Genomic DNA, 72,089 nt, shown 5'->3' with positions numbered 1-72,089 from the left:
AAAAACTAAGAGGAACAAAAAAAGGCCACCATGGCTAAACAGAGTAAGACAAGGCAGTTAGAAACAAAAAGACATCCTTTAAACACTAACAGTCAAATACTAGTGAGGAAAATAGAAACGAGTATAACAAGTCAAATGTAAAACTATAATTAGGCAGGCCAAAAAAGAATTTGAAGAGCACCCTAGCAAAAGACACAAAAACTAACAGCAATTTTTTGTTAATCAGAAGCAGGAAGCCTGCCAAACAGTCATTCTTTTAAGGTGACAGAGCTGAGGAACAGTCTCAGATTGAGGCATCAATAGAGGTTTTGGAACAAATTGATAAATTAAATAGTAATAAGTCACCAGTGCGACGGTGCCCCCCATAAGGCTTTATGGAAATATGCTTATGAATGTATATATGACATAACTAGAATATGTTTTATGCTATATATGCCATGTAACACATCTCTGTAAAGGTTATGATCTACTGAATCTATTAATCCTATTTGTATGCATGTATCATTTTTGTATTCGAAGTTATGAATATTGGCTGTGTACTCGCTTGATTTTTAAGTTACCTTTATAAAGCATTTGGTCAGCTTCTTGAGAAAGGAATGTGCAAATTAAGTGCCCGATCAAGAAGCACTTAACGAACAATGGATCTTGGAATGCGTCAATCCACATAAGTCTACTTGAGGATGTTCAAAGAAGTTTCTAAACCATGGCCACTACCTGTAAGTTCTGAGTCATGCAGGGACATGTAACTTGACCATGTGACTCCAAAACTCCATCTTATAGCTGAACTTCTACACAGGGGGAGGAAGGGGTATCCACCCACAAGAGAAAGTCTATTTAAACCCTGGGAGACCCCCTCCATTTTGTCTTCAGCTGGCTAAAGAGATAGCCTCTCCACTCCCAAGGTTACCTGAAAGAAACTGGAACAAAGGACAGTAACTACAGGGGGGATGAGTGATTGCTGGACCCAGACTAGAAGGAGACTAGTCTGTAAAAGGAAGCTTACTGGAATTCCTCGAAGGGTGAGGTTTTTATCTGTATTCAGTTTTCTTAGACATAGATTTGTGTGTTCTATTTTATTTTGCTTGGTAATTGACTTTGTTCTGTCTGTTACTACTTGGAACCACTTAAATCCTACTTTCTGTATTTAATAAAATCACTTTTTACTTATTAATTAACCCAGAGTATGTATTAATACCTGGGGGGGGGGGAGCAAACAGCTGTGCATATCTCTCTATCAGTGTTATAGAGGGGAAACAATTTATGAGTTTACGCTGTAAACAGGGTAAAACGGATTTATTTGGGGTTTGGACCCCATTAGGAGTTGGTATCTGAGTGTTAAAGACAGGAACATTTCTTAAGCTGCTTTCAGTTAAGTCTGCAGCTTTGGGACACGTGGTTCAGACCCTGGGTCTGTGTTGGAGCAGACTGGCATGTCTGGCTCAGCAAGACAGGGTGCTGGAGTCCCAAGCTGGCAGAGAAAGCAGGGGCAGAAGTAGTTTTGGCACATCAGTTGGCAGCCCCAAGGGGGTTTCTGTGATCCAACCCGTCACAACCAGGACCAGATGGTATTCACCCAAGAGTTCTGAAGGAACTCAAATATGAAATAACAGAACTATTTACTGTGGTATGCAACCTATTTCTTAAATCAGCTTCTGTACCAGATGACTGGTGGATAGCTAATGGAACACCAATTTTTACAGAAAGATCCAGAGGTGATCCTGGCAATTACCCACCGATAAGCCTAACTTAAATACCAGAGAAATTGGTTGAAACTAATGAAAAAAATAAAAACCAGAATTATCAGACACATAGATGAACATATGCTGGGAAAGAGTCAATAAGGCTTTTTTAAAGAGAAATCATGCCCACCAATTTATTAGAATTCTTTGGGGGGGGGTCAATAAACATGTGGAAAAGGGTGATCCAGTGGATATATTGTACTTGAACTATCAGAAAACCTTTGACAAGGTCCCTTATCAAAGGCTTTTAAGCAAAGCAAGGGGTCATGGCATAAGAGGGAAGGTCCTCTCATGCATCAGTCACTGGTTAAAATACAGTAAACAAAGAGTAGGAACAAACAGTAAGTTTTCACATTGGAAAGAGGTCAATAGCAGGGTGCCCCAAGGATCTGTATCAGGACCAGTGCTGTTCAACATATTCATAAATGAACTGGAAAAGAAGGTAAACAGTGAGGTGGCAAAGTTCGCAGATGATACAAAATTACTTAAGGTAGTTAAGTCCAAAGCTGATTGCGAAGGGTTATAAAGGGATCTCACAAAACTGGGAGACTGGACAACAAAATGGCAGATGAAATTCAGTGTTGATAAATGCAAAGTAATGCACACTAGAAAACACTGTCCCAACTATACATACAAAATGATGGGGTCTACATTAGCCATTACCACTCAAGAAAACGACCTTGGAGTCATCATAGGTAATTCTCTGAAATCATCTGCTCGGTACGCAGCAGTACTCATAAAAGTTGACAGAATGCTAGGAACCATTTGGAAAGGGATAGATAATGGAACATAATGCCACTACATAAATATCATAATGCCACTACATAAATGCATGGGTACGTCCATACCTTGAATACTGCGTGCAGTTCTGGTAACCCCATCTCAAAAAAGATATATTAGATTTGGAAAAAGTACAGAGAAGGGCAACAAAAATGATTAGGGGTATGGAACAGCTTCCCTCTGAGGCGAGATTAAAAAGACTTAGACTGTTCAGCCTGGAAAAGAGATGACTAAGGAAGGGATATGTTAGCGGTCTATAAAATCATGAATGGTATGGAGAAAGTGAATACGGAAGTTTTACTTACTCCTTCACATAACAAGAACCAGGGGTCACCCAATGAAATTAACAGGCAGCAGGTTTAAAACAAACACAAGGAAGTACTTCTTCACACAATACACACAGTCAACCTGTGGAATTTATTGCCAGGGGATGCTGTGAAGGCCAAAGTATAACTGGGTTCAAACAAGAATTAGATAAATTCATGGAGGATATATGGTTATTAGCCAAGATGGTCAGGGATGCAACCCCATGCTCTAGGTGTCCCTAAACCTTTGACTGCTAGATGCTGGGAATGAATGACATGGGATGGATCACTCAAAATTGCCCTCTTCTACTCACTCACTCTGAAACATCTGGCACTGGCTAGATGGACCATTGATCCCATCCAATATGGCCATTCTTATGTTTGTATATAATCAATGTTATAGTTGATGTAACTGGGCTAGATTTGATAATCAGTTCTCATGGTAGTCATTTGGCAAAATATAGATCCTTTAAAAGACCTCTGTCTTTAAGCCCTTTAAACTTTAAGATCTACACTGTCTTCTAGAGACACTCTTACCCCCACTGAGGACAATACAGGGAATAGGATCTCAAATCTAACATCCCTGTTGGCCACTGGGCTGAGGCTGAATACCAGACACTCCATTTCTGACCTCCCAGGTTAGGCTAATGTAACAACATTTATTTTGTCAGTGCCCCAGCCAAAACACATGAAGTAGGAAGCAAAGACACCATTGCCTACTAACGATGTCAAGCATCTGCACCTCTTCAGTACATCTGCTGTGGGAATGCCATTTGGTTAGAGAGTCCAGGACCACATGTACACGAGAATCAAGTTCATGTTCAAAGTGACTTCTGCCCTTATTTAGTTTAATTCTGCTGACAGCAATCCTTAATCTCTCAGTTTCAAACTCTGTCAACAGATGATTCCTCAGAGCCTCCCTGTAAGCAAAAGTCTAGATATTCATCACTGGAAAGTGACAGCAGTTCCAAGATCAAAAGAACAGGGAAATGAAACAAACAAGAAGGCAGTTCTGGAGAGAGCCACTTACAAAAGCCTTGAAAGAGTTAAGAAGTTAAAAAAAATGGTCTGGACTTTGGGACTGTAACTCACCTGGATCAGGAATTGCTTCTAGTGCTACAGAACCGTAAAATTGTACTGGGCTTGTCCATGTTATACTGCACACATCTACCTGATTATCCTTTCTTTTTCTTCAAATAGCTCCATGTGGATCCTTTCTTCTCCTCTGTGTTCTTCAACTCTCTTTCTTTCTTCATTAATTTATTCTCCAGGGAGGGAAGCTCTCCTTTGTCCATTGTCATTCTGTAGTCTAAGCTTGTCTGCTCAGTTTGTTTACCTGAAACAATCAGAAACGTTAGTCATGGAAAAAATGGTATTTAACTGTTGCATATGAACAGGAGAAACACAGTGTAATGTAAAGGAATGGAAACAAGATCTGAAAGACAGGTGGAAGAAAGGGGACAGAATTATTAATAGATACAACAGACCTATTATCATGGGGACCTCTCAAATTCAAGGTTAATTGACTACAATAGGCATGAATAAATGTAATGTGTACTGGAAACACTGGTGGGAGTTTAGGTGAGGAAAAGGAGGACGGGGAAGAAAGCAAGAAAGTAGAGCTGTTACAATTGGTGAATTTGTTTAAATAAAGAATCCTATTTAATCTTTCTCACTGCTTGCTTATTTCAATCAAAACATAACAGAGGCCTGATGCATGCAATCAAGATTGCTTGTTGCTATTGTGCTATGAAAGTGCACAATAAGAGAGCCAGACCTATTTGTTTTATTGGTGTAAGAACTCAAGGCACACCTGAGTAGAACAGACCAAGCAATGACAATAACCTAAACCATCTTTCAATAGATTAACCTGTTAATTATCATATTGGACTCCTTGAAAATCAAGCCCTGGGAGTATAATTTGATTGGCTGGGAGGAAAGAAGGGCCCCAGCCAGCTGGAATTTGTTAGTGGTAACTGGGGATAATAGGGACTCAGTTTATGGAAAATGAGGAACCTATCGTGAACAGGACTACAGCATCAATAGGAGATATCCCAGATGGGAGCAGAGAGGAAGTAGCTCTGAGATTACAAAGTTATCTGATTTGCACATTAATAGCAGCCCAGAATATTAGAAAACTACAGCACAAGGATAATAGAGAGGGGGGGGACTTAATTTTGCTGGATTTGGGAAATCAACCTGAGAGAGAAGGAGGGAGCCTCTGCCAGCAATGAGAGATCATGGAAATAAAGCATAGACGACAGACACAAAATCCTTTTTAAAAGGGATGTCAGAGGAGAGAACTGTGAGTTGGGATTTGTGAAGAGGAGTACTCTGGGAAAGCCTGTAATCTCTGGAGGGCAGAGGGAGCTACTGGAGATTGCATTCCTGAGGGTGTTAAACTTCATTTAATGAGGAGGAGTTTGGGGGGATATTTTTGTTGTAATGCTGATTTTTATTAAGCTTGGTTGCTCCCCCTCTCCCATTGAACTCAAATGCATAGAACCATTTTAAAGAACCAGGAAAAAAGATTTACTGACCCAATATTACCTTGGATTATTTATCAACAGTGTTAATAGCAATTTATTGGATTCACTGTCTGTTCCTTCTCAATCCTGGACATATTATTATATAGTGGACAATCAGCCAGAGACCCTGTAATTCATACCAGCAGAAGCAGCCAAAGCAGGGACAGCTGTATGGAAGAAAGGGGTAAAATGGGACCCAACTGGAACCACCTCTCCCCACAGCATCCCTCAGGACCTCGAACTTTATGCAGGTATCACACACACTCACTAGAAGCCAAGTGATGCCTCCCTTCCCCCCAGGATGTGGCCTTGGAAGGGGTGGGGGGAGAAAGGCTGAGAGCAACCAGCCAGAGACTCCAACTAGTAGGGGCAGATGCAGCCAAAGCAGGTACCTCAGGACATTCAGAAAACATTCTACAGGTTTGACTGCAATTTCTCTGCCCTGTACAGATTGGCTGCTTGCTCCAACACTTTCCCTCCCAGTCTCTTCCCCCGAACTTGCCCCTTCTACTCCCTCTCACCTCCTTCCCCTTCCTTTTTCTTTCCGTTTAGCTTATTCCCCTCCTAGGTAGCCTCCCCCCCCAAAAAACTGTGGAACTAACAGGACATTTGCTGCCATGCTATTGTTCACTCTGCTTATGTGTTATACCTCGTCTCCCACCCTGCGTCTGTCCAGTTAGATTGTCAACTCTTCAGGGCATGGACATCTACTACTCTGTATTTGTACAGTGCGGCCCCAATCTTGCTTGGTGCCAAGGGAGAGTTACTTCAAAAAAGGAGTGGACTGAGCACCCTTCCAGATTTCCCAGGACTGCTACTTCAAATAAGGGACAATCCTGAGAAAGCCAGGACAAGTGGCAACCCTATCCCCATTACCAGACATATTGCTATGGTAACAGTATAGGAAGACAAAGCCCAAGTGTTAAACTGAAGGGGGCATTAGCATAATATTCTGGACCAAGATTCCCTGAAGTACAGTGATGGTATCAAACCATCTGTATTGACGTATCATCATGTCACACAACAAAGTCAATCTAATCACATACTTTCTCCTGAGTATCTACAGAACATGGGAGGGGAAAATGTTCACAGATCAGAAGGGAAGAGTATGACATGTTGCTTTTCTAGAAAATTGATCAAATTGCTATTAACCACTTCCAAATTTGTTTTTACTACCCGCAGGCAGATTGGATAACTATTTAAAAACAAGCTCAAAATCAAAGCTTTGGGGGTAGTTCCTGTAAGAATAAAATCAATTAATATCTGATCAGTTGATAAGTGCTGAAGTTAAAGCATACCGACAATGGCAAGTGACTGGATGCTATATTTTAAGTGACCAGGTTCAGTCAATAGCTTTACTAATACTGGGAGGACAGGACAACATTCATACCAAACAGGTGCTAGAATTAGTGACAGGAGTCAGAGAACTGAGTTTAAAAAATGGGTCTAACAGCCAGTGCAACATATTTGAATTTTACTAAAGTATTGCTCGTGTCTCATGAAACTCTACTCTCAAAATTACTTAATAGCGGGTTGGATAGGAACGCTGTCACAGACTCTGATCTATATTAAGTTTTAATTCATTGTTATCCTTTTGTATTGTTTCTCTGGTCTCACTGGTGTTTACAGATTGTTCCTAGTTACTGCCCATAGTATCATGTTACTGCCCTTTTAGTGCTGGCTTAGTACATGTATGATGTGCAAACAGGAGAGGGATACCTCACAGTCTCTGGACAATTCCACCATTTTTGTCGCCTGGGCTCGTTTGCAAGGCTGCTGATAGATGCCAGACTCCTTCTGCTGGTCTGCTAAAGAATAAAGCTACTTGGCAGTGCTTCCAGTGAGACAAGGGGTTTACTCTCACTAAGGCAGTGGTACCACCCTAGAACTCACACAAGCAAACAAATTAAAAACAATAACTATAAACTTTACAGAAGGATTTGATTAAAAAGAAATACAGGATTAGTATAAATATTAAATGACTAAAATGATTAGATATATTAATGCATTTTAATTACTAAAGGCTATGCCAGCAAGCACACTAGGTCATGTGACCACATACTCCCCCCAACTTTCCTAAACAAAAGCCTATCCCCTCTCAATTCCGTCTATTTCCCCCACATACCCAGGTGGTGCACATGGAGACACACTGCGGGCCTGCAAGGAGATCCTGTTAGAAACATACTTGATTATACTGGGAATTTGCAGATGCAATGTACTTTAATGGTGCAAGATTAAACCCTAACTACCTCACTATAATACAGGGTACTCACTCAGGCTCCTATTTTGCGTGAGCAGTCAGAGGACTGATGTAAGCAAGCAGGTCCTCCCTGGGGATTGTTGGAGAGGGACTAATCCCCCAGTCCCTTCTGGAGCTGTGCGGACAGTCTTTAAAATTTGGAACAAAGTTCAGCTGCAAGCAGGTCACGTCTCTTGATCTAAAATCCCAGATCTGGGGTGGGCTGCTACAGGGGAAGCAGGCTGCAGTCAGTGGTAGGAGAGAGAGGCTGGTGGAAGGAGGAGCGGATTGTCCCCTCCTCGGGCTTTTCTGTAGGCTGAGGTTACAGACAGGCCAGTTGCTGGTCCTGGATGTGCTGTGCTGGTAGGAGACCTTCTTTCCTGTCTGCTCCCCAGTTGGTCTCTGCCTGGTGGAGGAAAAGCATAGCTATTGATAGCCTTCCTCCTGCTTTCCCAGGCATCTGGGGCACTGCACGGAGCCAGACGCTGCTTGCAGTCTTTCTGGCTTTCTTCTACCCTCTAAGCTTCCGGGGTCTGCTGTCTTCCTTCCTCCCATTGGTTGAGGGAGGAGGGTCACAAGGGTGACTGAGGGGAGCCATATCCCCCTCACCTGCCCAGCTGCTCTGGAGAAAACAGCAGTGCACGACTCTGGAGTGGACCCACTAGTACCAACAGGTGGGTCTCTTCTCTTGGGGCATCCCTGCTTGTTCAGGGGGCTACACACAAAATGAGATTAAGGTTGGAAAGATACAAATTATTGCATGTGGGAGGATATTTTTAATGGTGGGAAATAAAAAAAGACAATGCTAAGAGAGGCTTTGGTCTAGAGTGATGAGCCTTTTGAACCTACCCATATCAGAACATAGACAAAGAGATTACATTCAGACTTACAAAATGGGCAGTTTTAAAACACTAATAAGATTGTGCTGTCACTCCTAATGTTCCCCAAAATTGAGCCAATTTTGTTGAGGGAACCAACTGGTTGCTTTTTACTGGTGCTGGACATTCATCTGGGATGCTCTTATGAGATATAGAGAAACAAATGGATAAAGTATTGCCAACCTCAAAAGATCAAAAATCACAAGATTGGCCCAAATAAATTGGTTTAAAAAAATCAAATATGTTTTCAGTTTGTCTTTTGGCCTCCCCTCTATTCTTCTGCCACTGTGAAAGACAGATTTTCAGGTTGAAAAGTCAACCTTTAACACACACAAAAACATAGGCCTCTTCCTGGCTGCCCAGATGGACATTTCACTTACCCTTTCCTCATCCCTAGACAGGGGAACTGCCATCCACTTCCTATTACTGTCTTGACCGAGCAGCGACACTTCTCTGCCTCCTGCTGCCACAGGACTTTTGTACTTGGGATCCAACAGTGCCACTTCCCAATTCTCCCCCCTCCCCAGTCAGGGTCCCAGCACCAGGGTCCCAGCACTTCTGGACTCTGCCCCTGCAACTGCCCCAAGGCCCTCTCTCTGCTATAGGGCTGCACAAGAACACAGGACAGGTCTGTGTCCCGAGCCCCTTGCACACAGCTCTGCCCAGCCCTGAAAAATCACAGAATCAGAGGAGCTTCTGGCAACATTGCCACAGCTCCTCCTGCGGGCTCCAAAATCCTGTGACTCGTAATCAGTTATGAGAGTTGGCCTCACTGCAACATTGCCTTCCCCGGCTGCTCAGAGTGGTGCCATTTACCCACCACTGCTCCCAGGATCGGGGGAGCCACCAGTCCATCCCTTCCATATCTCTCATGCCCATCACAGTCCTCTGTTTCCCCCTCATCCTTCCTCCGGCCCCCAGTGCTTCCAGCCCCCCATTCCTCTGCAACAACTAAATCTGCCTCCTGTTCCCCTCACTCTCCCCAGCTATCTTTCACAGTATCCCAGCTGCTTCTCACAGCCCCCTTCTCCTGTCTAGCCCCCGAATGATGGAGTGGCAGCCATTTTTCCTGTGGGCATGGCTTCAGCCTCCTTGAAAACAGTGGGAGGTGGCACCCATTACTGAGGGCAGCCTCTCTTCCATATGCAGCTAGAAAGTTGGGAAATGGCCACCATCTTGCTGGCTTCAGCCCCATTGACAGTAAGAGAAGATGGTGGCCATTTTGAATGAGGGAAAATCCATGAGTTGGCGCCTTTCGTCATCGTGTTTTCCTCAGACAGATTTAAAAAAAAAACACACCCAAAATCGCTAGAGTCACGATAAAATCATGAGCATTGCCAACGTTGGGGATAATCTGTTGAAAGCTGCTGCAGAGACACACACGTTCCTGCAGCACCGAAGGTGTAACTATAGCGGCCTTTCATGGGCAATCTTAATTCTGGCATTAATTCCAGGGCTTGACATCGCAACCTTCAAAAAAAATTAAAACGAAGATTAATGTAATCTCAGGGCATTTGCCCTGGCTTCTGTGATAGGGTTGCCAACCGTCCCTTATTCCAAGGGACGTCCCTTATTCCAAGGGACGTCCCTTATTCCAAGGGACGTCCCTTATTCCAAGGGACGTCCCTTATTCCAAGGGACGTCCCTTATGTTTTTCATCTCTGTACAACAAGATTGGAAGTTGCCGAGTGCTGCAAAAAGCAGCCAGAAATACCCCTGGCGAACGTAGGCAAGTATGCTTAGTATTATTATGAATACTAATCATGATGATAATAGGAGGAGGGGTGGAGCGGGGAGTCCCTTATATTTGAAATAGAAGGTTGGCAAATCTATAATCCGCGGTGTCTCCATGCCAGTAGCTCGGGTGGGGAGTGCCGGGGAGAGAAATGCTGCTCCCAGGAAGTTGACAGCCAAGGCCCGGCTCAGCCTTGTCTCCCCTCTCTCCCTCTAGTTTGAGAGGTAGAGGCCTCTGCCGTCTCAGGGAGTTATTGCTGCGTGTGACTGGATGGCCACCAGCACACCTTCTCAAAGGAGGCAGCAGAGAGAGAGAGAGAAGGATTACATTGAGGATTATTAACTGGTTAAGCCCAGAAAAATGGAGCTAGCATAACCAATGAGGAAGATGCTTGAATAGGCCATTATCCACCACCCCCAGTTAAGGAGGGAATAGCTGTGTTGGGAAGAAAGAGGAAGAACCTGCCACTGAAAGGATATGCTTTTTGGTGAGCTTGGGTGTCCCATGCCTGCAAGGAAGGTCACCCTTGAAAACTGGCCTCTGGGTACTTGGCAACAATATTCCTGGTCCTTGTTAAAAGGAGCTCTCAGTTTACAGGTTTCAACTGGGAAAGCTCCCAAACTAGTTTAGGACTAAATTAGTCTCTTAGCTGTCGAGCTAAAGCAATAACTTCTAGATTTCTAGCTAAAGCATAAATACTTCTTGTTGCTAGACCAGGAGTTCCTGCTTGTTTTAACTTACAGTGGGGTTTTATAAAATAAGAAATGAGGATAGGATTTTTTGAATTATTTTTTATATTGTCTGCACCTGTTCCCTGAGTCTCTTCATGGGGAGAGGTACCTCAGAGGCAGAAGCTGTATAATTTGGGTAGTAAAAATATTTCTGTATAATTTTGGTAAAAAAAAAAAAAAAAAAAAAAATCTACACGACCAGTTTAGGATTGCAGGGACCTTGACCGAGACAGCCTTTGGTTTGTAAATGATAAAACTTTAATGGAAGTTAGTGGTTAAGAGTAGGTGAAGATAAAATGGCAGACCATCTTTATTTCACACCATCTAGTTTACTGCTTTTCTTACTGCACCCTTCTGAGGTGCCAGTCCCAAAACTTCTGCATTACTTGTGCAAGTTATACCCCTTTTGCACTGTCAAGGTTCCTTCCCCACTCTGAACTCTAGGGTACATATGTGGGGACCTGCATGAAAACCTCCTAAGCTTACTTTTACCAGCTTAGGTTAAAACTTCCCCAAGGTACAAACTATTTTACCCTTTGCCCTTGGACTTCCACTGCCACCACCAAATGTTTATCTGGGTTTATTTATTAGGAAAGCATTGTTTGGAAACGTCTTTCCCCCCAAAATCCTCCCAACCCTTGCACCCCACTTCCTGGGGAAGGTTTGGTAAAAATCCTCACCAATTTGCATAGGTGACCACAGACGCAAACCCTTGGATCGTAAGAACAATGAAAAAGCATTCCATTTCTGAAAAGAAGGATTTTAATAGAAGTAAAAATGAATCACCTCTGTAAAATCAGGATGGTAAATACCTTACAGGGTAATTAAATTCAAAACATAGAGAATCCCTCTAGGCAAAATCTTAAGTTACAAAAAGACACACAGACAGGAATATCCATTCTATTCAGCACAGCTTAATTTCTCAGCCATTTAAAGAAATCATAATCTAACGCATCTCTAGCTAGATTACTTACTAAGTTCTAAGACTCTATTTGTGTTCTGTCCCCAGCAAAAGCATCACACAGACAGACACAGACCCTTTGTTTTTCTCCCAGCTTTTGAAAGTATCTTGTCTCCTCATTGGTCATTTTGGTCAGGTGCCAGCGAGGTTATCCTAGCTTCTTAACCCTTTACAGGTGAAAGGATTTTTCCTCTGGCCAGGAGGGATTTTAAAGGTGTTTACTCTTCCCTTTATATTTATGACATGCACATCCACTGAATCCCCTATTGAAGCAAATTAATCAACTTACATCCTGTTTTCTAACCCACTTACATCTGATATGTAATGTAAATCATCATTAGTTTAACCGCAGAATCTGGCCTATTGTATTCGTGAGGAATTTTTTTTTCTCATCTCAGCTTCTCCTGCTTCATCCTGTAGTGAAGTTAAGAGCCTGTGTTTAGACATTACAGGCTAGTGGCATAAAAGTTATTGTGATGTAACAAATTCAGCATTAGGACTTCACTTCAGGATCAAAAAAGGAAGAGACAATTGGGCGTAAGAGAGTATTCACTGCTTTAAACACAACTGATCTCTTTGTGGATATTTGAAACATACCCCAAAATTAATCAGTGTGAGAACCTTCTATTTCCTGGGCAATAAGAAAGGGGGAAAAAACATAAGTAGCACTTACCAGGTGTAAGAGAAAAGCTACAGCTACCAGTTGCAAAATGGCTACAATAGTACTGCAGCTGTTTGGCTCTGCCAAATTTGAAAGATCAGCCACAGAAAGGAATGCTGGGGGAAAAAATCCTGTAAGAGAGCAATCCTGAGGAGTGGAGATTTAGTGTAAAACTAGGAAGTCACTAATGGGATGGGGACTGCTTTGATCTAATGCAATAGTGACAGCTACAACACTAATGAATTGTTTGCTCAGCTCTATTAACCACTCTAAGCCCAGCTGAGTTTATGAGGGCTGCTGTTAGTGTTGTCTGCATCACTGGAGTTCTTATTTTTTATATATGTACATTTAGTTTCATGAGCCTCTTTCTATCATAGCACAATCACAGTGAAAGTTAGGCCACTGAACTTACTTTATTCTCTTTGCTCTTAAAACATCAAGACAAAAATATCACTTTATTCCGTGTGTATGTATATAATGTGGGTGTTAAAAAATTGCTATTTTATTAATATAGTCTGACAATTTTGATTTTCTGCTTTCATCTTCCAAATGTCCAGGGGGAGAAAATGTGGGGGTTTTGTTTGTTCATTTCAAGCAACATAAGAACACATATTGTAATCCTGTGAACTAGAGGTTCCTTCAACTAAACCTTGAGTATTCCTGAGAATCACACGCACTTTTCTTTTTTCTTTAAAAAAAGAGAGCAATCAGATAAACACCCATTCTGAAGAATAAGGCTGGCTGGCCTTATTCTTCAGAATAAGGCCAGCCAGCCTTATTCTGAAGAATAAGGCTTGTAATTCATTAGTGTTGTAGCTGTCACTATTGCATTAGATCAAAGCAGTCCCCATCCCATTAGTGACTTCCTAGTTTTACACTAAATCTCCACTCCTCAGGATTGCTCTCTTACAGGATTTTTTCCCCCAGCATTCCTTTCTGTGGCTGATCTTTTAAATTTGGCAGAGCCAAACAGCTGCAGTACTATTGTAGCCATTTTGCAGCTGGTAGCTGTAGCTTTTCTCTTACACCTGGTAAGTGCTACTTATGTTTTTTCCCCCTTTCTTATTGCCCAGGCACAATAACTTTTATGACTTGTTAGTGATATAGATGGTTCTTTACTACCCATGTCAGCTAATCATGTCCTTGTTAGTGGCCTAGGCTGGCAAATTATTTTCTTCCTGTAACCAAAACAATGTTATTTTATTATGTAGGTGGGACTCAGCATTCAAACCTGTCATAAATGCTACGATGTTTTTGTAACCAGGTTGTGACACTCAGTAGAGAATTGAAATACTACAGAACATGCACACAGAGCAGGATGAGCAACACAGGAGGAGTGAACTCTAGAATGTTGCTCAGAGAACTAGGGAAAAGGACTGGCTAACCTGGGTACTCAAACCTAGTAAGGGAGTCCCACCTACATAATAAAATAACATTGTTTTGGTTACAGGAAGAAAATAATTTGCCAGCCTAGGCCACTAACAAGGACATGATTAGCTGACATGGGTAGTAAAGAACCATCTATATCACTAACAAGTCACAAAGTTGATTCAATGTTAAAGTGTAAATGGGATTTAATTCAGCTAGTGCCAAGCCAGATGCTTTGCTAATTTTTGGACCTGCCACAAAAATATCAAATGACCTAGTTCAGGGTACCTGTCATGTGGACATAGTCAGATCTGTTTAATGATTTAAGAAATAGTTATTACTTTTCTGATTACAATCATTGTTGTTTGACGGTCATAACTTAATCATGTTCAGCTTCTCAGCAACCTCCATCATGGTTAATGCCTGCAGTGACAGATTGAGTTTGTCCCCCTGATATGTAGAAGCAAATTTTCAACCCTACAACTGGCCTCCAGAGTTGTATGCCAATTTTTGAAACATGTAAATATGGTAGTTTGTTTTCTCTGCATGATTTAGACAATGGGGAACTAACACGCCTGTACTTTTGTCAGCACAGACATTTACATGTGCAAAAATAGATGCTTAGAATATGAGATCAGTTCTGAAAATTTGCCTTTTGGTGGGTCTGTTGGACAATGTGATCCGTAGCAATTTGGCTGGCTCTAGTCATGGCAAGACCATCTCTAGAAATGGTTTCTCTCTCTTCTTTCAGAGTAACAGCCGTGTTAGTCTGTATTCGCAAAAAGAAAAGGAATACTTGTGGCACCTTAGAGGCTAACCAATTTATTTGAGCATAAGCTTTCGTGAGCTACTACCCAAGATCCATAAACCTGGAAATCCTGGCCGCCCCATCATCTCAGGCATTGGCACCCTAACAGCAGGATTGTCTGGCTATGTAGACTCCCTCCTCAGGCCCTACACTACCAGCACTCCCAGCTACCTTCGAGACACCACTGACTTCCTGAGGAAACTACAATCCATCGGTAATCTTCCTGATAACACCATCCTGGCCACTGTGGATGTAGAAGCCCTCTTCACCAACATTCCACACAAAGATGGACTACAAGCCGTCAAGAACACTATCCCCGATAATGTCACGGCTAACCTGGTGGCTGAACTTTGTGACTTTGTCCTTACCCATAACTATTTTACATTTGGGGACAACGTATACCTTCAGATCAGCGGCACTGCTATGGGTACCCGCATGGGCCCACAGTATGCCAACATTTTTATGGCTGACTTAGAACAACGCTTCCTCGGCTCTCGTCCCCTAACGCCCCTACTCTACTTGTGCTATATTGATGACATCTTCATCATCTGGACCCATGGAAAAGAAACCCTTGAGGAATTCCACCATGATTTCAACAATTTCCATCCCACCATCAACTTCAGCCTGGTCCAGTCCACACAAGAGATCCACTTCCTGGACACTACAGTGCTAATAAACGATGGTCACATAAACACCACCCTATACCGGAAACCTACTGACCGCTATTCCTACCTACATGCCTCCAGCTTTCATCCAGACCACACCACATGATCCATCGTCTACAGCCAAGCTCTGCGATACAACCGCATTTGCTCCAACCCCTCAGACAGAGACAAACACCTGCAAGATCTCTATCAAGCATTCTTACAACTACAATACCCACCTGCGGAAGTGAAGAAACAGATTGATAGAGCCAGAAGAGTTCCCAGAAGTCACCTACTACAGGACAGGCCTAACAAAGAAAATAACAGAATGCCACTAGCCGTCACCTTCAGCCCCCAACTAAAACCCCTCCAACGCATTATTAAGGATTTACAACCTATCCTGAAGGATGACCCAACACTCTCACAAATCTTGGGAGACAGGCCAGTCCTTGCCTACAGACAGCCCCCCAACCTGAAGCAAATACCCACCAGCAACCACATACCACACAACAGAATCACTAACCCAGGAACCTATCCTTGCAACAAAGCCCGTTGCCAACTGTGCCCACATATCTATTCAGGGGACACCATCACAGGGCCTAATAACATCAGCCACACTATCAGAGGCTCGTTCACCTGCACATCCACCAATGTGATATCTGCCATCATGTGCCAGCAATGCCCCTCTGCCATGTACATTGGTCAAACTGGACAGTCTCTACGTAAAAGAATAAATGGACACAAATCAGATGTCAAGAATTATAACATTCATAAACCAGTCGGAGAACACTTCAATCTCTCTGGTCACGCAATTACAGACATGAAAGTTGCGATATTACAACAAAAAAACTTCAAATCCAGACTCCAGCGAGAAACTGTTGAATTGGAATTCATTTGCAAATTGGATACAATTAACTTAGGCTTGAATAGAGACTGGGAGTGGCTAAGTCATTATGCAAGGTAACCTATTTCCCCTTGTTTTTTCCTACCCCCCTCCCCCCAGACATTCTTGTTAAACCCTGGATTTGTGCTGGAAATGGCCCACCTTGATTATCATACACATTGTGAGGAGAGTGGTCACTTTAGATAAGCTATTACCAGCAGGAGAGTGGGTTTGTGTGTGTGTTGGGGGTGGGGGGGTTGTGTCTGAGAAAACCTGGATTTGTGCTGGAAATGGCCCAACTTGATTATCATACACATTGTAAGGACAGTGATCACTTTAGATAAGCTATTACCAGCAGGAGAGTGGGGTGGGAGGAGGTATTTTTTCATGCTTTGAGTGTACATAAAAAGATCTTCTACACTTTCCACAGTATGCATCCGATGAAGTGAGCTGTAGCTCACAAAAGCTCATGCTCAAATAAATTGGTTAGTCTCTAAGGTGTGACAAGTACTCCTTTTCTCTCTTCTTTCTGTCTTTGCTATGCTGCATGTGAAGTAGGAGCTCAGAGGGGAAATAACCCCCTCAGTGAAATGGGTTTGAGGCCGTGGAAATAGGGGAGGTTTGGGGCAGTCGTGTTTGTAGGGTTGGATTGTATATTATTAAATAAATTATTCATATGATTAAACTCTCAAAATACATGTCCACTCTGATATGGGACTCTAGCAAGATTTGAGGTTCTGCTGAGCTATCAAAAATAATCAAGTGAGCTGCACCTCTGGAGGTGATGTCATGGAAAGCTGTTTCTTTCTGAAATTATGGCATCAGTTTTGTTGGCTGTGATTTAAAAAAAGATTTTATGGTAGGATATGTCTGAAATCTAAGGAAAGTGGAAAATGATGGCCCAAATTAATGGACAGCACTTTTCAATGCTCTTCATTCTAAACTAAAAATGACAGTTGAAAAAGTGAAGTTCTTTCACTGAACATTTTTAGGGAGTAAATTCTGCTCTCAGTTACAATTGTGTAAATTTGGAGTAACTCAAATAACTAACTGGGGTTATTCCAGATGTACATGAGAGTAAATGAGAATGGAATTGGGTCCTCTCCTATCATATGCAGGGTATTTCTTCCCTAGGGACCACATGGGATGAGAAGAAATTTCGGTCTCTTTGCTCTTGAGTCCAGAGTTTCCCAACTGTGCTTGTCTTATATTAATGATAAACTGAAATTTGGACTATAGCCACTGTTCTTTGACTCTGGAAAGATTATTTAAGAGGGTGTGAATTTTGAATATGGGCTATAAAATATCGGCCAAATTCTGCTCTCAGATATCCTGAAATAAATCCAGAGTAACTCCATTAAGGGCAGTGGACACAAGGCCAGTATCCCTTGGGCAGGTCATTTTCACTATATCAGCAGCTTTCCCTAACCCTAACCCCTTACTAATTTTCTCCCCCACACAGTAAAACATTTCTAGCTCACAGTGACATTCAGCTGTGCCTTCAAACAGCAAAACCTTCCTCTATTGTTTCAAAATCACAGCTTTCCCTCCTCCCTTCTTCAAATTCCTTCCTATGCAGAAAACAGAGGAGAGAGTTATGCTAATCCTTAATCTGATTTAAGAGAGCCAGAGAGAAATGCCGAGCATTTCACTTACCTCCTCACGGCCAGGCAAGCAGGGAGCCTCCACCTCTTCAATTCATCAGTGTCAATGTTCACATCCACTAGAGCTTCCCTGTCTCTCCAGTGGCCCTTTTTCACATCAGTGTCTAGCTGGAGAAGCTAGACAGCAGCTGCAGAGGCATTAAACCAAAAGCCCATGTGATGGAGAAAATTTGTTTGTTTCCATTTTCTTCTTTTAAAAAAAATAAAACAGAAGCACTTGTCTGAGTCCTGTGGTCCCCTGGCGTGAGACAGGGAGGTGTTTAGTGATCACACAGAAAGGACAGGACTGGAGGAGTCTTTTGCTAGCTGTAGTGGGAGGAGTCACAGGTACAGAGCCTTTTTTTAAGTCAACAGAAGGTGGGGGTACACCGCCTGGCTGGTATTTGACCAGCCTGGCTGAATTTTTAATATGGATTTGCCAGTTGCCAGAAAAAAAAACAAGTAATCTGCCAGGGTTTTTTACATAGGTCTAAAGATTTGCTTTATCATCCCAATACACTGGGCTAGCTAATGTTAAAAGTTTGTGTGCCCAGCTAAAGATGCTGCAGTGTTCCCACTTATGCAGTTTAAGCAATAACAGATCGAAAGTGTTGAAAATACAGCAGCTGGCTGCCCACTAAAACACAAGCACACTGGGCATGTGTGAGAGAGAGATTAAATCAGAGTGAGTAGACCTGCAATGTTATCAATCTTACCTATACGTGTTTCCTCTCTAGATACTATATGTGGCTGTTGAATGTGGGGGTCATGGAGTTGCCTTCCGTTTGGGAGATGGGGTTGGGGCAGGCTTGCCTTGTGCAGGAGAGTGGGGTGAAGGGGGCTGTTTTTTGTTGCATTTCAAAAGTGGTAGCCCTAGAGTACACTGAAAGGAGGACCACACTGTAGAGCACAGCTCTCTAGGTCTGAGGTGCTTGCTAACTTGCAGAGGCATTGTACTTCAGGATTGGCCATCTGAGGAGACAGAACCTGGATTGTCACACGTGCTCTCTAGGGGAATAGCTGGGAATGTGCTGCTGCTTAGGAAGAGGAAAGGCAGTGCTGGAAGCATGCTCATTGGAGAACTTCACTTTCTCCTCTTTGCTCTGTCTGCTAGACAGCTCTCTTTGTATAAGGAGCTATGTCGCTGGTGTATTGCACACACATTATATAACACACATGCACATACACACACTGTACTGCATACTCTACCTATATACATACACACACACACATTCATTTTACTCTTCCATTTTTTTTCTGCAATTGGACAAACATGCAGGAAATCAGCACCAGGCTAGATTAGTGTTGATTATTTTTATTATTAATTTTACTGTCCATATTTCTTTCTAAGGTGGTGATGCTGTAGTGCTAGACTCCACTAATATACATTTTAGAACAGTTCCCTTGAGAGAGAACAAAATTCAGTTTAGGTAAGGGGGGATATAATAGAGGTCTATAAAATAATGACTGGTGTGAAGAAAGTAAATAAGGAAGTGTTATTTACTCCTTCTCATAACACAAGAACTAGGGGTCACCAAATGAAATTAATAGGCGCCAGCAGGTTTAAAACAAACAAAAGGAAGTATTTCTTCACACAACGCACAGTCAACCTGTGGAACTCTTTGCCAGAGGATGTTGTCCAGGCCAAGACTATAACAGAGTTCAAAAAAGAACTAGATAAATTCATGGAGGTTAGGTCCATCAATGGCTATTAGCCAGGATGGGCAGGAATGGTGTCCCTAGCCTCTGTTTGCCAGAAGCTGGGAATGAGCGACAGGCAGTGGTGAGCTGGAGCCGGTTCGCACGAACAGGTTGTTAAATTTTGAAGCAGTTTTAGAACTGGTTGTTAACCCGCTTCCCTGCAGGGGGCGCTGAGGCTTTGATAGCTCTGTCTGGGAAATGGTGTAATTCTCCTCCGGCCGCCGGGGGCGCTGTGCTGCAGGAGCCACCTGGCCCTGGGCATGAGGCCTGTTGCTGCTCCTGCTCCCCCGACTCCTGGCCCTGGGGCTGCCGCTGCTGCCTGGTGGGTCCCCGGTGCTCTGCTGGGCTGCTCCGAGCCGCCCTCCCTATGAGTACCCACCACCCTGCCCGCAGCCAGCCCCCATCTCCAGCCACCCCCTGCACCCCCTGCCTGCAGCCAGGCCGCATCTCCAGCCAGCCCACAGCCAGCCCCTGCCTCCAGCCAGCCTCGTACCCCTGCCCACAGCCAGCCCCCATCTCCAGCCACCCCCTGCCCACAGCCAGCCCCTGCCTCCAGCCACCCCCTGCCCGCAGCCAGCCCCTGCCTCCAGCCACCCCGCACCTCTACCCACAGCCAGCCCCTGCCTCCAGCCAGCCCCGCACCCCTGCCCGCAGCCAGCCCCTGCCTCCAGCCAGCCCTGCACCCCCTGCCTGCAGCCAGCCCCTGCCTCCAGCCAGCCCTGCACCCCCTGCCTGCAGCCAGCCCATCTCCAGCCACCCCTACACACCTGCTTCAATGAGGGGGGCAGGGAGCAGCTGGGACCCACACATGTGCACACCCTAGGGTGACCAGACAGCAAGTGTGAAAAATCAGGACAGGGGGTGGGGGGTAATAGGACCCTATATAAGAAAAAGACCCCAAAATTGGGACATCTGGTCACCCTAGCACACCCCCAGGGAGTGACAGGGACCCACACACATGTGAAACAGAGCTCATTTCTAGTTCAGGCCCATCTTTTTAAAAAAGAATTTTAGGTAGGGTTAACATACGTCCGTATTTTCCTGGACATGTCATACTTTTTGGTTCTTAAATTTATATTTTTAAATTTTAAAAATTTCTCCCGGGAAAATATGGAGGTATGGTAACCCTACTGGTACAAAAAATACATTCTGTGGCACATCCCCTAAACCAGAACTTTTTATAGGGAACCAGTTGTTAAGATTTTGGCAGCTCATCACTGGCGACAGGGGATGGATCACTCGATGATTACCTGTTCTGTTTATTTCTGTTGGGGCACCTGACATTGGGCACTGTCAGAAGACAGGTTACTGGGCTAGATGGGCCTTTGGTCTGACCCAGTATGGCTGTTCTTATGTTCTTATTTGAGAATATATTTATTTTTCTGTTGCTTGCATTTTTTCCTTCTCTCTCTCTACTTCACATATTTTCGTCTTTGACTTTCCTTCCCCTTTGACATTTTCTCAGTGTTTGTCCCTTTTACATCTATAGAATTGACAGACCATTGCACTTCTTTCACAAATAGTCATTGTCCAATAGTAAGGTGACCAGATGCCCCATTTTTTAAAGGGACAGGCCTGGTTTTTGGGACTTTTTCTTATATACGCGCTTATTACCTCCCACCCCCAGCCTGTTTTTGCACAGTTGCTATCTGGTCACCCTATCCAATATCAACATCTTACAATCTTCCATTTACCTGTGAAATAAGGCATTTCATTGCCATGTTAATGCCTACATTATCCTACTCATTATTTTCCTTTGTTTATTGATTACCTTTTCTTTTAATCTTCTGGAGCTGATCAGAGACTTTTCATAAAGATGCATACTGCATATTAGTAGCCTCAGAGACTATGTGGTCCTCCTGCCCAGATCACCAAGACCTTTTCTTAGCCATATTTCACCACTGGTACATCTCCACTGGAGGTAGCAATGGTGGAAGCTGTAGTGTAGACAGGACATGGGAATTTTTAACCAGCAAGTACGGCTACACTACAAGGTGGTAAAAGCACATGAGTCCTGTCTACATTACCACTTCCACTACTGGTCTCACCAGTTGAGCTGCACCATTGATGGAGTTTTCAAATGTAGATTGGCATAGAAACCTGCTCTCACACCTAACACATAAATAAAAGGTAAGCATTGAATCTCTCAGTAAAAGGGACATTTTTCCCCAAGCTGTAGGCTTTGTCTTATTCAGCATTGTTTACATTAGAAAGGTTTGCCAGTACAGCTATACTGGCAAACTCTCCTAACATAGACACAGCTTCTGCTGGGGAAAAAAAAGAATGCTTTTGCCCATACAGTTTATACCAATTCCCCAAACAGAATATGTTATGCCACCAAAAACATCTTTTTGCCTGTATCATTGCATTTACATTAGGGCTCTTATCAGCATGGAAATGTCATAAAAATAATCACATCCCAACCAACATTGTTTTACCAGCAAAAGTTTTCAGTGTAGACCTACCAAGTCTTAATAAAAATTATGATCACTTTAACAAAAAATCCTGGGAGATTATTGCTAGAACTTTTAAATCTTGCAAGGTACATGTGTATTAAAAGACAATGATCGGTTTTGAAATCTTTCTAGAAATAATGTTTTGCTTTTAGTTTTCAATATTCCTTTTACTTCCCATTGCACACGAGGCCATCTCAACTACAATGCCAAGGGAATGCAACCAACAGAACAGAGTCAAAGTCAGTTTCCAGATATGTGAAAGGACAGTACATGGATAAAGAAACCATAAGTGTGCAGGTTAATCTGCTGTTCCATAAAGAACAAATACTGTAGTTACTATAGAAGCTGTCTTATCTCTTGGTACTGTACTTTCACAATAGTACATTTGGGAAACAGCACCTTTAACACTGACCAACTTTCAAAGAAATTATAGTATTATCTACAATGTTCTAAAGGATCATCTTTCAACATATTTTCTCCAGATTGTATTCTACATAATGTTTCTCCAGATTGTGTTATACACAATGTTTGCTTTTGAATATTTTTGGGAAAGAGACCCAAGGGTAGGAGACTGAATATTAGAAGTGAAACAGTTGAGGCAAATCAAGTGTGGCAGCTCTCTGGTAACAATATTAGTTTTGTTGTGACAATGCAACAGTTTATGGGCACTATTCATATCTCCACAAATGTTCCCATACAAACTCATCTAATACAGGCAAGAAGGGATTCAGCATCCCTTTGCTGAACACAAGCAAATCTTTCCCTCAGCTCCACCTCCTCCTGCAAACAGGAAGTCTTCAGTATGGCATTGCCCTTTTGAATTGATTATACCATAGGCACTCCTCCTCCCACAATAATTTTAAGGAAGCTGTATATTGCTCTTATAGGTGATTAAATACCCCAGATTAATTTCAGCATTTAATAACCACAAAAGCCATTTATTGTTGTTAGATTTCAGTGTTATAAAATGTTATTCAGAGTATACGCCCAGATTAAAATAATCCCTAAATCCACAATACATGTTGAAAACTTTTTGTCCCTTGAGATTGCTGGAAGATTCTGTGCTGCTGCTTTTTTACGCATTCTATAAGTGTCATTTTGTGGGGTGAGAGTCTAGGTGAATAACTGTTTGTAACTGCCATCTATTTGGGATGATGCAACTGGACTCTTTCACCCCCTAATGCCCTTGTGTAGGACAGGCCAGAATTTTACCCATATTGAAGGCATTTGATTTCAGCATTTGATCAAGAAACTTTTTTAATATTTTACATTTTATGTTGTGTTATATAAAGAACTCTTGTCTTTCTGGTCCCCAAACACATTAGAAACATTTTAATACATACATACATACATACATACAACCTTCAAAGTTGATGCAGTAAGAGGACAGCACATTTTGCTATGGACTCATCTGAAGTAGCAATATTCTGTCAGAAGACAGTGTGTCATGAAAGTAATAGGGATTTGCAACAATGCAGCATGCTTCAGAAAGACTGCATTGGTTTGCTTGTTACATGTTGCAGCACAGTGCAGTGTGCTGTAGAATACTGCAGAAAGATGCATGTTACACTGAATTGAGACATTGCAGGAAGCTGTGGTACACAAGACAAAAAGGACTGTAATATGGATTAGCTGCAGCAACTGGGAATTTCCCATGTGCCTTCTTGGGAAGATGAATTCGGGGATAAAAAGTTCTGGTTTCACTTTTCAGCCTGGAACTGAAGTATCACACATCTCTCCATAGCTTCTTACTAGTCTCTGAGACCCAAGCCATGGTCATTGCCTAGAGTTGCCAACTCTGACTGAAGCTATCCCAGGAGATATTTTTTTCCAACATGACAATGTCATTTTCGTAAAATATCCTATTAAAATCTCCTGGATTGCTTTTAGTAGTCACCAGCAGATTGATGCCAATTCTGGAAAACTCCAGGCCAAACCTGGAAGGTAGGCAACCTTATCATTGCTTCATCAAGGTCTCAGCCTGGTTTCATACTCCCAAACAAGATGAAGACAATTGGAATGGTTTAGATGATGTCAGAGTAGTGACTGTTTTCCTTGGCGAAACTATAGTGTAACAGTCTTACTTCACGGCATGAATGAAATTACTTAATGAAACTATCAGAGAAGGAAGATTCGTAATTTGCCAGGAAAAATACTGTAATGTCTTAGTGTACTTGGAAGCAAGACACAAAGCCAGAATTACCAGGTAGTAAATCATAGAATCATAGAATATCAGGGTTGGAAGGGACCCCAGAAGGTCATCTAGTCCAACCCCCTGCTCGAAGCAGGACCAATTCCCAGTTAAATCATCCCAGCCAGGGCTTTGTCAAGCCTGACCTTAAAAACCTCTAAGGAAGGAGATTCTACCACCTCCCTAGGTAACGCATTCCAGTGTTTCACCACCCTCTTAGTGAAAAAGTTTTTCCTAATCCACTAACTAAGAGAACACTGGTGCCTTTCTTATAAAATGGAGGTCCGCAGTTAATATAAATGGAGTCTAATTTTGACACATCATGCTAGGGAATCACAACTACCATGAATATATTTTTATAAATAAAGCTTTCACATTTAAACAGAGATTCATATTAAACTAAATGCTCAGATTGCGTTGGAACCTTTGAAGCTAATCTTGAAGAGTCAGGCATAACCACAACTCTTATTAGAGCTGGTCAGACTTAGTTTGCCTAATTTCAAACCCACTCAAATAGCACAAGTACACAAGTTAAATTCAGATGGTACTGCGTTCATATTCCACACAGGAGAAAGAGTGACAAAAGAGGAGAGAAGAAATAAATCCACTAAAAACAATGTAATATATGGAACAGAGAATGGAGAGAGAAAAGGGCTATTAAAAATAGCTATTGTATCAAAGGAATACATCAATAAAATGTCATCTATGGGGAGCTCACTTAAGGCAGCCTTTATTCTGAGGGGATTAATTTATCCTAAATCCATAGCACAGTCTTTCATATAGCTGAACTTTAAAAAAAATCACCTTGGGAAAATGGCACAGAAATTTTCGCCAGTCTCCCAAAATAGTTTACAAAATCATGAACTCCATGCAGCTCATCCAGCCCTGGTTCTCATGTTCTGAAATTGAGCTGTGAAATGTATTTCATAAGAAGAGAGATTTACTAAATTCTCCCTGATGTACGGGATTGAAATTCTACCCTTTGGGACTTCAGTACTCCTGCTCCTTAGCCAATAGATGTTTATTTACCACCATATAACCAATGAATAAATCAACTTATTCATACAATCTCATTGTACAAGCCTCATAAGTATATCTAACTGTATAATTTAGAAAGCATAATTTCTTTTGAATACAGTGCAACTTCAAAAGGAAAAGGGAGTAGAATTAGACCTTCATGTAAACTCTGGATTGTGAGATGAGATTTATGCAAAGAAGGCATGACAGAATACAGCCACAGTCAGTAGAATGATGCCATTGATGTTCACAACATTTCTCCAGATTGGCCTCTCAGAAGTGTCAGTCAGTTTCTTCTCCATTGCTTCCTGTTCCTCTTTGCTCAGTTTGGGACCTTTTTTCTGATCTAAGCCACAGAACCAGTTGTAGGCCTTCTTACAGCATCCTTGCTCTTCATCACCTTGTTCTGTGATAGAAAAAAGAGCACAGTGGTCAAGTAACGTGGTGTATGTGGCTCCATAAGACTGGCATTAAAACAAGGTCTCAGTGATACAGAGTATTCTTTATAGCACTGTTTTTCGCATGCGGCCATCAGGGCCTTTTCTTGCGGCCACAGCCTCCTGTGCTGTGATTGGGAGGGGGGGTGTCCCACAAAGCAGTAACCCTCTCCCAGGGCTGCTGCCCCCACAACCCCCAGAGACACAAAGGCTGGAGGTGCAGGCAACTGGTGAATTCCCCACTTTCCTGGGGGCAAGGGAGGCAGGCTTCGTGCTCCATCCACACAGTGGCAGGCTCTGGTTCCAGTCTCCGGAACCAGGCTCACCACCCCCACCATCATCACTGGGCCCTGCTGCCTCCCTGCCCACCTCCCCATCCAAGACTTAATTTGTCCCAGGGCTTGCGGGAACTGAGTAAGTCTGCTGTGAAAATGATACTAACAAACATACAAATACCACTTTTCACAGCAGAAGACTTACCAGCTAGCAAGTCTTAGGGGGGGAAAAAGCACAACCAAAAAAGAAAAAGAAACAACAAACAACAACAGAAAGACAAGAACACGCAAAGTGCCTTATTTGTGTTTCTATTCTGTTTAGGTCCAGTAAAGAATACAGACAACTGTAAATTATTTTTATTACTGAGTCTGGAATAAAACCCTACATAAATAATACACAATGATTTGGACATGTATATGTGCATATTTATTTGTTTTTCCAAAAGTTAATTATTTTAGGAAAAATTGTCAGCACGGCCACCAGCAAGAATTGGTGGCTGCACTCTGAGGCCACCAAAAAATTTGTTGTGAGAAGCGCTGCTTTAGAGCCTCTCGTAAGTGAAATAACAGCTCCAATTTGTGGTCTTAATGATGAAAAATGCTTAAGGAGAGATGAGGGCTGTAGGATCAGATGAACACTATGATTCCACAGCAGACATGCAAAGTGAGTGATTTATGATCACCAAATTGCTCTGTAGCTATTGCTAATAATTTTGAACCCTACAAACCCCTGTGCTTTCCAGTTCACTAATTGTTTGTTCTCAGTTTGCAGTGACATAGCTGAAAATAATGGTAGCTCACAAATGCTAGAGATCACTAAGTTGATTCAAGCACATTATAAATACTTAAACATACAGGATTGAAAAGTGTTGGGTACAGAGTAATGGGCCAGATCTTCACCTCCTCGCCCTCTCTAACTGCATCTCCTTATTCTTTGTGCTGCTATGGAGTAGGGAGAGAGGAAGGGGCCACAGGGAGCCATATGGGGCACCCTGGGTCAAGGCTGCACAAGGACAGCCCTAATTTACAACAGTGAACAATCTGGCACAGCAAAGGTCCTCTCTGCCGCATCCACTCTCCGTCCCGTTTCTCCAACTTGCTCCCTCTCTCCCTTACATGGGGTAAGGTTAGGGAGGGCAGCTGTGTAGGAGGCAGCTCCAACTTTCTGCTTGCAGAAAGATCTCCTGCCGGGAGGATTCTCCACCAGCTGTCTCTGGCTGATTTAAGACAACTTTGCCCTGCTTACATGGTGTGCACAGGCCTTAGAGGATAGAGACACCAGCCATGTCTCTTCAGCCTGAGATTGAGAAGTAGGTCACTGATTTGTGCAGGGTTTACATCTGCTTATTCAAATGTTTTTTGTATTATTTCTCTTTTTTATTAAATGGCTGAATTCACTGATGCTTTCAACCTTGTGGAAGTGAGCTTTGTGTCAGAGCCTGAAGACAGGCAGAGTTTTGTGTAAATTTCCCAATGCAGTTCTGGCAAAACACCTTCACCCTGCTGTGCACACCACCTTTGCTGTTCCAAAACCTACCCCCCTACACACCACTTCCAAATGCATCTTCATTCTGTCCTTTAAAGTGTAAGGCCCACACACAACTCTTGCAACCACATCACTCCTGAGCTGTACCACCCCATTTTGTTCTAGCCCTGGGCTTCTCACCTAATTACATGAAGGCTTTTGTGCTGTGCACAAAAATCAACTGGAACTAGATTGTCATCTTGTAATTAATTTCACGGACAATCTACACCAGATCCAATTAATGGACAGTGGTGAAAAATCTGTGCATTAACTCTGCCTACTAGCCCTTTAGCATCTGAGTTTTCATGAGTGTACAGGGCACTTTCACTGTTTCTTCAGGAATGAAGTTGGGAACCTCAAATACACTGATGGCTTCCACAGATCTTAAAAGAGAATGCTATTCAGAAATCACCTGATACATCATCATTGCTCTCAGGTTCCTCAGTCTTCTCATTTGCATCCAGGTCAATACGTTCCTCCTTGCTGTTCCGCAGAGACCAGCACAAGCGGTAAAGCTGCCATTAAACAAAATGAGTTTACAAAGCTGCAAGCCTTAGAATGCTGAGACCAGCACATTGAGATCAGATTAGGACTTGGGGGTCTCATGAATGTTTGCTAAATAATATTCAGGGATTAGCAAGGTTCTCGTAAGACCCGGGACAGATAGTGAAGGAGATTATTCTTCTTTCCCTTTCTTAACACCTTCGTCCCTTAAGTCTTTGCTACAATGCACAAAATGCACCATCTATTGTGTGTGTGTCTCAGAAATCAAATTCCCTTCTTATTGCATATTTTTGCACTACAGTAGAGCTTCAGCGTTATGAACACCTCTGAAATGTTTGTAATTCTGAACAAAACATTAGGGTTGTTCTTTAAAAAGTTTACAAATGAACATTGACTTAATACAGCTTTGAAACTTTACTACACAGAAGAAAAATGCTGCTTTTCACCATCTTAATTTAAATGAAACAAGCAAAGAAAGTTTCCTTACTTTGTCAAATCTTTTTTTTACTTTTTTTTTTAAAGTAGTTTACACTGAATACAGTACTGTACTGTATTTGCTCTGTATGTGTGTGTGTCTTTGTTGCTGCCATATTGCATACTTCCAGTTCCAAATGAAGTGTGTGGTTGACTGGTCAATGCATAACTCTGGTGTTTGTAAAACTGCGGTTCCACTGTACATAATGTCTCCAAGGTGTTGCTAGTTAGAGTACTCTCCAGAGCACTGGTTTTCCTAGCAGTGTGCTCCATTTCCAGAGATATCTGGACCAAGGAATAATCTGAGAAAGATGCAAAACTTCTCTCTGAACCCAGTTAACTGGGAGGATCCTATATAATTTGTAATTTGTATAATGTAAAATTCAAGGGTAGAATATACTTAATGCTACTTCCAGTGTAAATTAAAGTGACTGGTTTCATAGATCTCCCATATCTCGGGGAGCAGGAGAGCAAGTGAAAGAGCAAGAGAGACAATGATACTCACATGTACATCAGGAATGGGTTTAGTTATCAATGAGATACCCAGAATGATGATGGTGGAGATCCCAAAAAGGATTATAGCGAAGTACAGGTAGTGAATTCCACAAATGATCTTTGGACAGTTGCTGGGGTTTACACAGCTTCCAGTTCCATAGGCAAACTCTGCAATCATTCGAACCAGCCCAATGACCAGCCCAACAATCAAGCCCCAGAAGGCACCCTTCGAAAGAAAGTAACAGGCAGATTTATCAGAAAGCTGTTGTGGATATGTAAATACATTACCTTCTTTAACCTACTAATGTCAATGCAATGTGCACTACTGCCAGTGGACACGTGAACAACCTACAGCACCAAGGGATTAAGAACAGAGAGAACATAAGCCTTCTTATTAACCAGACGCAAACCAGTTATTAAATTGAACTCCTAGTGTAAATGCACATCATGTACTGGCTAGGAAATCCAAGAGAATCTCCAAAAGCCTTTGAAAAGGTCAAAGTGCTTTTCCTGGCTTTAAAAATAATTCTTCTCTTTATATAACCACACCTTAGAACCCCGCCTCCCTCCCCTACAAATGTAGGGTGACTGTAGGGTGGCTTGGGAGGATTAGCCTGTACACGCTACTATGTTATTCAAGGTTTGCTCCTGAGTGCTGGGTTGCTGGCAAGGGTTTTTTTAAAAGAACAGCAGCACTGCAGTGTTTGTTTTGAAAAGAAATTATCTCTCAAGAATGACATGAGGTTTGCGCTCAGACATTAGAAGAAAAGGCTCTGCAACCTCGACATGTCCCAATAAAATTGCTAGATTCTTTGGCCTGTGATATGAAGGTTAGACTAGATGATCACAAAATTCCTTTCTGGCCTTAAAATCTATTAAATCATTACAATCCTCTGCCCCCACAGCACAGCTCACATTCAAGCTGTTTTTGAAGTTTGCAGACTGTCGGATGAACTTCTAGCATTTTAGATCCTTATCTGAACTCATGCTGTGCAGTAACTGAGATTTTTCAAGATCTGTTTCCCTACAGGTGCTCCCCTGTAGATGCAATAGCATCCCTGCGCCTGGGATTGGAGATCTTCACTAGCAGGACCTGTTAGGCCGCACATGGGCTCCTCCTCCCAGTCTCGTGCTGAGAGTGGCGTCAATATAGCGCTATGTGGTCCAACTGCTGTCAGTTCCTTCTCTGCCGCAGAGTCAATGTTTGAACTCTGAAGCAGTGGGGAGGAGGGCGAGTAGTGGAGCACACATAGGAAGACACATCTCAAATAATCTCAGTTGCTGCATAGGTGAGTAACTCTCTTCTTCTTCTTCAAATAGTGTCCCTATGGGTGCTCCACTGTAAGTGACTGGAGAGCAGTGCCCCTAGTTGGAAGGCTGGGAATGATCTCTACTGAGGAGGACAGGCCTGGGTGTCCTAGTAGGGCACCTGATGCCGTGTTGTGGGTGATCACGTACTGATGACTGAAGGCGTCTATGGACACCCAGGTGGCTGCCCTACAAATGTCCGTAATCAGCACATTATTCAGGAAAGCTATTGATATGGAGAGCAATCGAGTGCCAGATAGGGGCCGAAGTTTGTGATGTTGGTAGCAAAGGTGGATGCACCCCAAGATCCATGTAAAAAGATGTTTGGATACAGCTGAACCTTTTGATCTTTCAGCAATAGAGAGGAATAAATGTGGCCATTGTCTGAACAATTTGGTTCTGTCAAGGTAGAAGGCTAGTGCCCATCTGACCTTGGGCTGGTTACCATGTGGCTCAGGGAAGAGGAAGGGAAGGTGGATAGGTTGGTTTGGATGGAATGAAGATGGTATCTTGAGTAAGAACTACTGGTGAGGTCAGAACATGACCTTATCTTCATAGAAGATTGTGTACGGGGGTGGGTGGGTGGGGGGAGTATGCCGACAGGGCATAATCAGTGGACAGACTGCCATGCACAAGAGGTTAGGATACCATATCTATCGTGGCCATGTTGGGGCTCTGAGGATGATCCTCACTCATTCCACTTGTATCTTGTTGAGCACTTTGAATGGTACGGAAAAGGGTGGGAAACCATAGAGGAAGGCATCCCTGAGAGATTGGTGACCTAGACCTGCTCTTGAGCAAAATTGTGGGCATTTGGTGTTTTGGGGAGTGGCGAACAGATCTATGTTCGGAAATCCCCAGCAACTGAATGTGTGTTGTAGGGTTCTTGTGTCCATCTCCCACTCGTGTTCTGTGAGTGAGTCTTCTGCTCAGTGAGTCTGCCATGGTGTTTAGATGTTCAAGTAGGTATGTGGCAGAGATGTCGATGCCATGTTGGATACACAAGTTCCACAATTTCAGAGCTTCTGTACATAGGGATTGGGACCTCTCTCTCCCCCCATCTGTTGATATAGAACATGCACACAATGTTGTCCGTCATTACTCTTATGGTCCTTTGCTGATTATTGGCAGAAAGTGTCAGCATGCATTGCAGACTGCACATAATTCTAGGAGGTTGATGTGCAACATGGATTCTGCCGGGGATCACTTGCCCTGTACTGTGTGAGTCTGTAGATGTGCTGCCCATCCAAATAGTGAGGCGTCGGTTGTCAATATCAAAGACAGTGTTGGTTGGAGGAAGGGGACCCACATGCAGACATTTCAGGGTTGTGTCCAGTCTAATGAGTCCTTGATCTTGATTGGTATTGAGAGCAGTATGTTTAGGCTATGTCTGTGGAGCATGTATTGTGTTTGTAGCCATTCCTGAGGGCAGCGCATGTGCAATTTTGCATGTTTCACCATGAACTTGGCCACTACCATATGACCAAGCAGCTGTAGACAAGTCCTGGCGGAGTTCCTTGGGCTGGTTCTCACAGTGGAGATGGGGCCGATTATTGTGGAAAATCTGTGCACTCTGAGAAAGGCTCTGGCCTTTATAGCATCCAGTTGGGCCCCAATAAATTCCAGATGCTGTACTGGCATCAGTACCGATTTTTGTATGTTTATTTGGTGGCTGAGGTCTGAGAAAAGGTTCATCTGGATGGAGCCTTGAGGAGGCAGTCATCTAGGTATGGGAATATTACAATCCCTTGTTTGGAAAGGTGCGCTGCCACTGCTGCGAGGACGTTGGAAAATACCCTGGGTGCTATAAAGAGGTCAAAGGGTAGTACCTTTTATTAATAATGGTCGGACCCCAGATGAAATCTGAGGAATCACTGTGGAAAGAGTGATGTGGAAGTACGTGTTTTGGAGGTTGAGGGCCCAGTCATAGAATCATAGAATATAAGGGTTGGAAGGGACCCCAGAAGGTCATCTAGTCCAACCCCCTGCTCGAAGCAGGACCAATTCCCAGTTAAATCATCCCAGCCAGGGCTTTGTCAAGCCTGACCTTAAAAACCTCTAAGGAAGGAGATTCTACCACCTCCCTAGGTAACGCATTCCAGTGTTTCACCACCCTCTTAGTGAAAAAGTTTTTCCTAATATCCAATCTAAACCTCCCCCACTGCAGCTTGAGACCATTACTCCTCGTTCTGTCATCTGATACCATTGAGAACAGTCTAGAGCCATCCTCTTTGGAACCCCCTTTCAGGTAGTTGAAAGCAGCTATCAAATCCCCCCTCATTCTTCTCTTCTGCAGGCTAAACAATCCCAGCTCCCTCAGCCTCTCCTCATAAGTCATGTGTTCCAGACCCCTAATCATTTTTGTTGCCCTTCGCTGGACTCTCTCCAATTTATCCACATCCTTCTTGAAGTGTGGGGCCCAAAACTGGACACAGTACTCCAGATGAGGCCTCACTAATGTCGAATAGAGGGGAACGATCACGTCCCTCGATCTGCTCGCTATGCCCCTACTTATACATCCCAAAATGCCATTGGCCTTCTTGGCAACAAGGGCACACTGCTGACTCATATCCAGCTTCTCGTCCACTGTCACCCCTAGGTCCTTTTCCGCAGAACTGCTGCCTAGCCATTCGGTCCCTAGTCTGTAGCTGTGCATTGGGTTCTTCCGTCCTAAGTGCAGGACCCTGCACTTATCCTTATTGAACCTCATCAGATTTCTTTTGGCCCAATCCTCCAATTTGTCTAGGTCCTTCTGTATCCTATCCCTCCCCTCCAGCGTATCTACCACTCCTCCCAGTATCTACCAGTCCCCCTGTTCTAGTGCTGGGATTATTGTTGATAGTGTGACCATCTTGAAGCATTGTAATTTGATAAACTTATTGAGGTTCCTCACGTCTAGGATAAGTCTTCACCTGCAGGATTTCTTTTGGATCAGAAGATAGTGGGAATAAAAACCTTTCCCTCTGTGTTGGAATGGGACCAGTTCTATAGCACCCAGTCACAGAAGGTGGTTTATTTCTTCTTGTAGAAGATGTTTGTGAGAAGGGTCCCTGATACGAGACAGGGAAGAGGGGTGGGGGTTAGGGGAGAGAGAGGAACAGAATAGAATACCCCTTGCTGATAGAAGAAAAAGAGTACTTGTGGCACCTTAGAGACTTAAATTTATTTGAGCATAAGCTTTCATGAGCGACAGCTCACTTCATTGGATGCTCACGAAAGCTTATGCTCAAATAAATTTGTTAGTCTCTAAGGTGTGACAAGTACTCCTTTTCTTTTTGCGGATACAGACTAACACAGCTGCTACTCTGAAACCTGTCCCTTGCTGATGATTTCCATGACCCGCTTGTCAGAGGTGATTTGTTGCCATGATGGCTAGAATGGAGTCAAGCGGTTGCCAGACTGATGGATTACTGGAGATGGTTTCAGCAACTGGACCGGGGGAGGCATCTCAGGACCTCGACCACACTTTCAAAATTGTTGTGTAGAGGTGGATGGGTGGGGTAAAGTTGCTTGCGCCAATGTCTGTCTGTGCTTTGGAGGAGGTCTCTGTCATCTGCATTGTGTATCTCAAAGTCATTGAAGAAGGAGGTCGAAATCTTGGAGTAGATTGATATCTACCAGTCTTCTCTTCAGCGCTGGTGTATATATGCCAGGAGAACTCAGTGTCACTCTAGAATTCATTAAAGAATGTAGGGACTCATCAGTGCGCTCAGCAAAAGAGTTTAGATCCTTCAAACTGTAGATCTTCTATCATGGTCTGCACTTACCTGGGGAACCCTGAGAGATGGAGCCATGAAGCTCGTCTCATCACTACAGATGCTGCAATGGAGCGGGCCACTGTGTCCGCAGCATCCAGAGAGGCCTGCAGTGCCGAACAGGCCAGAAGTTGTCCTTCCGCCACCTGCTCCTTTTTGTCCTCTGGAGATGTTGACTGACCTCATGAAACTTGGAATAGTTCATATGGTTATATTTAGCTAGGAGAGCCTCAATTAGCAAATCCTCTTCCTCTTCCAGTTCCTGTCGTAAGGAGCTGTCCTGGAATGGTTTTGTCATCCTTTCTCCTGCACCACATTGACTACGAGGGAGTTTGAAGTAGGATGAGAAAATAAGAATTCCATGCCCTTAGCAGGGATATAGTACTTCTTGTCCACTCACTTGCAGATAGGTGGTATTAATGCTGGGGTTTGCCAGATCACCTTGTCTGGATCCAACAAGGCCTTGTTGATTGGAAGTGCGATCTTTGCCAATGTGGAGGCCTGCAAGACGTCAAGCAACTTGTGCTGTTGCTCTCTAACTTCCTCCAGGGGGATCTGGAGAGAATCCAGAATCCTGCGGAACATTTCGTGGAACTGTTTAAAATCATCTGCCAATGTTGGAGGTGATGGCCTCATTGTGGGAGGACGAGGAGATGTGGGCTGGTGATGTAACCTCTTCCTCTGTTTCTTCATCATGCTCCTCTAGCAATTCTGGTTCAGAGTAGGAAGCCTACAGTCTGACTCTGCTCCACAGGCGGTTTGGAAAAGAGTGACCTATATGCAGCCCAAGGCCACTGTAGGGGAACAGGCACCTGGGGCTGCCTCCAGGGGTGTCCATAACAAGCACCTGGGTCATTTCTGGTCTCTATGTATCAAGGGCAGTAGTATGATTCTGTGTGGGGAGCCCTTTGAGATGATCATGGGGTGTTAGGCATGATGGAGTACTCCTCCTCTTCTTCCTCGCTGGAGAAGGGTGGAGCGGTATTCGATGGTGAAGGAGTCCGGTGTGTGATATGGACTGTTGCAAGCTTGGTACAGAAGAGCGGTGATTCTGGAGTGTCAGAGATGATTGGGTCTCTCAGGTAGCGGAAGTCTTGTGATACCAGCAGGAGCATCATCGGTACCGATGGCTATATACGTATTTGTGCAGACATAATGGATAGCGATGGTGCAGATGTTAAGTGTCTTCTGCTGGACAACCAGTAGATGGTGCCAGGAGCTTAGTGGGCACCGATTGGACTCAAAGTCATTGAGGGAGAATTTTGATGTCTGTCTCAGTGCCAAGTGATTGTGTGTCTGTTTGTGGTCCTGCCCTATTAGGGCCCTTGGATCTTAACAGTGCTGGGACTGGAGGTGTCTGGACGGTCACAGGAGCCAGGAGTTTCCCCCAAAGATGTTCAGGCTACTGACCTTGCGGGAGTTGCCTTTTTCCAAGGTGGCTGCTTGGTGAGTGAGCTGGGGGCCCGTCTCTTCTCCTCTTGATGTGAGAGAGAAGATTTTCTTTTTGTGGTGCGTAGGGGTCGGCTGATGACCATGCTGATTGTGACTGCCACGAAGGAGAGGTATCGGGGCCATGGTCGGAGGCTAGTCGCAGTGAGCTCTCCATTATTAAAATTTTTGCCTCAATTCACGGTCCTTTCTGGACCGAGCCTTCAATTTGAGACATTGTGTGCACTTCTGTGATATGTGCCTCTCACCCAAACAGTGTGAGCTATGAGTAGCCATCGTTCACTGGGATGGCTTCATGACAGGAGAAGAACGTATTAAACCTGGAGGATCTGGGCATAGCTCCAGTAGGGACAGCTAGGGAAGGGCATAGAAAAGGAAACCTATGCTAATCTAAAAACAACGGGAGGGAAAGAGCCAAAGGAAAAATTATATTTTTTGTAAAAGAGGGTAAAGGAAATTTTAAAAATTTTAAGAAAACCGCTAATAACTAAGAAATAGTAGCAAAAACACTAGTATTATGAAGGACAGTAAAGACATATGCAAGACTCTGCTAAGGATTCAGTCACAGACCAAGGCAATTGAGATGGAACTGAGGGCGGTTGGACCGCACAGCTCTGTACAGATGCTGCTCATGGTGCAAGTCTGGGAGGAGTGCCTGTATGGCCCAACGGGCACTGCTAGGGAAGATCTCCAATCCCAGATGCAGGGATGCTACCACACCTGCAGTGGAGCACCCACAGGGACACTACTCAAAGAACCACCTTCAGAGATTTGTCCTTCCCTATCCATGTGTTTACCTTATCTGACACTCTCAATTCTGCACCTCCTAAATACAACAAAACCAACAGACATACAGAGCCAAGGTCACTCCTGGAGTAAGCAGATGTAGCCCTCTGACTTTAGTCAAGTTGCAGCCATTTAAAGCAGAATTTGGCCCATAGGCTAAAAAGGAGACAAGTAATGGTACAGAATTAAAAATCCTGCTGGAAATTTTCTACTTTGAACAAATTTTATTGTGTGACTATTATTGTTAAATTGTCAGAAAATCACAGAAATATATTGGACTAAGACAAGATGAGACACTCAGTTTACAGTAGAAATAAGAATCTTTCCGAAAAGTCTAATCTGGAAGATACTAATAAAAATGGGACTTTGATCCAGGCAGTGCTTCAAATTTCTTCTGCTTTTACTTGATCTCAGTATTTATTCTAATTAGGAGTGTGCTTTGGACCAAATGCTGAGGATCTTACTAGTTCTTAATCCATTTTTACTCACGACCTCAGGATTTGATCCATTACATGAGATTCAACCAAGCAGTGACTGGAAATGGAACATCCCTGCTTGGGAAATATCCACCACTACTACTATTAGTATATCCACCAATCTCCAGAGAAAGGAGTCAGAGTAACTAGAAAGCTCCAGTCTCACCTGGAAACAGTGTTATTTTGTTTATCTATTGGCTTTCCTCACCATCGCATCTGTGCGCCTAATAAACATTAATGAATTTATCCTCATGGGGACCATAGGGAAGTATTATCCTCAGTATTACATGTGGGGAAATGGAGCTACAGAGCTATGATTGGAGTGATTTTCAGAGGTGCTGAGCACACAGTTCCCACTGACTTCTGAGGGAGTTGTTCTGAGTGCTCAGCACCCCTGAAATTCAAGCTTCAGTGACCTGCCTGTGTTCTCACAGGGAATCTGTGGCACAGCTGGGAACAGAACCAAGATCTCATGAGTTCCAGGACAGCAGCTTAACCACAGGACTTTCTCCTTCTTTGTTGGAGCCGACAGAACCCATGGAAAACTTAGAAGGTTGCATTAAAGCAGTGTTTCCCAGAAATCATCCCTTCAGCATAAGTCACAGTGAAAAGGTAGGTGGTTCCAGCTTCACAACTGTCTAGGAGCCAATAAAGTCCAACAAAACCCATGCACATTTACATATATGTGGTGGAAGGGGAGTATGAGGATTCCTCAACTGAGCTAAGAGCCCCTCAAGCATTACACAATATTTACAATTCCCCTCAGGCACTGGGCTGTAGCAGGAATAGCCTCAAAGAAATTGAGAATCAAAGAAATTGAGAAACAAGGAAGGGCACTTGTCCCAGTGTACAGATGAATGTATTTTATGAACTTTTGCACACAGAGCTCTTCTCCTAGCCTGTACTTACCTCCTCATTGACCCTTTTACAGAAGATAGCAAGCAGGAAGACAGCAGCAATGGGTGGCCCCAAGTAGCTGGTGATAGACTGTATATAATCAAAGAGCTGCCCACTTTGAGCTGACTGCACCACAGGAACCCAAGCAATGCTGATACCAATTAAAGCTAAGATAAATAACCTATAAATACAATCAATAAAAAAATCTGTTAGCCACTTATTTATAAACATCAATCAGAAATACAGAAATCACAATGAACCAATCAACAATTTAACAATTCATTGCGTTAGTCAACCAGCATTAAAACATGAGCAAAAAATAACAGTAATTAACCATCAGCACTGGGGGGGAAAGCAACCAGCAATGAGATCTCACCAGATCCCCCAGCCAATCCAAAATGAGAACTCTGCTATCAAAATAATAAAATCACCTATAATAAGAAGTCACCTATAAATACAGCAATCAATAAAACAGCAGAGAGAGATGAATAAAAGAGAAATCAGCAGCATAGCTAGTGAATATGCTGTAGCTTTGTATAACTGGCATCTTGGAATGAAATTTAAATAGATTCCCTGGGATATTTGTAGGGAACAGCCACCTCCGATTAATCTTTAATTAAGAAACATGGCTGGAAACTACCCCACAGAATATCGAGAAAGACACACATGGGATTAAGCTGTCAGGCCACAAGAGGTCACTGCTGCATCACATGCATTCAGTGAAAGGTTGTTCATCAAGGCACTTAAAGGGCAGTTTGTGGTGCTCCAATATTTAATTAGGTTCCTAATGCTGGGAAAGGGCACAGTAACACTTACCTTCCAGCCAGCATGAGCTCTTTCTCAGATGCCCGGGATCGTATTTTGGTGTAGATGTCCATGGTGAACAGAGTGCTAGCACTATTAAAAATGGAAGTCAGGGAGCTCATGAGAGATGCCAGCATGACTGACAACATCAGACCTCGCAAACCTGAAACACAGAGAGAGACATGACCTGAGCTGGGGAGGGTCAGTCACTGGGAAAGCTCCATCAGTGACATCTCTTTGAGTGCATGGTCTGACCTCCCCAACCCAGCTATCTGTTAATAACTGAAGTATGCCCAGGTTATAACAACTTCATGGTACCCTACTGGGACATAAGTAGAATGATGCCTTCTAGGTCAGGAAGCACAACATTTACAATACCACATAATACCCAGGCTGGGCTAGTAGGAGATAGATAATGCCTGTGTGTATTTACTCAGATAGGAGTCCTTTGTGTACAACGTCAGGGGTCAGAGACACCCCCCCACAAAAACACACTCTTGTCGTTTATACTGCCTGATTGGACTCTGGGTCACTGGGAGAGAAAGAACACCACCCAGGAATAACTTCAGGAGGGCTGCACTTTCTGTTCCCAGACCAGTGAGTTTAGCGGAGGAACTGGAAGTACATCCCTCAACACAGAGATCCTGCAGAAGCTGCCTCTTAATAACTGGCAACTATAGGCCAGATTTATTTCTCACACTAGGCTAACGCCAGCAGCATCTTACTGCCTCATGTTTGCAAATAAGTAACATTGTCATGGTTAGTTTGTAACCATCTGGGATCTATGGTCACATTGATCATAATGCACGGCGTGTACAGGAATAAACTGTGTATTGGAATGATCTAGGGCCTATGATAGCTGAGCCCTGATAACTCAAGAAACGAGTGATGTCTAATCGACTAAATGACAATGCAGGTCCCTAGTTCTGGTAGCTGAATTCCAGCCCTGGGACATCTCTCCCCCTCAACAACCAGCTTTTATTAATCCGTCATCCATGTCTTTCCCACAAAAACACTATCTTACCATTCGGCATAAGGTCCACCACCATTTTTGGATAAGCAATGTTTGAACAGCCAACTTTGGTGCCACAGTAGCTCTCACATTCTGAAGGCACGACACAAGCCACTGTATCTAAGAAAAAGATAACAAGACAAGGTTAGCTGGAGTCATAGCAGCAAGTTACCCATAAATCAAGAGAAGTTCCCAAACCCATCTCCATGCTAAACCACTGGATTTATTTGCCAAATAAACAAATATTTATTTTATTTGTCTCACGCTTGACTCTGCAGCTGTGGGAAGGAATTCCATTCCTGCATCACCTCTTTCCAGTGATGATGGTGCTGAGGTCAAGCCACTAAAACTGTATCCACAGAGCTGCACAGGAGGCCAGGGCAAAGTTGGCGTGTGCTCTGAAAGGCCCTCTCCTGCTCAGAGTCACCTGCTCTCCTGCCTGCTGTTGTACACATAGGTGGCGAGTTATATAGGCTCATGGTGCCCGGGCTCCAGCAATATTCAGGGCCCGGGGGCCCAGCTCCACCAATGTTTGGGGCCGGGTCTCTCCCCCAGCCTTCTGCTGTCCCTGCGCACCTCCCCCAGTCCGGGAGCACAGTGTCCCTGTCTCTCCCCTGCAGCTCCCTGCTGCCTCCCTGCATCAACTGCCACCACAGGGTCCTAGTTCCCCCCATCCACTAGTGGCAGGGCAGGCTGCCCTTCCTCCTCAGACTCTTCCCTTTTCTGGCAGGACCTTCCACCAGCACAGGGCCCCCGCCCTGCCTGCAGTCACCGCTCCTGCCCCATGCTGGGCAAGAAGCAGCTCCATCCCTCACCCCCAAGTGAGGCTACAGTGAGGGGCATCAGTAGAGGAGGAGGCGCACATGTGATGGCAGTCCCCCCTCCCCCCTCTCCGGCCCCACCGCAGGGGAGGCCAGGGGGCTTCCTGGACCTGAGAGGGGCCCTAGGAGCACGTGCAGTGACAGTGGTGCGGGGTGAGTGTGCTGCCGGGGGGGGCCCTCCCGCAGAGTTCACTGCTGCCAGCGGGGAGAGGACTGGGGGGAGTCCTCCTCTCTGGCCCCATCCCGGGGCAGCCTGCCTGCACCCCAAACTCATCCCCAGCCCTGCCCCATCCCAGAGCCCACACCCTCAGCCAAAGCCCTCACCCCCACACATGCCAACCCTCTGCCCCAGCTCTGAGCCTCTCCCAAACCCCAAACCCCTCAGTCTCAGCCCTCATCCTCCCACACCCTAACTCTCTGCCCCAGCCCTGAGTCCTGCATCATGAACTCCTTATCCCCAACCCCACCACAAACCCCAACCCTCTGCCCTAGCCCCGAGCATCCTCCCAAACCCTTCATCCCCAGCCCCACCCCACAGCCCTCACCCCAGCACCCCCTCCCTCCACACCCCCTCATCCCTAAACTCCCTCCCAGAGCCTGCACCCCTTTCCACCCCCAAACGCCCTCCCAGAGCCTGCACCCATTACCCCCTCCTTTACTCCCAGCCCAGAGCCTGCATTCCACCCCCTTCCCACATACCCTCTCCTGCCCCCAAACTCCCAGAGCCTGCACCCCAGCCCTCTGCACAGCCTCCCAGAGCCTGCACCCAAACTCCATCCCAGAGCCTGCACCCCTCACACCCTCCTGTACCCCCACCCTTTGTTCCATCCCAGAGCCTGCACCCCTCACCCCCTCCTGTACCCCCACCCTTTGTTCCATCCCAGAGCCTGCACCCCTCACCCCCTCCTGTACCCCCACCCTTTGTTCCAGTCCAGAGCCTGCACCCAAACTCCATCCCAGAGCCTGCACCCCTCACACCCTCCTGCGCCCCTACCCGGAGCCTGCGCCCAGCACCCAAACTCTCTCCCAGAGCCTTAGGCGGGGGAGGAGGGTGCAGTTTGGGGGGGGGGGGGCAGGTTCGAGGCACCACCAAAATTTCTACAAACCTGCCACCCCTGGTTGTACACAGAGGTCAGCGTGAAGGGAAAGAACAACTGGCACTGCAATCACACTGAGCTTAGGCAGCCTGCAAATCACAGGCATTTCCATGAGCTGAAAACACTCCTCTGTGGGATCCAGGCACAACTCCCTCTGCCCCACAAAATGTCAGTCACAGACAGGAGTGTTTCCCCCCCGCTCAGTGAGTAACAAATTCCAACAAAGAGGGGACACACTCTAGGCCCTGGTCTGCACTGGGTCGGGGGTTGACCTAAGATATGCAACTTCAGCTATGCGAATAGCGTAGCTGAAGTCGGCGTATCTTAGGTCGACTTACCTGGCCGTGAGGACGGCGGCAAATTGGCCGCTGCTGCTCCCCCGTCAACTCCGCTTCCGCATCTCGGGAGCTGGAGTTCCAGAGTCGATGGGGAGTACGTTCGGGGATCAATTTATCGCGTCTAGACGAGACACGATAAATTGATCCCTGATAGATCAATCACTACCCACCCATCCAGCAGGTAGTGAAGACCTGCCCCTCGATTCCTGTCCCCACAAGGGACAGTGATAGCATCACTGGGAGCCCTGAGCATGGGAAGGAGAAAGAGCAGTGTCTTCTTACTTTGTGGGAAATGCTGGTCTGTGTATGTTTTCATGGTCTGAGTCAGGAGAGGGACTGAAGGAGCTGGGGGGTGGGGGGGAACAGGAAAGAGAAAACTGAATGGGGCTGGAAGAGGAGTGATAAGAGAATGAGGGGGCTACAATTCTAGGTCCTACCTGTGTACAAAATCCGACTGATCATCCCAGGCATCACCATCAAAAACATGGGCAGCAGCTTCAGGTACCCACACATGACACAGCCAGCCTTCACATGGGACATGTTCTTGGCTGAGAGGCATCGTTGAACAATAACCTGTCAATGAAACAGTAGATGTGAATGACTCCAGCTTTGTCACCGACACACTATGCCAGGCATACCAAGGCAAAATGACTCTGTTTCAGCTGTATTCCAGTGAGAACTCTTTGCTCTTGCTCATAATTAGAAAAATACAAGGGCATTTGAAGGCCTGAGAACACATTTAAATGTCTAAAAGTAAATACTCTACTGTCTAATGTATGTTTAACCTGTGAATCTCCGTCACAGGATATTGTTGAACCAAATAGCTTATTAAGAGTCAAAAGGGACTAGACATTTATATGAATAAGAACAGCAGACTCTATTAAACTAGCTAGGTTACAGATGATAAAGGCTCTCAATCCTTGTGCTCCAGAGAATAGGTTGATCACCAGCTGGGGGCTTAAAGAATTCCCCCCAACTCACACATGGTTTATAATACTGCACAATTACAGTAGTGCAGTCTCCTTCCTCTAAAACATCCCAATTTGGTCATTTTTGGAGACTAGATGGACCACTGACCTAGACAGAAGGAAAGGAAAGGAAAACACATGGACAGTCCTGCACCATAGCACCTGATGAGGGGACAGACACATACACAGAGCAACTGTCCAGCATTCTTTATGCAAGAGATTAAAGCAGCACCAGTGCTCCCAGTCCTGCCAGATCACTCCCGAATGGTGTGGCACTTTTGGGGGGAGCTGGAATGGTGTCTTGAGGCACTTTAGTACTACCTTTCTGGCACTTCTCAAGTATTGCACTTGCCCCCGAGCAGCCCACATAGACAGAGTAGATATGCCTAATATGGCTGGATGGGAAGCCAAGTCTATACCCAGATTGATAAAGGACATATGCATGTAGCTGTCCTATTAAGATGCCCATTTTTTAAAAATTGGACCGTAAATGTTCATCCAGCGTGTCGTAAGAAAGGGAAAAAAAACATCACACACACAACATATGTCCAGAATGGCATGAAAAAAAAATAGTAAAGGAACATACACATCCTATTCACTTAACATATGAGAGGCTGAGAATCAAAAAGCTATAGAGAAAAAAAAAAACAATTTCCTCTTAGGAGATAATAGCCATTTTTATGGCACAGGGTTGGGGCAAGAGATCAATCCAACTACACTGCAAATTTTAGACTGCTCTGAATTTCCCAGTTGTTGCCTTTACGCTACCTGATCTGTGCACCAGTACCACAAAGCGAGGATGCTCAAGCCAAAGACAAGGCCCGGCCATGGCAGATCTCCAGTGATCGGGTCTCGGAAGATGTGGAAAGAATCTGCCCGAGGGGTGTAGCATTTTGGGTCAATGGTAATGTTTCCATATGAGATGTTGTTTGGAATTGCATTCATATATTTCTCCATAAAGGCCTCATATCCTCCTACTTTGGAAAATGCTGAAAAACAGAATGTAACGACACTGATCATGGTACTGGACGCTTGAAATTCCCGACGGAGCTGAAGAATCCAAGGAGAAAACTCCATGCTATCAATGTGATAAACCTGCCCCAATAGAGATCAACATTGTCAGAAACATCAAAGTATGTGCTGTGAAAACTCATTAGCAAGAAGCCACACTGGCTTTCCTTCTCGGGTCGCTATGGAGCTCTAAAAGATTCCTTTAGACTCCACTGTCCTTTTTATGCCCCAGATCCAAGCTTCCACTTTGCCAGGTATAATATCTCCAGGCTCCCTGACCCAGGTGAGGACCAGAGGCAGAGTCCACCTGATTAAGTCAATCTGAAATATTGTTTATTGTGAAGCAGGGGGTCAGCTTCTTTCAGTGAAAAGCTTACACAGAGCAAGTCCAATGAGAAGCCACAAGGCAAGGAGGAGGAAATTACAGCCTCACAGGGCTTTACTACTTCCTCTTGATTAATTATGTAGCCTGAACCCTAAATACTAGGGTTCCATTTCACAGGATGGACTGCATTTTAGTACCTATATGATCTCATGGACACCTGGCCTCCCATTCACAGTAACACAGCCCCTATTTTGGGGAGTTCTATAGGCTGTTATACAGGAGGTCAGAAGAGATGATCACAATGCCTTGGAATCACATCCCTATGCCTTCTTGCCTTGGAATCACATCCCTATGGCAACTATAGAACTTGGTCAGGATGACAGGAGGGCTTAGCAATGTGGCTCTTCCCCTTCCCTGGCAAATACATGAAGCAATGGGAGTTCCTTAGCTATTAACCTGTCAGGACTCCACAATGCTGGATCCATTTCCACAGGACACTGGGGGCTGTAGCTGATCATTCCAGCTCTCGTTCATCAGATTTACATACCAAATCCTGTGAGAATAAAGGATCCCACCAGCATGATGATGGTCTGTAAGGTGTCTGTATAAATCACAGCAGCAAGGCCACCTAAAGGCAAAGAAACGCCATTACATGAGCCTCTCTGCTAATGCCTTCATGGGAATTGGCCTCTTCTTGGCCCTCTCTCTCTCTCTCACACACACACACACCTCTCCCCTTTCATGCTCTCATTTCTTCCCATTTACTCCCCACTTCCATTTTCATCTTTCTGGATCCCCTTTTAACTTGTTTTTAATTTATCAATCCGTTCCACAAACTCACCTGTGATCGTGTAAAGACCAGTAATACCCAGCAGTATGATTATGGCCAAATAAAGATTCAACCCCATGGCTATTTGGATAAATATAGCTCCAGAGAATATATCTGCCTAATAAAAGGAAAGATGACAGTTTAGGGAATGCTTAAGATAAAAATAACATTTCTATTAGTATCTATTGATATCCTCCCCACCCCAAAGCTCTGCACACAAAAATAAAAGCACATGCAAAATAAAGACAGATCCTGTCTCCTTGGTCACCCAGACCTGCTTTATTTTAACTGCCAGCTGCTTTTTGAAGATCACTTCTTAGTCTCTGCACTTCTTACAATAGTTTCCAGAAATGTGTCAGTGATTCCCTCCTAGCCAAATCTGGCTACCCACCTCTCCAGGCCTGTGAACTTATGTATGGGGAAACAGTTCAGCAAAGTTCATGAGTAAGTCCTGGAATTTTAGTTACCAACACAGCTGCATCAATGCAAACTCCTAAAGTAGACGTAATTTGAAACCAGAGTAACCAATTCCAATCCAAATCATGCCTCACCGGTGTAAATCATCTCTCTATTTGGGGTTGGCATGTGCAACAGTGCAACATGCTGCACCAGTGCTAAGGGGGGATTTTCCAAAGTGCCTACATGCCTTAGGAGCATATGCCATTAAAAGTCATCTCACTGAATTTGTGCTCCTAAGTGAGCTGTAGCTCACGAAAGCTTATGCTCAAATAAATTGGTTAGTCTCTAAGGTGCCACAAGTACTCCTTTTCTTTTTGCGAATACAGACTAACACGGCTGTTACTCTGAAATAAATCACTTAGGTGCTTTTGAAAACCTCACCCTAAAATCCCAGGGCAGACAAGGCTTAAGAGGGATATTTAGTCCTCAGCTCTACTAGGCTTTAGGGCAAACATTTATTCAAGGAACATAGGGAGCGCATCTAGTCAGGTATTCTGCCACAAGGAGAGAGGTAATATAGAAGTCATGCATCTGGCTAATTGTGCCATGCTGTATATAACACTAAGCACATTTTACCTTTCAAGCCCTTTACAATCAGTAAGTAACATATCCTCATGACTCCCCAGTCAGCCAGGAAACTGAGTATCATCCTCCGCATTTTATAGACAAGAAAACTAAAGCAAAAATATAAAGAGGCAAATCCATTCCACAGCACTCAGTCTGAGTAGCTGGGCAGATGCTGGAGGAAGAAAACCTCTCCCCCGGCCACTGAGAAAACTCCACCTTGAGACTGTCACCACCTCAACACCCTGCCCCTTCACCCCTTCTGCCTTCAGGGCAAGGAGGAGACCTGTGCAGCTGCAGATCCTCCAGCCCTGCTTCCACCACCAGCCACTGCATGCTCACATGCACAGTCCCACCAACAAATTCTGCCCCTGCCTTTGCCATCTGCTGCCATGGAGGCTGGGGTTAAGATGCAGGATTTTGTAGAGCATAATTCAATAAGCTAACTGTGAGACCATGCCCCTCTAGGGGAGAGGATTCTTTCCTGACCCTCACAGAGGATCAGCTTATGGCCCAAAGCTTGAGGTTCATTTATTTTTAGCATTAGCTTAGTTTGCATGGCTACAAATATTAATGGTCATAAAATGATCCCACAAGAAAACCTAGTTAATCATATAACATCCTGAGCAATACATAAACTTCTTGGATTTGCTTAATCACCTTCCAAGTTCACCTCTTCTACCTCCCAGTTACATTAATTTACGACTGATATTTTCTTGTTACTCCATTAACTCTCTTTTATGGATACCATTAAAACCTTATCCTATCTTCTCCATGCAAAAAACAAACAAACAAAAAAATCACTCCAGGGCTACACACACGTAATTCAGGAACCAATAGGCAAAGCAACATATGACATGATTGTCCTTTTACAACTACCATTACAGCTAAAGAATTCCAAGGAACACTTGCAATGCATTCATAGACTCAGGTTTTTAATTCCTTCAGACTATGGGGGAGCATCCAGTTACTTGTTTCACCGGATACTTAGACTTAACTTAGTCAGTTACTGGTCACCAATGCCTTGCTACACTACATGATCTTCTTAAAATTGCCCACCTTTTCTACTACTGGTGACAGCAATGGTAGAAGTGCTAGTGGTTAGCAACTCTAACCCTGAAAGCTACCATGGCAACAGCTCACACAGTTGAGCGACCATGGAACATACATACAATATGGCATGTTACATATGGTGTTTGAGATTTTGCCCAACGTGGCATAAGTGAGGAAGCAGCATGTAAGACAGGCACCATGAATGCAAGATCCCTCTGAGATGCAAATATAAATTGCATCAACACTGTGAGTCAAATTGTTAGGTGTGACTTGCTAGCAAGCATAAGAAAAGCTGTCCTTTCAAAGCAGGATGACAAAAGCCCTAGGAACTGCAAGGCAGGGAGTGTCTGCTAAGGCAGCAGCCAGGGAAGCAGCATGCAGATCTCTCAAATCTCTTGGAATGTTTTGATTCACGCTGCTGGGCAGCACTGGGTCTGCCTCTGGCACCTGGAGTGAAAGATTCCCACAGAGCCATGTGCAGCTTGCTTCCCATCCCGCATATGCCACCTGCAATGATGCCTAGATAGCACAACAGATGAATCTACATAAACAAAATCTCTTATGTACAAGAGCTGGTGTCCACTGGCCTTCTGTATCTATCCTTTTCCTGGTGACATGCTGGACTGATGGGCACTTGGCCACGCAGCACGGTGCACTGCCAGTGGCCAGATAGCTCCTTGCCATGGCAGCAGGCATACCTTCCGGCCCCTTGCTGTGCACCAAATACATCTGAATTTCCACAGTGGTCACCACTGGACAAGCTATAACTGGAGTGGCATTTGGACTGGGCTGCCCCTCTTATTCTGGGGCATGTGGGCCATTCTTCTGGGTTAGCTGGGTCCATGACTTTGTTCCACCTGAGCTATACCAGCCATCAACAATCCCCTAACTTACAGCAAGTTAATTTAATGCCTTTCCCCTCTTACACCACTGAACATGATCTTATCCTTTTGGCCTAGACATGCCCTTTTCTCTGAAGGGCACAAAGCTTTTCTTTCCCCTGCTCCCCACTTACACCTTCCTTTCAACTTTTACATGACTGCACTGGTGCATCTCAATGTTCATGCTTTGCCCAGTTACACAGCTCAGGGGCGTAGGCATAACTGAATAAGATGCCATTTACAGTACTACAGGATTTGGCTCTTTAGTGATCAAGATGCTAGCCTGCACCTTCAAAGCTCTCTTCCTCCTCTCATTTCCTCCAACTCCTTCATTCTACCTTTCTCTCACCTGTCTCCTTCACCCAATCTAGACTGCATGTTACACCATATGCTTCACACATTATTAATTTGAATCGTTCGCCCTCCCCTTCCACCAAGCAGATGCTAAAGACCCACCTATTCCATGAAGCATCACAGCTTTGTTTGTTTTCTTTTGTGCTCTATTGTATCTGCCACATCTTTAGTTCATCAGCAAGTGGGTGTTGGGTGTCTTGCACACTACTGTACACTAACAGTGCTTCATAACAAATAAGAATGGGAACTGAGTCCTAATAAACACAATACTGTGCATATATTCAATGAAACACAACATGTAAATCAAACCTTCAGTTCGTTCTTTAAGACAAATCCTGCCCCCTTTTCTACAGCTGCAGAGGACTACAATGCAGCAGAAGCATTAGGTGCATTCAATACAGTGAAAGATTGTGAGGCACTCAGATCCTACAGTAACAGAGGCCATACAATTACCCAGGAGTCAGACAGACAGAGGAAGAGTGCTTCTGCTGTATCAGGAGGAAGGGCGTGATTTGGGGAATTTATGCAGGAGCTAATACACCGAAGTGCCAGAAACCAGTTCCATAGTGGCTCCCTGTGAGTACTTGTGCAGCTCTGTTTGTGGGCAAGGTGGGATGATTGTATGGTAGAGCCAGACTGGGACTAATTGATCTGTTGCTGTGCAGACCCACCAGCTATTGCCCTGCTCCGCACTGAAAACTGAGGGTGCAAGAACATTAGGGGCTACTTCATTTTCAGGACTGTAATGATAACTGCGAGTGAGTGGAGCCACTCCATTTGCTTGGGAGGAGGGTCCCTCTGCTGGAGTTGATGGAAATCCCCAATGCAGAGTACCGATACGTAAGTTGGACACAGGGAGGAAATTTACCCATAAAAAGGGAATTATTTTTGTGAATCTGGCATATAGGTAGCAAGTGATCATACATAACACAGAAATATAGATATAGGTTTTGGATTAGAATGATGAGCCATTTATCTGTATGGATTCACTCCACATCCACTAGAGTTGAAGGAGTGATACCATCCCCTGTGAAATGAATGCAGCATTTCCAATTACAGCTGCATATAAAAACAGTTATGCTGACAGCACCTCACGGAAATAAACAGAAAGCAAAATCCAATTTGCGGGTTCTTGATAGTCCCAGCCTGTTTAATTTGTAACCCTGATAAGAATCAGTTATCATAAGAGCATGAGAATGGGAGCAAAAGGCCAGGTCTTTTAGGTTAAATTATACTATTATCACTCAGTTCTTATGCAGAGGGCAAAGAGTAAACTTCCATGGCAACTGCAGGAAAACAACAGAGCCAGGTCTGCCTGACCTATGGACTTGGATGGAGATTTAATGGTTTCAAAAGGGGAGGAAAATCACAGCTCTCTTCACTACTGCAGTGCCTCATTAGCCACACTTCATAGCTCAAGCTGATCCACAGAAAGACTCTTCCCTGCCTTCCCTTCCTGCCCTTGCTTTTCTCACTCCTGTATTTTCTAACCCCATCTCTCTGTCTCTTCTCCTCATCTGCCTTCCTCTCTCGTTTCTCATTTTTGCTTCATTAATACTAACAAGCTGCATGTTCAGCTGATGGAAGGATGAGTGTGAAAGCGGGGCCAAAAACCCAAGACCTCTTTTCTCCTACGGGAGCCAAACGGAGTTACTCATACCCTGCGGCAGGAGAATCTAGCTCAGGAGTCAGAATAGGAGACCTTGGGCCCAGATGATACATAGGAAGCTCTAAAATTAAATGCCTAAATGGGTGAGTGAATGTTCCTGGGTAAGAAGCAGCAATAGTTACCATTGGAGGACAAAGGCAGAGAACTGGGAACTAATGCTAATGGCTTGAAACCTTCTCTTCAATTTCTATCAGTGATGCCTGAGGTGGAGCATACTGTATGTAGTACAAGGCTCCAGCCAGCCTGACCTGTTCCAGAGGGAAGCACATGTGGAAACAAAATCCTGGAAAAAGAAAGCTAAATCATAACCACCATCTAGAGAAAGAGTCCCCTGGTATAATCCAACATGCGCAGACAAACAGAGCTGTAGAGCTGGTTTGGATGGACAGCACTGCTAGAAGGAAGAGTGACAACATGGAAACAGTTTTTTATCTACCTAAATTAAGTCCAGGCACCAAATGACAGACAAGTGAACCAGACAGGTAGAGAGTTTTCATACAAGTGTAAAATAATCATACAGATAGGAACTTCACTAAGAATAGAGGAAATGGAAAAGCTTAACTCACCGAGATCTTGGTGAAAATATAGAGGAGCAGAGAAAGGACGGACAGATATATCTGAATCCGTTGGCCACCAAACCGCTTCTTGAGATATTCTGGCATCGTCACCACCTGCAGAAGGAGAGGGAGAAGAATTCATACTCCGAGCAACAGACAACTAACATAGTTCATCAGCAAGCTCTGCCGCCCAGGTACCACACTGATAAGTGCACTAGAAATGAAGAAGGCCAAGGAGCAGGGGCCTCCGGGAAGCACAGAAAGGCAGAGTCAAATGCTGCTCATGTTGGAATCTCAAAGACAAAGAGACCTTGTTGTTTAAATATATACAGACATAACTTATGTAGAATGCCTGACACATCCAGGTCTCTTTCTTCCCATTGAGAATGGTTTTGTGATGGTGCTAGACCCACACACAGCAAAATGAAACAGAAAGATTAAAACAGGGAACCATAAAAGATGTAAGCCAGTGCCTATACATACCCCAGCCTTGACGTAGATGGGAACAAACAACCAGCCAAGAACCACCACAATTATCAGGGCCTGTAACCAAGGAAAGAACAGCTGAATTAGCCTCTGGTCCTGTCACCAGCACTTTCCAAGGCCACATATCAGGCTGAATGCCAACTATAAACACTGCAGTGCGTAAAATGGTGGCTAGTGAAGGCACCTCAGCCTCATTCTTTCTACCTGTCTAGCATTTTACAGTTTACCCTAAAACTCCAGGGGTGAAATCTTGGCCTTATTGAAGTCAATGGGCATTTTGCCGTTCAGTTGAATGGAACTAGAATTTCACCCCAGGTGTCCGACAGACGCACTCGAGGAAGAGTCCCCCACTGCAGCAGAGTTACTGGAATATCAAAAAGCAGATTGCTTTGGCATTGGCCCCCCATTGGTCCGTCCATGGGGAATTACATTTGTAGTGTGTCTAATGCTGCTCCTAAAACGTCCCCGTCGCTGTTTGAATCATTTGAATCGCGGTTTCACCAGTAGCGTAGCTGGGGGGGGGGAGTGGGGCAGGGCCGCCGGAGATGCCCGGAGCGAGGGAGGCCCGGCCGCCGGGGCGCCGCCGGCTGAGTAAAAGCGCCACAGCGGATGGAGCCTTTTTTTTTTTGATCGCTCCCCCTGTTCCCTCCCCCTGGCTGCGCAGCTGGGCTTCACCTAGCCTTGCCCCGAGCAGGTCTGGACAACGTGGTGATTAGAATAGCAGCAGCCCACAGAAGCCTTTGTATGGTGACAGATGACTATTGCTACCACCAGGAAACTGAGAAAGTCTAGCGCTGCCCCGGCCCCCTTTACTTAGTCCCTCGATCCAGTCTCCAGGCAGCCACCAGTACAGGAAACATTCCATCCCCAAATCCAAGCGAGTTATGATCACGTCTCATCTGTGATTAGCTTTGCTAGCCCCAGGTGTTGGAGAGTGGAGCTTATTTCCATATTCTTGTCACCAACCAGACTAACCCACTTCTTTAGATAAAATGCAGGTGTAACTGACGACCTTCTACAGTGGGGTTCAGTTATAGGATCATAGAAATGTTGGGATGGAAGGGACCTCAAGCCCAGCCCAGCCAGCCCCCTCCACTAAGGCAGGACTAAATATACCTAGACCATCCCTGACAGGTGTTTGTCAAACCTTTTCGTAAAGTGACCGGGATTCCATAGCCTCCTTTGGAAGCCTATCCTTATAGTTAGAAAGATTTTTCTAATATTTAACCTAAATCTCCCTTGCTGCAAATTAAGCCCATTACTTCTAGTCTTACCTTCAGCGGACATGGAGAAAAATTGATCATGGTCCTCTTTATTATGGCCCTTAACATATCTGGAGACTTATCAGTTGCTTCCGTCTGGACTCTCTCCAGTTTGTCCACCTCTTTCTTAGAACGTGGAGCCCAGAACTGGACTCAGCACTCTAGCTGAGGCCTGCTTATGAAGTGGCCTTGCGCATTATAAAAGATGTACTGTATTCTCCTGTATGGAACTATATACTGTCAAGTATGGTAGCGCGGTTGTACTATATACTGTATATTCTGTGTATCAGATATTTTGTTGTCGATCATACATCATAATTTTTCTGACAATATTAGCAACTTGTTTTATGCAGAGCTGTGCACATTCAAACAGATAAATACAGGCCAAAATGCTGCTCTCAGAGCTGCGTGCTAGATCTCTCATCCACACACTAGTTCTTTATTGCATCTCTGAAGTTCTACTCATATATCAAGCACAGGATATGCTAGAGATATTGGACCCGATTCTGCTCTCTTTTACACTGGTGTAAATCAAGAGTAACTGCACTGCAGTCAATGGAATTACACTGACACAAAGCCAGTATAAATGAGAGCAGAATCAAGTCTAGTATCTCTTTTGGTAAGAGAATAAGTGTGGATCCAAGAGCAGCATTTTTCCTGTGTATATTAGCATGTTTATCAGTTCCATTGTGTTGTAAGTATTGCAATGAACTAACTGGTTGGCTTGTGTGTGCATGCATGTACTCGTATACACATGCATCACTGTCCTCTACCGGACAGAATCAAGACAATTCAACAATGTGTCTTAGGCTGCCTGCTACTATCAGTTAGGGGAGAGTTTCCCCTTGAGCTCAAGTCCTGTGCTTATGAAAGAGGATCTGGATTCTATCCCTTCAGATGTCATGAAGATCCAGTAGCCTTGGTATGGAGCCTGGATTTGTTAAAGCAGTGGCAACATAAAATATTAAAAGGTGACAGCTAAACTGATTCCAATGTGTGCATCTCTCTCAAGTGAACTTCTACTCCCTTCCCCATGCATAAAGAAGTTCAAAACAATATGGGGCCCTATTTTATACCTAACACAATTCTATTTTTAAGAAAACCTAAGGAGGGGCTTGCAGTGGAGTGCAACAGTCGGAGGCATGGCCAATAATTCTTCCAGTGTAAGGATCCAAGGGAAAACACAGGGCTAGATCTCAAGGACTGTGCTCATCCATGTTCCCTCCTCACGACAGGTCATCCAGAGCACCAGGTAAACAGCAAAATGCTCTGCAAGGAGCTGTGCCCCCAGTTCCTCTCCAGGGAGTACTGATGGATGAGAAGCTAGTGCTGTTCAGGGCAGCAATAACATGTGACGCAAACTGCAAGCTATGACCTGCTGATCTGAGAGGGGAAATACAGCATAAAGGGGGTATTCCGCAACTCCTGCATCTCCTCCTGGTGCACATATTGAATCCATGGAGGGTTACAGGTAGACTGACTGAGGAAAGGAGGCACATTATCTTACCCTTTTCCAAACCCTTACGGCCCTTCTGCCAATTCCAGGCAGTAGTTGTAGTCATTTTAATCAAGTGAGGTGTTTAGTTATAGACAGGCTCTGCCCCCAGCAGGCTGAGAACAGAACAGCACTGATGGTGGATTACAAGGTAGCCTCTGAACTCCTTCGCAGCTGTATCTTAGCGGGAGGGGAATGAGAAGACAGAAGGAGAAAAGGGCTCTTCGGATCAGGAAAGGAGTGAAGACAACATTGAATTCCTCACTGCTGGGATGAAAGCAAAAACGATGACGACTCCCCCCAACTCCTACACACCACGCTCCCAGAAAAATGATGCAGAGGAGATCATGATTTCTTAATATAGCAATGGGATTTTCTTTCCCCACTGGCTGGACTGCAGGTGGGAGTGGTGAGAGAGGCTGGGGGAATGGGAATTGACATAAAGTGTTCTTGTGGTGGGTGATTCTGCCAGTCGCCAGCCCTGAGGGTTCTGACAGCATTAGACTGAGCTGGATTTTTAGACAATGTGGACTTACCTGATCTCTTTGGATACCCCTGGGGTTAAAATTTTATTTAAAATGTGTACCACTTACGTTCCATTCGAATCCTCCAGTGGCGATTCCTGCAGCTGCTCCTGTGCCTGCCAAGCCCACAAAGTGCCCACTACCAATGTTACTGGCAAACAGAGAGGCACCAATCTGGAAACAGAAGAACAGACATGGATCATAGATCTTGGGCTCAGGACAAATCTCTTAAAAACCGATGCTTATTTAGTGTTTTCAGATTTCCTGTGTGTCATCACTTAGGGATCTGAGTGCCCAACAACCTTGAAGGTCCCCCAATATTTTCTCCTCTTAAAACCCAACATTGCAGCCATCATCCCTACAAGCAAGGAGGACATAACAGGATGTTGCATATTAACTCAGCCAGAGGGGAAACTGGTAAATGGTAATACTCCCTCTTCCACTGCAGGTGCGCACGTGATCTCAACCCATACAGAATTACGACTCTTTGGAGAACTTGTCCAATTAACACATGGGTGATGTATTCCAGAATGAGCAGCCAATGGTCTAGGCCAGAGGCCCTGGCAGCTAGGGCAAAAGGCTGATGTGATATGTCTAACCTGCTCCAAGGACAAGTAGCTGATTCCTCCAGGAAAGTCAGATATAACTCTTTGGACTTAAGATCCAAAAGTCATTAAGGCTGGCTTCTATCTCCAGTGGGAAACACCCTTTTCATACTTGGTTTGCTTTCATCAAGGGGGCAATAGGTTAACTGAATTAGATTCTGACACTGCTGTCATAGGTACAGCACTGCACCCATGGGTATCTAAAGTACTGATCAAGGATTTGCAAATGAGGCATGTTGATATCTAAGACCTGTAAACATTCTGTATCGATCCCACAGAGAGAGTAATGGGTAGAATACAGCAACTGCTGACTGGAGAGATGCCAAAGAAAGAGAAAGAAATTAGCGCTGTATTAAAAATAGACAACAGCAATTCACAGGAGGGAGATCATACCTAAAAAGTCTCATTCTTCATCAAACAACTCAAAGAGACAATAGGAGAAAATGGAGAGAGAAGCTGTGAACATCATTTCCCTGTACTGAGAGTTTTGGAGGCAGTATAACACAGCAAACCATCAGAGGGGTAGCCGTGTTAGTCTGGATCTGTAAAAGTGGCAAAGAGTCCTGTGGCACCTTATAGACTCACCCATGAAAGCTTATGCTCCAATATGTCTGTTAGTCAATAAGGTGCCACAGGACTCTTTGCCGCTTTTACAGCAAACGATGATTTACAAGGTCAGGAACTGAAGTATTAGGGGTCAGACACTTGAATAAGGGGTGAAAAAAGACTGGCTTGGATATTACAAGCAGAGGGTACTCATGAGCTGCAGTGATTAGAAATGAAAAAAGTCAGTCAGTGAAGTGTTTTTCCCCACGCCTATTTATTCTTCAACATCTAGGAGAGACAAAGAAAGAAAGAAAGAAAGAAAGAAAGAATAAGGGAGGGGGTCTGAGTACTGACCAGTTGCCACTGCCCTTTGATAATTAAATATTATAATCACCTCTCAAATCTAATAAGAAAAGGAGTAGTTGTGGCACCTTAGAGACTAACCAATTTATTTGAGCATAAGCTTTCGTGAGCTACAGCTCACTTCATCGGATGCATACTGTGGAAAGTGTAGAAGATCTTTTTATACACACAAAGCATGAAAAAATACCTCCCCCCACCCCACTCTCCTGCTGGTAATAGCTTATCTAATGTGTATGATAATCAAGTTGGGCCATTTCCAGCACAAATCCAGGTTCTCTCTCCCCCCCCACTTCATCGGATGCATACTGTGAAAAGTGTAGAAGATCTTTTTATACACACAAAGCATGAAAAAATACCTCCCCCCACCCCACTCTCCTGCTGGTGATAGCTTATCTAAAGTAATCACTCTCCTTACAATGTGTATGATAATCAAGTTGGGCCATTTCCAGCACAAATCCTGGGGGGGGCGGGAACCGGATTTGTGCAGGAAATGGCCCAACTTGATTATCATACACATTGTAAGGAGAGTGATCACTTTAGATAAGCTATTACCAGCAGGAGAGTGGGGTGGGGGGAGGTATTTTTTTCATGCTTTGTGTGTATAAAAAAATCTTCTACACTTTCCACAGTATGCATCCGATGAAGTGAGCTGTAGCTCACAAAAGCTTATCCTCAAATAAATTGGTTAGTCTCTAAGGTGCCACAAGTACTCCTTTTCTTTTTGCAAATACAGGCTAACACGGCTGTTACTCTGAAACCTCTCATATCTAATATAGACCATTCACATTAAAGGATCCCAAAGGGCTTTACAGCACAGATATAGCGCTCCTGTGATTAACATACTTTCCTCATCCACTATATAGTCAGTTGGAATAAGTTTACATATCTATTGTAACTAGGGTGACTAGATGTCCTGATTTTATAGGGACAGTCCTGATATTTGGGGCTTTTTCTTATATAGGCTCTTCTATACCCCCCACCCCCGTTCCAATTTTTCACACTTGCTATCTGGTCACTCTAATTGTAACAGGTCTCAGAGTAGCAGCCATGTTAGTCTGTACCCGCAAAAAGAGCACGAATACTTGTGGCACCTTAGAGACTAACAAATTTATTAGAAATTTATTAAAAAACCAGTAGGAGAACACTTGAACCTCTCTGGCCACTCAGTAAAAGGTTTAAGGGTGGCAATTTTGCAACAGAAAAGCTTCAAAAACAGACTCCAAAGGGAAACTGCTGAGCTTGAATTAATATGCAAACTAGATACCATTAACTTGGGTTTGAATAGAGACTGGGAGTGGCTGGGTCATTACACATATTGAATCTATTTCCTTAAGTTAAGTTCCTCACACCTTCTTGTCAACTGTCTAAATCGGCCATCTTGATTATCACTACAAAAGTTTTTTTTCCTCCTGCTGATAATAGCTCATCTTAGCTAGCCTCTTACAGTTTGTATGGCAATTTCCACCTTCTCTATATGTGTGTATATATCGTCTTACTATATGTTCCATTCTCTGCAACCGATGAAGTGGGCTGTAGCCCACGAAAGCTTATGCTCTAATAAATTTGTTAGTCTCTAAGGTGCCACAAGTACTCCTGTTCTAAATGTAACAGGGAGAGATACTCAGTGTCTACCACTGAAAGAAAGGTTGTAGGGTCCTGGGGGGGTCTGAATGGTAGGGGAGGCAAAATCCCCCAAAACCCTAATCACTGCAGTGAGCTCTCCAATGTCACAACAAAAATTAACTCAATCTTTGATCTTCAATCTTAACTTAATTTCAGTCTTCTTTTTTGAACTCATATGGATAGGAAGGGGGGATTTTAGTATAGAAATTAGCTACTGAAAATGCAGCTTGTATTAGTTAGGATATGTCAAAGCCAGGAATACAGTCTCCAGCTCCTGACTGCCAGTATTGTGCTTTAATCACTAGATAGTTCTTCCAGACACATTTTATATGCAAGATATGCCATGCATGTAACAAAACTGAACAGAGAATCCCATAACTTCTTTCCCCATTCCTATTTTCCCCTCATTTCTTCATAGTGATCTCATGTTTTCTTTCAGTCTTTTTGTGAAGGAACAGCTCTCTCAGAACTACAGGGAATGTCTGTGTTCAATCCTGGATTTCCTTACACTTTTCCAATCAGTCCTGCCATCAAGAAACTTAACCTCTTTGTGACATCATAAGCATTTCCATAGTAATGCTTTGTGATATAACGAAACACTAGTGGCATCAGTGAATGAGTCAAAGAGGAAGAGCAAGCTAATTATAAAGATGAAAGCTCCTTCATGCGGCCAACACTATAACAGGGTTCAAAAAAGAACTAGATAAATTAATGGAGGATAGGTCCATCAATGGCTATTAGCCAAGAGGGGGAGGGATGGTGTCCCTAGCCCGTTTGCCAGAAGCTGGGAATGGGCAACAGGGGATGGATCACTTGATGATTACCTGTTGTGTTAATTCCCTCTGGGGCACCTGGCACTGGCCACTGTCAGAAGACAGGATAATGGGCTTGATGGACCTTTGGTCTGTCCCAGTAAGGCCATTCTTATGTTATCTTCTTAAAGAGAAGGGATTCATTGTCCCCACATACATTTGATTCTGGACTTCCCCTGTGTTTTCCCACCAGGGCCCCAGAGTGGGAATTAAGCTTTTATCTTCCTTCAGACCTGTGAAAACATCTAAGAATAACAGCTCAGCAATGACATTACATGCCAAGTTCTGAGAAGCTCAGATCATCTACAGCTCTCACTGAAGTCAATGGGAATTGTGGATGCCCAGTACCTCTCAGGATTTGGCCAATAGGCCTGATCATGTTTCCACTGAAGTCAGTTGCCACTGCCTTTAATGGGAAAGGAGCAGTCTCTAAAAGAGAGAACAGTGTTAATGTCTTTTAAAAGAGAAGTAGGCAGGCTTTTTCCCTCAAAGAGATTTTAGCTGCACGACCGGCAACTGGAACTCATTGCTGAGAAGGCTGGCTTCAGGGCAAATATGAATGCTTTTTATCAAAACTTTATTGATTTATTTGGGGGAAAATTCTACATCTTGACTTTTAGCTCATCGTCAGCTGTTGTTCACTCAATCCCCTATAAATAAATTATTAAACCTCATTTTGAGTTATTAGGAATGCAGTCCTCAGAAATGATTAACCACATTATCCTCTGATTCTCATTAAATCTGTTCCTTCCACCCTAGCTGCTGCTTTAAAAGCTCAAAATAGCCTTTTTAACAGTCACACTGCACTTTCAACAGCTTCAGGTAACAAAAGCAGCCAAAGAAAAGCCCAAAAAAATGACAGCTGCAGCTACCGTGCCTGTAGTGCCCCTAAATGTGGGGCACATTGGCGCACTCACCCTCACAGGAACATTTCCAGCTTTACCCAAGCAGCTCTGTATTTTCCTTGTTAATTTTTAAAGAAAAATACAAAGCCAAACAAAAAACAATGCAACTAGCAAAAGATTTCAGTTAACACAACAGTCATTATTCCTAGTTTCAGAACAAAGCAATGCAAATATTTCAAATCTATTGCTTTGTATTTCTGTTTCTCTCTTTGATATAGGAAAGACCATCTGCTGGAGGATCATAAGATCAGCATATATTAGTTACAAATGTAATTATAGGTTTCAGAGGAACAGCCGTGTTAGTCTGTATTCGCAAAAAGAAAAGGAGTACTTGTGGCACCTTAGAGACTAACCAATTTATTTGAGCATGAGCTTTCGTGAGCTACAGCTCACTTCATCAGATCTGTAGCTCACGAAAGCTCATGCTCAAATAAAATGTAATTATATATCTATAGATATATATATATAGATATAGACACATCTTTGAATTCAGAACTGGGAAAATAGATTTCCATTGTTTGCTCCAATACTTTTGTAATCTGTAGCAAGAAAAAGTTATGTGGACAAGGTTAGCTGATGGTTGGCAGCATTTATGGCAGCTACTATGATTAAGGGTACATTTATGTCACAGAGGTCATGGAAGACATGGAATCCATGACTTCCAGAGACCTCCCTGACATTTTTCTGCTTCAGCTCCTGGGGCCCTGGGACCAGAGCTGGCAGCCAGTGGGACCCGTGCAGGGTTCCAGCGAGGGATGACAGCTTCCTCAGGGTCCCCCTGCAGGGTTCCAGGACAGGCAACTGCCTCCTCAGGGTTTCAATGAGAGACAGCACACGTGTATGCGGGGGCGGGGGGGGGGGAGAGATCTTCAAAGGAGCTTAATTCCCTTAGGCTGCTTGGTCAATTCCAGCCTTGTTCTAGAAACATTGTAGACAGCATGAGCAAAGGTAGAAAAACTAAGACTTAAACTCTGGATTGTCCCCAACAGGGCTGGATACTAAAATCTGATCAGTCAGAGTAGGTGGGTACTGTAATATAACCCCTCATTAGCTAAAGGATTCTGACCTATTTTCCAAGCTTCTCTATGTTACCATACAGTTATTCCTTCACGACAGGGCCAGCACATTACCATTTTCAGGAATCTGGCCATTAATCACCTCCCCTTATTCCAGAGGTCTGATGAGTTAGATGAGTGTGATTTTTTCTTTTCCCCTCTGAACTGATCTAAGAGATACAGAGCTTGCACAGGCTGCAAGGCCCTAACGATACACTTGCTCCACCTGTTTCCCTGCTGAGGGGATTGCAAGGAGTAAGGTTCCCTCCACCAGTTAGGATGGACTGGAACTAGGAGAGGGAGAGGGCAGGAGGGCTTGCAAAGGAAGGGGTCAATTGTTCAGCTAGTGAGGGATAGTGGAAAGAGGAGATGAAAGATTAGGGGAAGGGGAGAAGGATTGGTGACAGGGAAACACATGGTAAAAAAGTGAACTGGGAAGAGAGGAGGAGAGGAAATGTGGAACATTAACGAGTTTAAAATCTTTTGACAAGGGCTCACTATTCAGAAAATTACCATGAGGCTGCAGCTATATGAAAGTAACTATATTTTACATGTTATTCATTAATCTAGTCAACTTATTATTTTCATTAACTTTTTGATGCCCAGAAGTCCTGGTGCTTGCTGCCCCACAGGCCTCATAAAGACCCTGGAAATCCTACACTTTGCCTAGCAGCCTAAATGAAAAATTCCCTAGTCCCTACAATGTGCTATACATACCATTCCTCTCCTAACCTAATGCTGGGCCTCTTTTGGTGGTGACTTTACCGTTGTGGAATGAAACTGGTTCTTCTACTTCATTCTTTTGGGACACAAAAGTGCATGAGTGCAAATCTACAGCTCTCCCGACCCTTAACCACTCGGAAAACCTGCATATTGCTTAGTACCTCTGTAAAATCTCATTGTAGATCTGTCAAGACTCAGCTCCTTGAGAAAGGAAAGCCGGTTTGCTATTCTGCTGCCCTCCTAACGACTCCGTACGTTCTACATTTTGTATTACCACCTAATCAAGTAATTTTTAAATGCCACACAATTCTTTAACTAAAAAGAGATGGACATGCATCTCTCAAGAATCCTAGGCTTTGCTGCACAGCGTAATCACCTGTGTCCCCCTTGTTGAAGTGCAATTATTTACCTCTTCAAACCTTCAGTTGTTTAGGCATCTCACTGGGACTTCATAGGAGCATGATGAGTGTGAGATCAGCACAGCTGCTGCTACTTGCTAGCAAGCCAGCTTGATACCTTAGCCCCTCCACTCTTAGATATGTAGGCACCTGACCCAACACCTCCCATCTTGGGAAGAGGCATCCCACTGAAGGGCTTGGAGAAATCTATAGGTGTTTGATTTACTGTATTTTTTATTTTCCTATCAAAGCTTCACTTTGATCGAATTTATGGTTGGTCTTTTTATCTTGAACAACCATCATTGTTCACCCTGTCTCTTGCCCTGGGCCAAGACTAAAAGTGTCCACTCCAACTAGGGACAGGAAACAAAATATTTATCCCCAGTAGCCACCCCTAGGCTTCTTACAGCCCTGCTAAATTCAACAAACAGGCAAAACTTTGAGTATACAATAATCCTCTGGACACAATGATCAGAGAAACCTATCCAGTGGGCAACAGTGAAACATGGCCATATTAAACTGAAGTGACAATTATCTGAATGTTCCAATTCTCTCTCCTTTCTGACTGCTGAATGTTACACATTTACTGTTGCCCTAAGCCTTGGCCTGCTCAGCCCTTAGGTTAATATGTCACCGATCCTGAATGGGAGAGCTAATTTAATTTCTGTTTTAAGGGTAACACACAAACAAGTCTCCATATATTTCCCAGTTACCATTAACTAAAGACTTCATGTTTAACAATAATGTCTGATCCCTAGAGAATTTATGTTCTTTGTCTTCTCTGCTCCTTTAATACTTATTCCTTAAGAATAGATTAGGCTTTGACATCTCTTTGTGAATCAGAGCTCCTTGGTATTTGAGGCCCTGACTTGACATTTTTATTATTGTGTATGTTTATTTCCAGGGCCCTGTCAATACTGAGAGATTGGCCACATACCCAGGATTATCAAGATTTCTGTTTGCATACTTCCCTACACTGGTAAGACAAGGCACTGTCTGCAGCCAATTATCTGGCTGAACTCCTCACCCTTCTAACTAAGGGGTGGAGGAAGGAAAACTCCGTTTCCATGGTCAAGAGTTATGATGTTGAAAGGTGGCTTTTGAAAGGAGCCACAAGTAGCTACAACTGAAGTAATTGAAGCAACCTTGAGAGCTAAGGATTACCAGGTCCAGACACACTCACTGATCGCCCAGTAATGAGCAAGTGCTGAGAGAATGCAGAATCAGTCAACGCTTCGCTCAGCTGATGCAGCAACTCATGGTGTTGGACGCCATCAGGTGGTTGAGGGACATCTACATAGAACACATCACAGGACGTCGGCAATACCAGGAGGGATGAGCTGAGTGCCAATGAGAAGTGCAGTCAGGAAAGTAACAAATACTTTCCTCATAGATTGTATTTTCTAAATGGACAACCAACCTAATTCTCAATTACTGAGGGACAATCTCCAGTCATTGATATATTTTGCTTTCCACAACCAAATCTCTGTACAACCTTTCATGAGTGATGTACCCGAGTATTTGGATTCTAATATCTAAACTGTACTGTTAAATCTGTTCACCTAAATTTGGGTTATTGCAGACTATGTACACTATGTATCATATTACTTTTAAAAACTAACTTTATAGTTGTGGATAATCTAAGCACTAAAACCAGATGTACAGACGCTCTTTTCCCAACCTATGTGTTATATAATTTTTTTAACATTAGCTTTAACAAAATTTTTAAATCTTTTATTGGACCAACTTCTGTCGATGAGAGAGAAGGTTTCAAGCTTACATAGAGCTCTTCTTCCAGTCTGGGAGAGGTGCTCCCAATCTCACAGCAAAATGCAAGGTGGTACAGATTTTTTAGCATAAGTAGTTAGCACATATTGTAAGGGACCATTCTAGGTAGAGTGGCCTGTTAACACCTCTGCAGTCATAGGACATACATGTCTTTCCTGAACATCTGTGCCTGAATCCTCAAGAGTAAAAACAATTCATTTGGTATTGTTCCCTTTTTAGAGCAGGCCCAAGGAGAGGCCACAGCTTCCATGTCCTATGGGAATGAACCGTGGACCTCTGGCAATCAATGAGAATGAGAGTTACACTGAATCCTCTCATTAATTATTGGAGCTATTGAATCCAATTAATCTCTGGCACTGCTGACTTAAGGGGAGCAATACTAAAGGATGAATTGGGCCCACAGACTGGATGGAACAGCTAACCAGTGCACACTCTGTGCCTCATCCTGGTAAATGCCAACCATCCTCAATTCCCATGAAAGTCAATTTTTGAGCCAAACATATGAGCCAAAAGTGGGCAGGTTTTGCCTAATTCAACTGCATTATCCCCCTTTACAGTTAGAGAAACTAGACACAGAGGAGAAAGTGACTTGTCCACTCACACAAGCAAGTCAATGTCAGATGCCAGATTACATTCCAGTTCACCTGACTGCCAGCCCCTCATCTAGAGACACAAGGTGGGTGAGGTAATAACATAAAAGATATTATCAATAAAAGTTATTACTTCACCCATCTTAACAACAAGGAGTCTAGTGGCACCTTAAAGAAGTGCGGGTTTTTACCCACGAAAGCTTATGCACAAATAAATCTGTTGGTCTTTAAGGTGCCACCGGACTCCTTGTTGTTTTTGTGGATACAAACTAACATGGCTACCCCCTGATACTTCACCCATCTTGTCTCTCTAATATCCTGTTGTTGGATCATATTAAAGAAGTTCTGTATTAAAATCACAAATGAGTTTGATTCCCCATAGTTTAAATTCCAGGGTATTACTAATTAAGAAGTCTCTTGGGTTTTGGTACTGTTTCTCTCCCTCTATGTGTGAAACTTGCAAGCTGCTAATTGTGTTAGTACATTCTAAGACAGAGTCTGTTTTCAAAGCAATTCTTTGTAACAACAACTACTCACACAGAGACTCAAAGCAATACTCTGTAACAACAGAAACAGCACCCAGAGACTCCCCGCCCTTTTGTTGTATTCATCTCACTTTGTTAACAATTGTGATTAAAATAGAGATAGAGGATGTATGTGGATGGATGTTTGGTGTGGATAATAACTGAACAATCAGGGAGGTGCCAGCCTAAGAATCCAGTGTCCATCGGCTGAAGAAGGCGTCAAGTGGAAATAACCAGAGGACCCACCCCCCCACCCCCGGAGGGCAGACTGGAATCCACCCAACAGCCTCAAGAATGGGAGAACCAAAGAACAAGATAACATCTGGCAGCACGGAGCCGTCAGGAATGTGACATCTGCCGATTGATTCAGCAACAGCATGATGAAGCAATTCCCATAGACTGACATAGGAAGAAATTCCTATAAAACTGGACTCTGGAAAGTGAGAACTTTGGGGTCTGATTCTTCAAACCAACTTCCAGGAGCATCAGATGTGTATCTGATGAGGCCCTGCTCCCTCCTGATGTCCAGGCCACCTGGCCAGTGGCTTGGCATGAGCAACTCTGAGGCTGGTAACTATAACAACCTTGCAGAAACTGTTTGTGTGTTTGTATGAATTAATGTGTGAATAAATATGAGATTGAATGGAATGTTATAGCTATAACTAACTGCTCACTATGATTCTTTCTGTATTCACAATAAATGTGGTATTTTGCCTTTTCCCTTTTAATAAGATCCTACTGGTTTTTATTTTATTGGTAACACTGTGACTGACCCGGCTACAACTACTTTGCATATAGCCCCTCATCTAGCCTCCTAGACCACAGCTGCGCCATTAAAATTAACAGATTCATATTATTGTTCCTATCAGGAAGTAGTCCTGGAGAAGCCACAACTAGAAACTTCCATGAATGTGGAATCAACAAAGAACAGGGAAAAAACACCATCCTTGTTTCTTTTCTTAATCTTCAACCTATGCCTGTAGCTGCTTGGTATAGCAGGGAACAGCATAACTGAAGAATGAAACTAATCCAATGGAAATTTAATTTCTATACTAGGTTATTAGAAATATATTTTCTTTTATTATCTATTGCAGAAAGCAATGAATCATGTAAGCAAGTCCAAAGGAACTAATATACTATGGTGGGAAGGGTCCATTTATAAAGCAACATCCACATCTACAGACTTGGGAAATAAGTCATCCAGGTTTCCCTGGAACATGCTCACATGATTATAATCACACATGGCACTGCCCCAGGGTGAAGCCAGGAAGTGGCACTTTTTCTAAAATATTACATATTGCATTAGCTGTCGCAGCACGAAGCAGGTAATTCCTGCTTTTTTTGAACTTTTAATGTTATTCCCCCCCCCCGGGAGGCTCAACCCCCACCCAGACTCTGAAACCAGGGAAAGTGCACATTCCCTTGAGCAGAGTAGCCCTCCAGAATAGTATTGTTAATGTAAGTGTTTAACTAGGGATTTGAGAGCTTGCCACGTCTTTTGCTTTGGTGCTGCCAGGGTGGAGAGGAAGAGATTTCCTATTGCGTCACAGGGAGGTATGTAGGTGTTCTAAAGTGAAGGATTAATGAGAATGTAATCAGGAATGTAGATCCTCAGCTGCACTGAGCTCACAGTGTAGCAGGGAGGCAAAGATAGCTAAGCAAATGTTAATCCTAGAGACAATTCTGGCAGTACAGGATCATCCCTTCTGGCCTCCGACATGGACAAGGGGCTTAGGCAATGTAAAGCTGGCTACCTTGCTTTATGACTCTGGGGGACTCCCCTGTGTCAGGGGAATTCCCAGCTGCCCCTTTAGGGAAGTTTCAAGTCCCCTTTGTTCTTTAAAGCAGTGCAAAGGGGCTCACCTAGGCCTGAGGGTCTGACCCATGGTGTTTTTGCGCTTGTAGACACTGGGCTGGATTCCCCTGCTGCCTTGCACCTTGTGTCGTCATTTGCACCTGAAGGTTGTTTTATACTCACTATTCACAGGTATAAAGAATTACACAAGGTGCAAGACAGCAGAGGATCAGGCCTAGTGCATTTACAGTCACTCAGTCACGGGTCCTGACTTACCACTATGTTATCCATTTTCATGGCAGTGTCACTCCATTGATTAAGCAAAACAAAGTTTACCTTAAAATAACTTTGAGATTCTCTATTTCACAATGGTTTCTATTAGCACCTGAATTTTCTCAGGCCTAATCTACTCATGAGATCCTCCTCCTGCTGGGAAATACAATGCTTTTATCATTAAAATGGCAGCCCCAACTCCTCCCCAATTCAGGCAATACTGAATGGAGACACTGAAAAAGTGGCAGGGATTTCTGAAAGCTGTTTTGAAAATTCTTACAGTCAGTAAATATTTATTTAGTTCTCTAAGGCCCCAATCATGTCATTGGATTCACATGGACAGAGCCCGGCATCAAATTCCTCTCAAGTGCAAAGGTCCTGCCCCATGGGTCCAATTGCAGGATCAGGTAGTTATTATAACAAATCACTGAAGTCTTCCTTCCAAGCTGAACTGCAAAGATAACCATGAAAGTACCATATTAGTGACACCTAGACAATGCATCACATTTGTCTAGAAGGTTTTCTGCTTTGCCAGGAAGATTCATTCACTAGAGAAAGGATGACCTAATGGAGAGAGCACTGGACTAACTCAGGTGACTTGGGTTCTACTCTCAGCCCTTCCACTGACCTTAGGCAAGTCACTTCTGTCTGTGACTCAGTTTCCCCATCTTAAAACGGGGATAATGATACTTATCTCCTCTGTAAAGCATTTTTAGATATACAGCTTAAAATGTGCTATATAAGTGCTAAGTACTATTATTATAAACGTAAACTCTGACTTGTTATCAGTAATTTATTATGAACATTCCAGGGTTCTCTCCTTGCAATGTTACAACAAAGGACTAGATTACGCAGCCACATGAAGGCAATACAGCAGCACCACAGAAACCACACCTACAAATCAATTCCTTTCTGTACCTTGTACCTAACAGCAATCACCTCACATGAGTCAGGCCCTCAGTGGAAAACTTCGGTGGGTCCGGAGCAAATAGTAAGTACACGGCATTCAACAAAATGCTGACGTGATAAAGTGATGAGCAGCCAAACATTGTGTGTGGTGTGGAGTGAAAGTACAATTCCTTTGTGTGTGTATTGCACTTACCGGCCACCACACCATGCTCCGTCCAGCTAGGAAGAATCCACCGACAGTCCCGCGGTTTGTTGAGAACATGGCCTGATAAAAAAAAAAAATGGTTAAAATTTTCAGCTCTAATAAGCCAAATTTAGCCTGATGGCATCAACAGCCAGGGCAGTGATGAGAAAGAAAAATTAATGTAATGATCAAAAATGGCCAAGGGAGAAAGATTTTGAAGGGAATAATATGACCTGACAATGACTGAGCAATGATTCTTATATCAATCTATAAATTAACCATTCAAGCTTTATTGCTTCAACTTTCATTACACGAAGCCTGAAAAACCCAAATCTAAACACTGCACATATTAAAATACAATGAACTATACAATAAAAATAAAACACAAGAAAGGCATCACTAACCAAGGGCCTTGCCTGCAAACTGTCACTCATGGGAGCACTCCTGAAGGTGAGCAGGCCTCAAAACTGCTGATGTAGAGAGTTTTATGTTCATGCACTAGAAATGTCATACCTAGCTTCCAGAGTGGTAGCTGTGTTAGTCTGTATCAGCAAAAATGAGGAGTCCTTGTGGCACCTTAGAGACTAACACATTTATTTGGGGTTTTAGCCCACGAAAGCTCATGCCCAAATAAATGTGTTAGTCTCTAAGGTGCCACAAGGACTCCTCGTTGTTTATACCTAGCTTTCTTACTCAATACTAGTGTGGTCCAGAGTTTCCCTGCAGGAATCTACTTGCATGGCAATTTAACCTTTCCTGTTCTGATAAGATCATCAAGGTACCCGCACTTCACTTTTTAGCCTTTCTTCACTTCCACAGAGTAGCCAGTTAAGAATTACTTTCCTCACTCTCATTTTATATGTCAGGAGTGACTTTATGGGAAGTTTACATCACATTTTTCACAGGGCCTGATCCAAAACCCTTTGCAAACAATGATCCTTTGGATCGGGCCCAGAGAGAAAAAGTGAGCCAGATCATTGATCCTAATATAGAAGCAAGAAAACAAACAAACAGGGGCATGTTTCAGAGTAACAGCCGTGTTAGTCTGTATTCGCAAAAATAAAGGGAGTACTTGTGGCACCTTAGAGACTAACCAATTTATTTGAGCATGAGCTTTCGTGAGCTACAGCTCACTTCATCGGATGCATACCGTGGAAACTGCAGCAGACTTTATATACACACAGAGAATATGAAACAATACCTCCTCCCACCCCACTGTCCTGCATGTTTCACTACATACAATAGTTGAATCAAGAGGCACATTTAACATTTAACTTCTTAGAAACTATTCAGAACTAGAAACTTCAATGCTCCAGTGCCTGACATACCACCTGCCAGCCCTCTTCTGCCCCAGGAGTTTATGTTACAAAGAATTACAGTCAATAATAAATTACAATAATCACACTTCAGGTCAGATTGTACCTTTAAGGCACAACCCTGGTTCCCTCCCAGAGCTCCCCAAGATGCAACGGAAGTGTTTCTGCCACAACACTCCTTAGAGGAGAGCATGCTGCACCCTTCTGAGTCAATGGACAGCTTAGCTGGCTAGAATGGGCTGATACGGGGGCCTCCTCCCCATTCTTCCCTGCTCAGCTGAGGTTGCTTGCACCTCAGGGTGCGCTAGGAAGAAGCAGTGCTCTCATGAAAGGTATGGGTCCTCAATTGTGTTTTGCTTCTATGGGACGGAAAATAAATGGACAGCCTCTCTGGTACAATCCAACCCTTGGCCTCCAATACACTCGGCCAGAGGTACAGGTGCAGGTACTTCACATCTTCTAAGTGCTGAACAAACTTTAACTAGTTCATTGGCCTCAAAAGTTAATCACTTTTCAAAAGTCTGACAGGCTGCTAGTGGGGAAGATTTTGTCTGCAGCTGCTGCTCTGCTCTATGGCATGGACTCCTGGGTTATTTCAGGGGAGTGCACAGGTCGGTCACCGAGGGGCAGGTTTCCCTGATTCATTCTGGGTAACTGCTGGCTCTTTCCTCAAGGGACTAGCAGCATTTTCCCCAAGGACAGTCTCTGATTTCTCCTCAGATAGAATACACAGACTCTGTTCCTGAAAGGGATCTCAGCTCTTCAACCAAGTGACACACTAGTGTTTTCCACTAAGGTAACATCAGTACAAACACTATCTGCCCTTTTCCTTTGAACCCTGCAGACTCAAGACTTATTCTAACAGGACAATATCTGCCTTTCACCCACTAAGTGCAAAATAATTCTTCTCTTTCTAAGGCTGCAGTCTCCGTACTTCCCTCTGCATCATCAGCATGCTTCAGGAGGCGGCACAATCCTATCTGGGCTTTAAACAGGAAAGACCCGAACACCAGCAGCATTTGTCCTCACTGAGATTTGTTCCTCCTCAGAGTCTACATGCACCTGCTCTCTGCAGTGAAGTCTTACTGATGAAAAGCTGGCATTCTCCTGTGTCCAGACCGTGTCTGTGCTCTCGTCCATTTCATATCCATCCTGCAGCAATCCCCGTCTCCCACTCCATTACCATCTCTCCTCCACCTTTAGCTCTATTCCAATCCATACCCATTTACAACTCAGTCCAGTACTCGCCCCCCATTCCTACCACAATCAACCCCACTGCAATCCCCATTTACCCCACCTCTCACACTTCACCCCAACTACTACTCCATCACAAATTCCCATTTGCAGGCTCCTCTGCTCCAGCACCCCAAAGTCCATCCCCACTCACCACTGCTACCATCCCATTCCCATTTTCACCCCCACTCTGTTCCTTACAGGTCCCCACTCTAATCGGCTAAAAATGTCCACTTCACCATTATCCTGATCTCCATCCATTGGCCCTCTCCTATAGTCCCTTCCCCATCCATATCCCTTCTTCATCCCAGCCCCATCTATCCTCTCCTCCACTACCATCTCATCATCTTCACCTCCAATTCAGATCTCATACCCTGGTATCCTACTGCCCCACTGAAGCCCAACTTAATCCCCATCCTGCCAACTTTCAGCCCATCCCCCAGTTAAGCAGCAGGCAATTTACACAATTGTAGTTTTAATTTATGAAGCCATTTTCTTAAAACCGACTAAACCACACTTTCATTAAGAAAGGAAGATCCAGACATACCCATACTCCCACTGCTAGGACTACCACAAAATAGATGACTATGACTGAGATGTCAGCAGGGTTATTGATTTTTTCAGAGGAGTCCATCCTGCCTGCTTCTCCGGCACCTTTCCTTCTTCTTCTTCTCCTCTCCTTATAATGTCTCTCACAGACTTCAGGTTAATGATAAACCCTTGTCGTCCCCCTCTCTCTTGTATAATATGTAACTTTAGATTCACTTGTATGGATACAAAGCGAAGCTGATGCTCTTTCTTGAGCTGTGATTTGCTCCAAAAAACTGCTCCCCTATTACAGCTGTTGCTGATTTCAGAGCCAAAGACCGACCCGAAGTCACATCCCCCGGAGAAGGTGCTCAGAGCTGTTGCAGACAGAGAGCAGAGTCTGGGAAGGAGTGAGCTGTGGAAGGAGTGGCTTGGACACAATATACCCAGTGTATGCACCTCACTGTTTGCAGATACTCTTCCTGGAGAGGTTGTTCCTGTAAATCTGGTCATAGAATTAATTGTTTCCTTGAGAAATTGATACTTACCAAGCCCAAAGAAAGAGTGACTGACACTCTGGGAAACCCCACAGTTCCATGAGCTAATACTCCTGCTGTGCCATCCCTCATCCCAGCAGGAATACACAATGGAGGTACAGCTCAGCATTTCTGGAACAAGACAATAGGAAGCCACTATTATCACTTACATCTAGATCTTTATAGCGATGTGTCTCAGCCATAAATTTGAGATCCAGAAATGAACGCTCTCCATCCCAGTGTTCAGAACCAGGGTTTTTGTTCTGCCCACGGTGGCAAGCTATGATGTTCTAATTCCAGATTCAAATAACTCCCAAAGTTCCGTGGTGCTTAGGTATGGTTCCATATGCAGTTATTTATTCTTGGAGTTGAAAATTTGACCAAACAAAATGACCTGATGCAAAAAAGAGAACTCAAAATGTGGGGCAGGCTGTGATTTTCCATGGAGCTTCTAAGTCACTCAGAAACAGCCCCTGAAAAGGGAAGTTTCCTCAGCTCCCTGTGATCCTCTCTCATTGAGCAGGAGGTGGATATCACAGCCAAGATCAGAGGGGTGCAGGAGACATAGGCAACAGACAGGTGTAAGAATTTCAAGGCTCTGGGGATATTTGAAAGTCTGTCTCCACCTTTGCTTTACCCCACGCAATCATAACTCATTTACAGTTCAGTAGGCTGCCAGCCAGGAATTGATTGCCACATTGTATTTACCCTAAAGAGAATGAAGAGTACAGAACATACAAAGCATAGTGGGCTTAATTCTGATCTTATGCTGGTTATACATAATTGATTTCAGTGGAATTACTTCTGATTTTCAGTAGTGCAACTGAGATCTGACCCTCTGTTAGGGAATCCTTTCCAAGGTGTAATTATCCTAGGACATTTTGCTTTTTAAAAAATTATTATGAGTAGTAGTAGTAGCTAAACAGAAGCGTATCTATATGTAAAATACCATAACAAAGGACCATTAATCTGAAGTTATAGAGTAAAACAAGAACTCTGTCTTTCTCATCTATACATTGAAATGAGAAAGATACCTACCAATTTCCTACAAAATGCTGCCCTCTGATCATTTAGGCATCTCTTCAGCACAGACTTTTATTTGTTCTACAGACAGTCAGTGACAATGCTGTTTGTAAAGCCAATAGGTGAAAAAAATAACCCTAAGAGCTGCTTAGCACCCACAATTCCCATTAACTTCAACCTTTCCTGTTGTCTGCACCACAGA

The 72,089-nt window shown here is 43.9% G+C and overlaps 1 protein-coding gene across 1 annotated transcript; it reads right to left on the bottom strand.

Annotated features, from left to right (window-relative positions):
- Positions 1–22,844: 22,844 nt before the first annotated feature.
- Positions 22,845–70,681, bottom strand: SLC5A1 (solute carrier family 5 member 1). The gene is made up of 15 exons (XM_048822305.2): positions 70,348–70,681; positions 67,261–67,332; positions 54,228–54,332; positions 50,875–50,934; positions 50,401–50,505; positions 44,867–44,972; positions 44,573–44,653; positions 43,458–43,678; positions 42,159–42,294; positions 39,478–39,585; positions 38,466–38,616; positions 37,662–37,830; positions 28,989–29,204; positions 27,918–28,020; positions 22,845–25,674 (listed from the first exon to the last, which is right to left on the bottom strand). Exons 1-15 carry the CDS (start codon positions 70,432–70,434, stop codon positions 25,457–25,459), a joined length of 1,938 nt encoding a protein of 645 aa, XP_048678262.1. The 5' UTR covers positions 70,435–70,681; the 3' UTR covers positions 22,845–25,456.
- Positions 70,682–72,089: the final 1,408 nt, after the last annotated feature.

Source organism: Caretta caretta, chromosome 15 (assembly GCF_965140235.1).
Source record: "Caretta caretta isolate rCarCar2 chromosome 15, rCarCar1.hap1, whole genome shotgun sequence".
NCBI lineage: Eukaryota > Metazoa > Chordata > Testudines > Cheloniidae > Caretta > Caretta caretta.
This window is presented reverse-complemented; position numbering and strand designations above follow the sequence as displayed.

What these genes read in the sequence shown, in the direction of transcription:
- SLC5A1 (XM_048822305.2), bottom strand. Translation starts at nt 70,434, where the DNA reads ATGGACTCCTCTGAAAAAATCAATAACCCTGCTGACATCTCAGTCATA. An exon ending in TCCTAGCAGTGGGAGTATGG is followed by an intron (nt 67,333 to 70,347) that starts GTATGTCTGGAT and finishes TTTTTTTATCAG; the next exon opens with GCCATGTTCTCAACAAACCG. An exon ending in GTAAAAGGGTCAATGAGGAG is followed by an intron (nt 29,205 to 37,661) that starts GTAAGTACAGGC and finishes TTTCTTTCGAAG; the next exon opens with GGTGCCTTCTGGGGCTTGAT.